The sequence below is a fragment of the Myotis yumanensis genome, unplaced genomic scaffold, assembly GCF_028538775.1.
Source record: "Myotis yumanensis isolate MYYU_CA2020_CCGP unplaced genomic scaffold, mMyoYum1.0.hap1 SCAF_5, whole genome shotgun sequence".
In the NCBI taxonomy this organism is placed as follows: Eukaryota; Metazoa; Chordata; class Mammalia; order Chiroptera; family Vespertilionidae; genus Myotis; species Myotis yumanensis.
In genome coordinates this window covers 59,344,211-59,405,158 of record NW_027223756.1, presented here as the reverse complement: position 1 = coordinate 59,405,158, position 60,948 = coordinate 59,344,211, and the positions used below count along the sequence as shown (strand labels likewise).

Below are 60,948 nucleotides of genomic sequence, written 5' to 3'. Positions count from 1 at the left end.
TTATCATAGGCTAATTGATATCCACCAGAATTAAATTTCTAAGGCATCTCATCAATATTATTTGAGGAACTGCTCGAGTCAAAAAGATTGCCCACCCCTGATCTAAAGTAAGTCCTCACTTAACATTGTTCATTGGTTTTGTAACTTGAAGTAAAATGCCGTATAAGTAAACCAATTTTATCATAGGCTAATTGATATCCACCAGAATTAAATTTCTAAGGCATCTCATCAATATTATTTGAGGAACTGCTGTACTTTATTGTCCAGTGGATCCGATAGAATATATAGTAAAACCATACAAATAGCACCCCATCATTCTCTAATTCACATCTGCAAGTGAAAGGCGATGGGAAGATGCCTTTTGAATACAAATAATTTCTTCATTTTCCCTATTAATAACTACATTCCTACCTGTAGAAGATATCTCTTGTTTCTGCCCATGCAGTATCTCTTCTCTCTTCTTTTGTGACAACAACTCTATTTTCTTTGGGGACTCACCATCTACCTTTACATCAAGTCTCAATGGGAACATCTTTCAACACTCTTCATCCTCCTCTGGCCTAGGGGTGGTCATGAAACTAAAGAGATCTGGGCAATTCAACTCTGCGAGCAGCAAAGCCAAAGGAGACCCTGGTTAAGGCAGATTCATTCCAGGGCAGAGCCTGACAGGACTTGAGCTGCCTTTGTTGGGTCCTTTCAGAGGCCTGGGTGTTCATCTGCCCTATTTTAGAGAAATGCCTTCCTTCCTTAAGTTAGCCAAAGTCGGTTTCACTGCTTGCAAACAATTAACCTCAACTAAAAAGCCTTTGCCTTTTTGAAGTCATTGAAGTGTCTGGGCCTATGCATGGGAGATCATTTTTAGCTTTTTACTGAATGGTAGAATTCATACCCACAAAATATCAAAGCAGGCAGCTTGCTCAGATTGAAAGTGATCTAGCTATGTAATTGTTGATGAAACAGATTTCTGGGATTGTACTCATTCTAAAGCTAAAAGCTACACAGATCCAAGAACCCTGGGGTAGCTTAGCATCAGCCAAGAAGCATTTACTGCATGCATTTTTCTAAGTCTCTCAATTTACTTAGATATTCATTTTGTTTCCATATATTGTCAGTTCATGCATCCCACCCTTAAAAATATACAAACAATCAAATTGTCTTTAAATATGAGTCTTAAATCTACTTCCAGGTAGAAAAGGAGGAATTTTCAGTCTTATTAGAAATTGTTCAGTCTTTATTTAGTCAAGATAATTTAACTATGGTTGCTATTTACCAAAGAACCTAAGCTCTCTTACGATGGACCTGGTGGACCTCATTCAGTGGTAAGATCACAGTAATGTTTCTATTAATCTATTAATCCAAATTAGTGCTTTAATGTAACTCTCAACCTTGTATTTTCCAAGGTCACTAATTTTATTTTGTGCCCATAGGGTAATTCAGTTAATTCTAAGCACAAATATCTTTCCCCTGAAAATATTGTAATATCCTTAAGAAAAGGTCTTTGGCAATTACGCTATCACTCCGTACACTGTAAAATAAGGCACTGGGGTGTTTTGTTTTGTTTTTTAGTAATCTGGTTTGGATCCGTCTAAGAAAGGAGACTCAACAATCCTTTCATTCCTACCAAGCCTGCCTAAATTCAAAACAGCCCATTGTTTTTCTCCAAGGTTTCCTGGCGATGACGGCCACAGGTCTGATTGTTGTAGCGGCTCAGAGTCGGTTTCACAGCCCTTCAGAGCCAAGACAAGGAACCCCCAAGGAGGGGAAATTCGCCACATGCGCCCCAGGGGGATGAGCCGAGCCCAGCGGCTGGGTGCCCAGGCGCGCAAGGAGCCAGGGCGGTCAGGCCAGGCGCGCGCAGGGGAAGCTCTCAGTTCTCGGAGCAGATGCGCCAGCACGTGGGCTGGGCACCCGCCTGGGACAGGCAGGCGCGCAGCCACCGCCCAGCAGTACACCCGGGCGAGGACCCTGGGAAATAAGCCGGCGTGTCGTGGACCCCATCCCGCCCTGGTGCCTCCTCTTACAACCCCGCGCACCCGACCGGCCCCGCGCAGGAAGCACCGCCTCATGCCGCTGCGGGTGAGGGTGGCTTCCCCGCGCAGTCTCCGCCCAGCGCATTCGGGACCAGCCGAATTCCCACTTTTGTGCGCTCACATTCTTCAGCCTGGCCCCCACCGCGATTTCTGGACCAAAGCCACAGCCAGCTTGACCTCTCCACCGGTTCCCAGGAACCTCATTCATCCGGTTGCATTTAGACATTAGTCTCAATGTCTCGTTTTCTAATTAATCATCAAAATTTCAAAATCATAGAGCTTTACATTGCAACCAAATAACAAATATTTTAAGGCTTATTTTACTTGAATGAAATGTCTTCTTTATTGGGGGAAATTGCCCAAAAATTGCTATAGGATTAACTCAAACTATTATAAATATCTTCGTTAAGCTATTTACAAGTTTTTGTCGTTTTTTTTAAAAAATATATTCTTACAGATTTCAGAGAGGAAGAGAGAGGCAGAAACATCAATGATGGGAGAATCATGGATCTGCTGCTTCCTGCAGGTCCCTACTGGGGATGGAGCCCGCACCAGGACTTGAACGTGACCTTCTGGTTCATAGATTCACCCTCAACCACTGAGCCATGGCGGCAGGGCCTATTTACATGTTTTAATGGCTTTCCATTCTCGCACTCATCAGTAATGTACATTTCACTAATGTCTAATTGGATTCGGGAATAATGGCAAGCAGTAGCTTTTCACCTCACAGTACATGCATTTTTCTTCACCCCTTGCAGAGAACTAGGGCCTTGCAATGACTTTTAGAAAATGGAAAAAGAGAAAAGTGTGTGTCTCTTCCTGGTGTTGGCCTTCAGTGCTCAGCGTGGCCCTTCAGTGCTCCCTCTTTCTCTAGCTGTGCTGACCCAGTGCTGTGACAACACATGACTGAGGGAGTTAGATCCCTGGGTGGGTAATGGAGCAGCGCCTGCTGGCCTACACTGCACTTTATAACAATAAGCACCTGAGATCACCACAGCATAGCAGGGCTACTCTGATCAGTGCAATGGTCCCTTATACCTCAATGAAAGCTCTGCTGAGCATCTTTTTTTTTTTTTTTTATTAATTAAGGTACTACATATGTGTCCTTATCCCCCCATTGTTCCCCGATCCCCCCCCCCCCCCACACTTATGCCCTCACCCCCCTGTTGTCTGTGACCATTGGTTAGGCTTATATGCATGCATACAAGTCCTTTGGTTGATCTCCCCGCTTACCCTTCCCTTCCCCTACCTTCCCTCTGATGTTTGATGGTCTGATCAATGCTTCTTTCTGCTAAGCATCTTTTCAAGTTATGGAGACAAATAGTCAGAGATATGCAAACTAAAACTTTATTTCCAAACATTATTAACAATACACATACAGGCATATAAACAGAAGTGTGTTCTAAAAGGTTGTAAATTTCACATAATGTAAAAAAATAAAATGAGTATGTTACCTTTGGAGGACATACTGAGATTGTCAAAGGTATGTTTACAGCCTTGGCCAGGTGGCTCAGTTTGTTGGAATGTGGTCTTCTCCACCAAAAAGCCTGCAGATTCCATTCCCACTCAGGGCAAATAAGTTTTAGGTTTAGCCCCCCTTCGGGGCACATAAAGGAAACAACTGATTGACGCTTCTCTCTCACATAGAGGTTTCTCTCTCTCTTCCTTTCTGTGTCTCTATATCCATAAACATATCAGTTGAGGATTTAATTTATTTTATAAATATTTTTAAATATAATTTTTATTGGTTTTAGAGAGGAAGGGAGAGTGAGATAGAGACATCAATAATGAAAATCATTGATCTGCTGCCTCCTACACATCCCCTACTGGGGATTGAGCCTGCAACTCCAGGCATGTACCCTTGACTGGAATTGAGCCCAGGACCTTTCAGTCTGCAGGCCAATGCTCTATCCACTGAACCAAACAGGCTAGGTCTCAAGTGAGGATTTTAAACAAAATGTGTTTACAGTTGATAATACACAGAAGTTTATTCTTGTATTATTTGTTATTTATTACAGTACATATTTGTATCACTCCTGTCAACCTGCTTTTGCTCAGCCCTGTACATGAACATTTTATAAAACATGAGACAACAGCAAGACAATTAGGATTCCAAAAAATTATATGAAATAACAAGCAAAATGAGTTTCTCTTTAAAAATATATATATTTTATTGACTTCAGAAAGGAAGAGGTAAAGAGATGAAAAGAGAAATGAGAGGCAATCATCCATTGCCTGCCTCCCACACATGGCCTTCTGGGAATAGAGCCAGCAACCAGGGCATGTGCTCTGATAGGGAATCTAACTGGGACTCCTGGTTTATACTGACCAGGCTAGAATGTGTTTCTTATGAAATTTCTGATTTAGGTAAGTCAAATCTATACAACACAGCCTCATCGAACTCAGAAAATGCAGCACAAACTGCAAGGACACCCTTGCCTAGGGAACCAGAGCTGTTACCACACAAAGCCAGAGGAGGAAGCCCTGGTGGTGGTGGTGGTGTGGGGAGGAACAAATCTGGAAAATCCTGCTCACAATGCCAACGGTGGTGACTAGCTTACATAGTCAGGGTGGAGCCATCCAAAATTGGTTTCAAATGTTCACACTGATGACTCACCACATACCTGAAGAGTATGAAAGTTTATTACTCACATGATAAGGTTTTGTGGGGAGAGTCAGTGGCTCTTAGAATAGGAACCAAAATGATTGAGAGCACAGGGAAAAGGGACTAGCTTGTGGTGTTCGTGTTGGTTACTGGGTGCTATCGGTGGGAGCCTGCTGACACTGATGGAAACTTGCTTGATTGGAACTTCCCCCCTGCACCCAAGGATGGAGCACCTGGACTTTCTCATTAGCTTTCCCAGGTGTAAGGTCAGGGAGGAGAGAAGGGTGAGTCCTTGAAGTTTTCAACATTCAAACATCAAAACCAGAATCAGGATCTTTATTATAAGTATTTTTTTTTTTCAATAACAAGGGAAGGAAAAAAGCACATACAAAAATCCATCCAAATTGTTATCACTTGCCACAGCCGATATTGATTATAAGGGATGCTGAAGAAGATGCAATGGAAAAATAAGGCATAAGTTTTTCTGTAAAAGTATCAGTGATTCCATGCAAGTATGACCTGTTATTCAAATGATAAAATGAAACCGCTCCCAACTCATAGTCCAGGAAAATGCCAATCTTCGGTTGTTCTATGGGGGAAGAGTCACTTGTAGGAATCCAGAACGAAAATTGCCAGCATCCATTTCTTGCTGATGGTGGTATGTCAGTATTTCTGGGGAAAGATTCCTTACATACACCTAAAAAACATTCACCTGTGCCTGTTATTTCTACCACCCAAAAATGCCTGCCAGCATCAAATCCCTCAGAACTCAGGACAGCTGGGTAAGAAGTAAGATCCTGGGGATTAGGAAAACCATTTGGTGTCCTGTATGTCACACTTCTTTTACTTCTTGACATAATGAAGTTTGGATGGGCAGTTTCAGGATCCAGTGTCAAATATGCCTGAAATATTCGGAACATTTTATGCACGCCCAAGTAATGTGGGGGGAGATTGTAAGTCTCCGTCTTTAAATCACATGAAAACACTACTAGGGTCTCTAGGTTTCCATACCCGTTGTGAATGCTTTCAATACCTGTGAGTAAACCCTCATCTGTCTGCAAACACTTCTCTTCTATTTTACTTAACAGACTGCTTAACCTGAACCTATGGTATGAAATTTGCCTTCCATTTTCAATTAGTTTTTCTTCAACATCCTTCTCTTCTATAAGTAGATTGTTATCGATTTCATTTTGCTGGATTGCTAAGAAACACTTAATTTCTTTACATTCATTGTCCAACTCCTCCCTCCATTTTTCTATCTTTCTCTTCACTTCCCAAGTATTTTCAACTTCGTTTTTATATAACATTTCTACATTTTCAAGATGACTAGCCTTGGCCTCAATGTGCCTTTTGAGCATCTCCCTGTGACTAGCTGCTGCTTCCTCAATGGGGATCAGGGGCTGATCCTGGTGGTCGGATGACATCCTGCACTGGGCACACAGCAGCTCCAGGTCCTTTTCACAAAACAGGGTCAGAACCTCACGGTGCTTTTTACACAGGGGTTCCTCTTGCCTTTTCTTCTTTCCCCTCATGCTGGGAATCTGCTTAACAGTCTCAGTCATGTGATATAGTTGGATGTTCTTCGTCAAGCCCCTGTCACGGCAGTGGTGGAGGCAGACAGGGCAGGGAAAGGTGTCCTGTAGACCTTCCCAGCGCTGGTGGATGCAGGAGGAACAGAAGTTGTGCCCACACTCAGTGGTCACTGGGTCTCTCAGGTAATCCAGGCAGATGGGACAGCTGGCCTCTGCTTGGAGCTTGGCCAGGGAAGCTGCAAAGGCCATGGTGCAGTGAAGGTGTCTATCAGAAGAGACTCCCTTCAGTCAGTGTGATCCTCCAGGAGGGAGGAGAAGTGAGAAGCTGAGGTTGGCTCAGGTCTACCTGTCTGTGGATGTCACTAAGAGCTTCCGAGCAGAGTTCCAGTGGGCAGCTGATGTCCGTCTGCTGTCACCTACTCCTTCTGTAATGTCGCATCGCCAAATGAAAATCAGCTGTGGATTCTGGTCAAAAACCCAGCACCATCCAAGTCATAAGTGATTTCTGTAGATTAAAAGATATCACCATTTAAAAGTTCAACCAGCATTAACCCTTCCCTCCCTGTATGAACAATATGTCAGGTAGTCCAAATCATTTATCATGACAATACTTAAGGAGGAGTTGGAAGTAAAGTCTATTTTGCAACTTAAAAGGAATTAATCAATTCAGGCAAATTGATCATAGGCCTCAATCTGAGAAGGCAGGAGAGGGGGGGAAAGAGATCAACCAGTGAACTCATATGTATATATACATAACCCATAGACACTGACAGTGAGTGTCAAAGGCTTGAAGGGGAGGAGGGTGGAAAGGGCAATGGGGAAAAAAGGTGACATATGTAATACTTCCAACAATAATGATTTATTTTTTAAAAAAGGAATCATGTGCTGTGGGGAAGACAGAAGGATTTGTAAATCCAGGAGCGAGGTTCTGCCTACCTACAGCTGCTTCTGTGTGGAGACCTCAGGTAAAGCACCATCACCATGTCTGACCAGGAGGCAAAACCAACACCTGAAGATTTGGGGAATAAGAAGGAAGGAGAATACAAAGTCATTGAACAGGGCAGCAGTGAGTTTCACTTCAAAGTGAAAATGATAACACATCTCAAGAAACTCAAAGAATCATGCTAAGATGGGGAGTTCCATGAACTGGCTCAGGTTTCTCTTGGAGGGTCAGAGAATTGCTGATAATCACACTCCAAGAGAACTGGAAATGGAGAAGGGAGATGTGAGTGAAGTTTATCAGGAACAACAGAGGGTCATTCAATGGTTTAGATATTCTTTTTCTTCTCTCCCCTCAATCCTTTCTTATTTTTTTAAAATATATTTTTATTGATTTTTTACAGAGAGGAAGGGAGAGAGAGATAGAGAGTTAGAAACATCGATGAGAGAGAAACATTGACCAGCTGCCTCCTGCACCTCTCCCACTGGGGACGTGCCCGCAACCCAGGTACATGCCCTTGACCGGAATCGAACCTGGGACCCTTCAGTCCGCAGGCTGACACTCTATCCACTGAGCCAAACCGGTTTCGGCCCTTTCTTATTTTTAAAAATAGTTCTTTTTTAATGTGGCCTTCACAATGGAATTGAAATGTAATCACACATCCCCCCATCTCTTTAAAACCTGTGGTAATTTGAATTCTAGTGCCCATTATTCATTATTGTTGGTTTTCACTATGCTGAGTTTTGGTGATCAAGCCTCAACCTCCTTCATATCGCCCTCTCCTTTTGAAATATTACATGTGTGCACAGGGAGGCCACCCCTTTCAGGACTGTGCATTTTGAGGCTTGTGATAAATGAGGTGGACCAATGCAAGTGTTCATAATACTTCTAATTGGCCCGGAAGTTCTAGCATGTGATTGCTTCACTGCTGGACTATGACTTTCAGTGGGAGGTGGGAGTTTTTCAGTGAACTGAACTGTGGAATTATGGCCTTTCATCAGCTTGAAGCTACTTTTAAAATCTGAAGGTCTGGACCAAAAGAAGAGGACTATCAGGTTGGAGTCAAGAAGACAGATAAGGTGAGAGTAAAGACTAACACCAAAGATGGCTTCACTGAAGAGAAAGTATTTTTTTTTTAAAGAACAGATTTTAAAAAATATTTTTATATTTTTATTGATTTCAGAGAGGAAGAAAGAGGGAGAGAGATAGAAAGATCCATGATGAGAGAGAATCATGGATTGGCTGCCTCCTGCAAGTTCCCCAATGGGGATCGAGCCCACAACCTGGGCATGTGTCCTTGACTGGAATTGAACTGGGACCTTTTGGTTCGCAGGCTGATGCTCTATGCACTGAGCCAAACTGGCCAGTGCAGAGAAAGCATTTTTTTAAAAAATATATCTTATTGATTTTTTACAGAGAGGAAGGGAGAGGAATAGAGAGTTTAAAACATTGGATAAGAGAGAAACATCAATCAGCTGCCTCCTGCACACCCCCTACCGGGGATGTGCCCACGACCAAGGTACATGCCCTTGACCGGAATCGAACCTGGGACCTTCCAGTCTACAGGCCGATACTCTATCCACTGAGCCAAACCAGTTAGGGAAGAGAAAGCATTTTAAGAATAAAGAAAAATCTTGTCAGAGATCCCAGAAGAGTTTTAATTTTCATTAGCATTTCATAAATTTACTCGTGCAAAAGTTTGTGCAACAGAACACTGCTCTTTTTTATTTTATTTGTATTTTGTGTCCTGGGATATGGGTTTTAAATGGATATTGATTGTACCAGCTTTATTAAAGTAAGCAAAATATTTTTGGGGAAAAACAGTGATCTTGGCCAGGTAGCTCAACTGGTTGGAGCGTGGTACAGATGTGTCAGGGTTTCAAGTTCAGCTCCTGGCCAGGGCCCATGTAATAATCAAACAATTAATGCAAAAAACAAGTGGCACAAATAGATCTCTCTCTCTCTCTCAATGCCCCCCCCATTCCTCTCAATCTAAAAACCCATTACTAAATGGAAAAAATATATATTTTTTATAAAAGAGTGGCCAGTTTTGCTCAGTTGGTTGCAGTGTTGTCCCACGTACCACAAGGTCACGGGTTCCATCTGCAGTTGGGTCATACAGAGAGGCTACTAATCAAGGTATCTCTCCCACATGGATGTTTCTCTTGCATTTTCTCTTTCCCCCTTTCTCTAAAAAAAAAATAATAACAAAAAGATATCACAGAACTGTTAGAGGGAGTATACCATTATTTGTGAAGAAGTTTTGCCAGATAAATGAACCTAAATCTCATCATCGTTCCAAACTATCTAGTTACAGGAAATATAAGTGATAGAGAAAGGTCTGAAGAATAATCTGGTCAATTTAACCTGTCACCTTGGTTGGACCACTGCATAGCTGGTAGCAGGTGAAACACTAGTTCTGGGTGTGACTATGAGGAGATTTGTATTTGAATTGGATGAGCAAAGCAGATGGTCCTCCCATTGTCAGTGGACATTATCCAATCCACTGAGGGCCCGAAGAGAACAAAAACTGGGGAAGGCTGACTTCACTCTCTGCTGGACTCAACAAGCTAGCACTTCCACCCCCTGTCCTGGATGCTCTGGGTTCTCAGTCCTTCAGACCCATCTATTCTCAGACTCTCAGGCCTTCAATGACACCACTGTCTCTCCTGGGTCTCCTGCTTGCAGACTGCAGACCATGGGACATCTCAGGCTCCATAACCTTGTGAGTCACCTCTTTTTAAAAAATGTCTTTCTAGCCGAAACCGGTTTGGCTCAGTGGATGGAGCGTTGGCCTGCGGACTGAAAGGTCCTGGGCTCGATTCCGGTCAAGGGCATGTACCTTGGTTGCGGACACATCCCCAGTGGGAAGTATGCAGGAGGCAGCTGATCGATGTTTCTCTCTCATCGATGTTTCTAACTCTCTATCCCTCTCCCTTTCCCTCTGCAAAAAAATCAATAAAATATATTTTTTTAAAAATGTCTTTCTAAATACATACTATTTGGTTCTGTTTCTCTGGTAAACCTTTAATAATACATGGAGTAAGTAATCAGTAAAATCCTGACTGTAACAAGCTCTACTGAAAATTCGATCTTGTTGCTTTAACACAAATATAAACAGGAAGTAAAAACACATGGAAGTAGGTTATAGGAGTTAAAATAGACTTACAAGATATACACATCAGTTATTACTAGCATGTATAAATCTAATTTCATTTCATTTTCAAAAATATTTGATCAAAATTTAGTTGGATATTTGAGGATTAAAAAACTGAGTGAGCCCTGGCCGGTGTGGCTCAGTGGATAGAGCGTCGGCCTGCAGACTGAAGGGTCCCGGGTTCGATTCCCGGTCAAGGGCATGTACCTGAGTTGCGGACACATCCCCAGTAGGGGGCGTGCAGGAGGCAGCTGATCGATGTTTCTCTCTCATCGATGTTTCTAACTCTCTATCTCTCTCCCTTCCTCTCTGTAAAAAATCAATAAAATATATTTAAAAAAACTGATTGATAATTATGTTACATTGATGTAATTAATGACATTAGAGGTATGTACATTGCCTTGGCCTGCTTTTTCAGTTAGTCCCAATATGCCGAGGTTTCAAGCTAAATCCAAGATCAGAGGACATAGAAGGAGCAACCAATGAATGCATGACTGAATGGAACCACAAATCAATGTCTCTCATTTCCAATCTCTCTCTCTCTCTCTCATCTTGCCCCATCCTTTCACTCTGTAAAACAAATAAATTAAAACAAGAACATGCCCTAACTGGTTTGGCTCAGTGGATAGAGCCTTGGCCTGCAGACTGAACGGTCGCAGGTTCGATTCCGGTCAAGGGCATGTACCTTGGCTGCGGGCACATCCCCAGTAGGGGGTGTGCAGGAGGCAGCTGATTGATGTTTCTCTCTCATCAATATTTCTAACTCTCTCTCCCTTGCCCTTCCTCTTTGTAAAAAATCAATAAAATATATTTTTAAAAAAACAAGAACACAAGTATGTAAATTAAGAGTTTCTTTTAGAAATGTACAATGAAAAGCTTAGAATTAAAATCTTAGAGATTTCCTACACAGAAATGGCAAAGTTTTGATACGAGTAAAAGTTGTAAAAAGGTTAGATATAGAATATGGGTTCTTTTTTAAAAAATATATATTTCATTGATTTTTTACAGAGAGGAAGGGAGAGGGATTGAGAGTTAGACACATTGATCAGCTGCCTCCTGCACGCTCCCTACTGGGGATGTGCCTGCAGCCAAGGTACATGCCCTTGACCAGAATCAAACCTGGGACCCTTCAGTCCGCAGGCTAATGCTCTATCCACTGAGCCAAACCAATTAGGGCTAGAGTATAGGTTCTTCATACATGAGTTCATAAAATTTTCCCTCCTATTCTGGATACCTAGAATATTCTATAATTTACTTTTTTTTTAAATATACCACTTTAATTCTATTTCAGTGTTACTCTGCTCTCTTTAGCAAAGAAGGTTTCTCCTACTCCTTTCCTTAAGCTTCATCCATTTTCCTTCATCTCAGATCCATTTCATCTCCTTTCTTTCTCACAGTTGTTTCAAACTGGTCCCCTTTCTCCACTCCAAATCCATCATCTTCTTCCCTGTTTCCATATCCCATCCCCCCATACAAATCTCAATATTGAGATAAATTGAGATTAGAGAAAGACCAAGGCTGGCATTAAAGTTCCACCTGCTTGTAGGTTATATGGGCTGGATTTCAGGTCTGATCTGAGTCTGCCTGTCATTGGGGATGGGTTTTTGATCATCTGTTCCTTCAGAGACAGATGCAACCAGGAAAATAGCAACAGCTTCCCTTTCAGTTTGGTGTCAGCATACACCTCAATTTAGGTAAACCTCTTGGAACCCGTTTTTTATTTTTCAGATATTTAAATATTTTTTTATTGATTTCAGCGAGGAAGAGAGAGGGAGAGAGAGATAGACACAGCGGTGAGAGAGAAAGAGAATCATTGATTGGTTGCCTCCTCCATGCCCCACACTGGGTATTGAGCCCACAACCCTAGCATATACCCTTGACCGGAATCCATCCTGGGACCCTTCAGTCCTCTGAGCCAAACCAGCTGGGCAAAGGCTCTGTTGTTGTTTTTTTAAATATATTTTATTGATTTTTTTTACAGAGAGGAAGGGAGAGGGATTGAGAGTTAGAAACATTAATGAGAGAGAAACATCGATCAGCTGCCTCCTGCACACCCCCTACTGGGGATATGCCCACAACCAAGGTACATGCTCTTGACTGGAATCCAACCCGGGACTCCTCAGTCCACAGACCGACGCTCTATCCACTGAGCCAAACCAGTTAGGGCAGAAGCTCTGGTTTTAAACAAAAAGAATTTGGCACCAGACACGGAGACATTCTAGAAGAGGATTCCCACAGGCAGCTTCAAACCAGCACTTTGAGGCACTTTGCATGAGCAGATATTTGTTACCCCATAGGTCAGATTGGGATTCTGATATCTGTATTTTTTGCAAGCATTTTGATGATGTAGGGCAAGGCTAACTGAGGGACGCCAGCAATAATGAAAGCATGTGTCATAAAATAATCTGAATCCAAGTGATGATTGGCTTGTGAGGTAAAGTCAAGGCCCTGCTAGAGTAGCCATCCAAAAAGCCAACTCCCCGCTTACCTGGGGCCTGCTCCTTGGAGTGAGTCCCTGAAGTGTGTCTCCAAGAAGAGTCTCCGAAGCCAGTCTCCTACCAGATAAATGCTTAGTAATGTGAGCCTGGCCTATATATACCACTAGGAGGGCGAATCTCTTTAAGACCTCTCCCACCAAAGCTCCTCCCTGGAGGTGGGACACGGGTGGGTAAGGTATGGATAGGAGGAAGTTCAAAAGTCTGGTTGGTGGGATCTCCTCTTATTCCTGCAGGCTAGGGAGGACTAACCTTGTTAATAAACGTAATCTAATTTGTTCCTTTGGAATCCTCCCTTGAACTTCTCAACACTCTTTAATCACATTTTGCAGAGGAAGAAACTGAAAAGTCAAATCTTATCCTAGCTGGTTTGGCTCAGTGGATAGAGCATTGGCCTTCGGACTGAAGTGTTCCCAGGTTCAATTCCAGTCAAGGGCACATATCTGGGTTGGGGGCTCTGGGTTGGGGGCTCAATCCCCCATAGGGGGCGTGCAGAAAGGAGCTGATCAATGATTCTCTCTCATTGATATTTCTATCTCCGTCTCTGAAATCAATAAAAATATACTTAAATAATAATACTAATAAAAGGAAAATCTTTGCTTCCTTTACAACTTGGGCCTAGCATAATGGCTCCCGTAAAGAAGGGTGGAGAGAAGAAGGGCCTTTCTGTCATCGAGGAAGTAGTGACTAGAGAACACACCATCAACATCACAAGCACATCTATGGAGTGGGTTTCAAGAAGCTTGCTGCTCTGGCACTCAAAGAGATCTAGAAACTTGCCCTGAAGGAGACTGGAATTCCAGTATGACTTGATGCCAGGGTCAAGCTGTCAAGATCAAAGGAATAAGGAATGTCCCATACCGTAGCTGGGTGCAGTGGTCCAGAAAATGTAATGAGGATGAAGATTCCTCAAACAAGCACTATGCGTCACCACTTTTAAATATCTACCAACTGTTAATGTGGGTGAGAACTAACTGCTGACTCTCAAATAAACTTATAAAACTGCAAATAAAAGTAAAATCTTTACAAAGAAAGGTAGGAGTACAGTACGTACTGTTTCTTGAAAGAAAACTGGCCCTAGCCGGTTTGGTTCAGTGGATAGAGCATTGGCCTGTGGACCGAAGGCTCCCAGGTTCAATTCCAGTCAAGGGCACATACCTTGGTTGCAGGCTCCTCCCCAGCCCAGGGTCTGGCAAGGGCAGGAGGGAACCAATCAAGGTGTTTCTCAATATTTCTTTGTCTCTCCCTCTCTTTTCCACTATATCTAAAAATCAAAGGAAAAATATCCTCGAGTGAGGATTAAAAAAAACAAAAAATTCTGACAGATATAATCTCATTTGGCTGTAAAGTGAAGCTGCAATGAATGCTTAAAGCAATCCATGAAATATATCTATGCATGTGGGTGCGGAAAACTACCCAAAACTTCTAGATATATTTTTTTGTAAAAAGCAAATTGTAGGGAGCATTTGAGATCTTGCTTCCCAGCAATGGTTATCAGTTTGGGGTCAAATAAACATAATTTTTTTTTTAAAAAAAAAGGAAAGTGTAGAACACAGCACATAGTAGTCTTATATTGTATTATTAATTAATTAATTAATTAATTAATATATAATGAGTGTTCATGCTTGTGTGTTGTGTATGATGAGGATGTTTTTGGATGGAAACAGAAGACACTAAAGGATGGTCAGGCAGGGAAAGAAGGCGCCGAGCTGGGAACGCGGCGGGAGAGGACGAGGGCGAGGGCACAGGGGCGCCGGGCCGGCCCCAAGAGGCCCGCGGAGCAGCCGCCGCCGCCCGACCGCAGGTTCTGCGCCCCGAGGCCGCCTCTCCCCGCCGCCGGCGCCGCCGCCGGCCAGGTGCGCCTCCCCGCGGGCCGCGCCCCCGCCGCCCCCTGCGGTCCCGGTGCGCCCCGCACCGCGCCCCCGCCGCCGGCCCGTCAGCCCTGCGGGTGCAGAACAGCCCGCGCGGCAGCCCCGCCGCCCCGCCCCCGCCTCGCGGGCCGGGAGGAGAGCGCCCGCCGGGGGCGCCGGGCAGCGGCTCGCGCGGCTCAGTGACAGGCGGGCCAGGCCGCCTCGGCGCCCGCGGGCTGCGCTCTGCCCTCCGCCCGCGTCCCGGTGACCGGCGGCCTCGGGGCTGTGGCCTCCCGCGCCCTTTCTCTCTGGTTCTCCGGGCTCCGCGCGCGGCGCTGATCACGGAGGGAGCCCGGCCCGTTTCCTCGGTCCCTCGTTGGCGCTCGCTCCGGGGGGAGCAGGTGCTGCCGGCCCCGGCGGAGACCCCGGCCGGAAGGTCGCCTCCAGGTGGGTCGGATCCGCGCCCTTTGAACTTGCAGGTTCTTTACGGTGAACCGGCCGGCGGCGGGGACACGGGGAGCGGGGCTGCGGGTCCGGCCCCGGGGACACTGCGTCTGGCCCCGCGAGGCCGCCCGCCCCCAGCCCCACGCCCGCCAGGTCGCGGAAGCACGTGAAGTTTGCAGAATCACCGCTATTCGGTTGTTTTCAGTTAAGATTTTTTTTTAAAGTCTGCGGATCATCGCTCCTTACTCATTAGAAAGTGGTTACCAGCAAAACCAATAGCATTTCGAGTCAGTTAAGTTCGGAGCTAAAGCATAAAATTCACAATCACGGGAGAAGTTCCCAGAGGCGTTTCGTTATAACTTACACCAAGTCCGAAACGCTCCTTGTTCGGTAAGTTATGTAAATACGCGCCCCATAATCGGGTTCTTTTTGCCGTGGAAGATTGAGAAATGTTCCACTGCCCAAAAAAGTCATTACTTTGCTTCTCCAAGGAGAAGTGTTTGACACTCATACTTTCCTTCTTGGCCGCAGCTGGGTTTTGAGGACTGACCCAAGCGGCTGCTCGTTTCGGGAATTGACCTGCAAGACCCTGGGTTGCCGCTGAGCAGCCATGTAACCTTCCAGTCACCGAAAGGCACTGCCGTTTCCTGATTTGTAGCATCACTAGATCCTCCCTGCGATCAGACAGCTTACGGGTTGATACAGACTAGCAGGGAGAGCCTGTTTCTTTTCCGTGTCACTACTTACTACATACACTTTGTTCTCACTGAGAAACAAAAGGAAATGGGTGTATTGAGGAAGGATAGATTTAGACTCATATACCCTTGGATCCCACTTCTTAAGCCATTTGTTACTTTATGTCCGTGTGTCTCAGATTCCTCGTCTGCAAAAAAGAGATTAATATTACCAGGGGCAGGATAGAAGAGGTGGGGGGGGGGGGGGGAGGGAGACATATGTAGTACTTTAAACAATAAAGATTTAAAAAGGAAATAAAAAGCTTCACATTACCAGGAATTACATGAGCGATATAGAGAATCTGCACAGACACTGTCAAAGGCAAGGACCCGCTTCACGGTCTCCTGTACCATGCCTGGCGCATTGTAAGTGCTCAATAAATGTTAAATCTTACCTCTTAAAAAAAAAAAAAAAAAAAAAAGATGGTCAGGCAGGAAGGGTAAAAGGAGGTTGGGTGACCTCTCTCCAGGGTGAGAGAGCACTTTGGTTTTCAGTGTGTCCTACTTAAGTGATTTTTTTTTCTTTATTGATTAAGGTATTACATGTGTGTCCTTATCCCCCCATTGGCCCCCACTCCCTCACTCATGCCCCCTCCCCCCTGTTGTCTGTGTCCATTGGTTAGGCTTATATGCATGCATACAAGTCTTTTGGTTGATCTCTCCCCCATACCCCCACTCTCTCCTACCTTCCCTCTGAGGTTTGAGGTGTGATCAATGCTTCTCTGTCTCTGAATCTGTTTTTGTTCATCAGTTTATGTTGTTCATTATATTCCATAAATGAGTGAGATCATGTGATATTTATCTTCCTCTGACTGGCTTATTTCGCTTAGCATAATGCTCTCCAGTTCCATCCATGCTGTTGCAAATGGTAAAAGTTCCTTCTTTTTTATAGCAGCGTAGTGCTCCATTGTGTAGATGTACCAGGGTTTTCTAATCTATTCTTCTGCTGATGGGCACTTAGGCTGTTTCCAAATCTTAGCTATGGTAAATCATGCTGCTATGAACATAGTGGTGCATATATCCTTTCTGATTGGTGTTTCTGGTTTCTTGGGATATATTCCTAGAAGTGGGATCACTGGGTCAAATGGGAGTTCCATTTTTAGTTTTTTGAGAAAACTCCATACTGTTCTCCACAGTGGCTGCACCAGTCTGCATTCCCACCAGCAGTGCAAGAGGGTTCCTTTTTCTCCACATCCTCGCCAGCACTTGTCGTTTGTTGATTTGTTGATGATAGCCATCCTGACAGGTGTGAGATGGTACCTCATTGTCATTTTGATTTGCATCTCTCAGATGTTAACAAGTGATTTTTACTAAATTTACCTATATTGTTCTAATTTTTAAAATGTTTCCCAACAAATAAACCTAAATGATGTTCATTGGAAAATGGCCACAATCCAGGTGTTAGTTTTGCCCACTAAGGAAAACATTTATCCTATTCCCTGTTTGGACAGCCATTCCTGTGGAGGAAGTCCTCAAGTCACATGATCTCTGTTGTCTGGAGGGTCAGTTCTCTCATAGTGGGGACTCTGGTGTGATCTATGCATCCAGGCTTCTGGCTCAGAGCCCCACATCTACTGAGAGCTCATAAAAACATTTTCTGGATGGCTCTAATTCAGTGGTTCTCAACCTTCCTAATGCTGCGACCCTTTAATACAGTTCCTCATGTTGTGGTGACCCCCAATTTCATTGTTACAAATTGAACATAATTAAAGCATAGTGATTAATCACAAAAACAATATGTAATTATATATGTGTTTTCCAATGGTCTTAGGCAACCCCTGTGAAAGGGTCGTTCGACCCCCAAAGGGGTCGCAACCCACAGGTTGAGAACCACTGCCTACCCGGTTTGACTCAGTGGATGGAGAGTTGGCCTCAAACTGAAGTGTCCGGGGTTAGATTCTGGTTAAAAGCACATACCTTGGTTGCAGGCTCTGCCCCAGGTTCTGGTCAGGGCTCCAGGAGGAGGCAACCAATAGATGTGTCCCACTCACATTGATGTTTATCTTTCTCTGTCTCTCCCCCTCCATTCCACTCTATAAATCAGTGGAAAAAGTTTGCTGGATGCATAATTCAATGATATCTCTAAGTGGGATTAATGAGATCAGACAGACCTGATTAGAAATGCAGATCTGACAGTTTCCAGCCTCCCCTGCAGATGATTTTGTCAGGAGCAATGGGCACAACATATAAGTGTCTCTATCCCAAACAACCCAAGGGTTTGCTATTACGCCCCTAGGGAAGCCTGGATGGCTGTTACCCCCAGGCTGCTTGGTAGAATATCAGTGCAGCGCAATGAAGGCATAACTGTCTGGCAGAACCTGTTCTTCTGGGGAGGCCTGGGCTGAAGAACCAAAGATGTGATCTGAGCATGGAGCCATGATAAGAAACCTGGGAATTCCACACTTTTAAATCCTTACCTGAGGGCATGCTTAGAGAGAGGGAGGGAGGGAGGGAGGGAGGGAGGGAGGCCAAGACTGTGGATGGAACCCACAACCTGTGTGTATGCCTGACCAGGAATTGAACCCATAATGGGATGATGCTTCAAGCAACTGACAAGGGCAATACATTTTCAAAACAGAACTGGTGTATTAACTCAGTAATGTTCATGGTATTAACATCATAGCCATCTCCCATCAAGCCCTGTGCTCAATTACATTTTAAATGGTAGATTCAAACCCAAATGATCTGGTTAAATAGCTCTGGTCTTGCCCTGACCAGTGTGGGTCAGTTGGTTAGAGAATCGTCCCAAACACCAAAAGCTTCTTGGTTTGTTCCCAGGTCAGGGTAAAGGCCTATATTTTCTATTCCAACCCCAGTGGTGGTGTGTATGGGAAGCAACCAATCAATGTTTCTCTCACATCAATGTTTTTCTCTCTTTGTCTTTCTAAAGTCAATAAGCATATCCTCAGATCAGTATTTAAAAATAAGAAAAATACGTCTTATTTTTTTAAAATATATTTTTATTGATTTCAGAGAGGAAGGGAGAGGGAGAGATAGAAACATAAAGGATAAGAGAATAATTAATCAGCTGCCTCCTGCCTGCCTCCTACTGAAGATTGAGCTCCCAACCTGGGCATGTGCCCTTGACCAGAAGCATGTGCCCTCGACTGGAATTGAACCCAGGACCTTTCAGTCTGCAGGCCAATGCTCTATCCAATTAGCAAAAGCGCCTAGAGCTCAGGTGAGGATTTAAAAAAAAAAAAAAAAAAGTATGTTTACAGTTAATACGCAAAAGTTTACTCTTGTATTATTTGTTATTTATTACTGTACATATTTGTATCACTACTGTCAATACCTGTGATACCTGCTTTGCTCAGCCCTATACATGAACATTTTATAAAACATGAGACAAAAGCAAGACAATTAGGATTCCAAAAAAATTATATGGAAAATAATAACAAGGAAATAAAATGAGTTTTTTAAAAAAATATATATATTTTATTGATTTCAGGAAGGAAGGAAGAGGTAAAGAGATGGAAACATCAATGATGAGAGACAATCATCCATTGGCTGCCTACCACACGTGCTCTACTGGGAATCTAACCTTGAATCCTGGTTCATAGGTCAATTCTCAATTAATAAGCTATACTGGCTGGTCTAAAATGTATTATTATTATTATTTTTTTACATAGGGAGGGGAGAGAACGAGACATGGATTTGTTGTTCCACTCATCTGTGCCCTGGCTGGGGATCAAATCCCTAACCTTGATGTAGCAAGACTATGCTCTAACTAACTCAGCTACCCTGCCAGGACCAGATGACGTGAATTTGAAAGCAGGAAGAATTTTCACAGAGGCAATAGGGAACAACAAGAGCATCCAAAAGCAGACCAAGTTTGTGAAGCAGAAATTTATTTCTATTTAAAAATGCTCTAGACTTTAAAAAGGCCCCAAAGCCTAAAGGTGTCCAGGTTTAATTTAAGATCATCCTGACTTGGTGTCCTTCTGGTTCTCCTTTTGTGAGGCATTAATTTGATCCTTGTTAATGAGACGCCTTAGTAATTCTAGTTGGATTGTGGCGACATCTGGTGACTTCCAGTAACTGTCATAAATGGCCACCAGGTTATGAACGATGAGAAACGTAATACCAGAAATAATCACAAGACGTCTGCAGATTTTACTTGAATATCCTTTCTGAATTATTATTCCCAACCAGGCGCAGTGATCATCAATTTGAGTAGGGGAGATCATGATGCCACCTGCAAAGACTGGTATTAAATGCAGTTCTTTCAGAAAGAAACCAGCAAATACCCTTCAAGATGAAACAACAACTGTATTTTTTAAAATATTTTTTTATTGATTTCAGAGAGGAAGGAAGAGGGAGAGATAGAAACATCAATAATGAGAGGGAATGATTGATCAGATGCCTCCTGCACGCCCCCTACTGGGGATCGAGCCCGAAACCAAGGTACATGCCCTTGACCGGAATCGAACCCGGGACCCTTCAGTAAGAAGGCCAATGCTCTATCCACTGAGCCAAACCAGTCAGGGCTAAAATGTATTTCTTACAAAACTGACTTAGGTCAGTCAAATCTGTAAAACAGACTCCATAGAACTCAGCAAATGCAGCACAAACTGCAAGGACATCCATACAGGAAACCGGAGTGCGTTACCACACAAAGCCAGAGGAGGAAGCCCGGGAGCAGGGTCGGGGGGCGAGGGGGGGCGGGGGGGGCGCTCCATATCTGGAAAATCCTGCTCACAATGCTGATTGTGGTGATCAGCTTGCATAGTCAGGGTGGAGCCATCCAAAATTGGTTTTAAATGTCCACACTGATGATGACTCACCACATACCAGAAGAGTATGAAAAGGTTTATTACCCACATGATGAGGTTTTGGAGCAAGAGTCAGGTGGATTTTAGAATAGGTCCCGGAATGACTGAGAGCACAGGGAAAAGGGACTAGCTTGTAGTGTTCGTGTTGGTTACGGGGTGCTATTGGTGGGAGCCTGCTGACACTGATGGAAACTTGCCTGATTGAAACTCCCCCCCTGCACCCATGGATGGGGCACCTGGACTTTCTCATCACTTTCCCAGGTGTAAGGTCAGGGAGGAGAAGAAGGGTGCATCCTAAAAGCTTTCAACATTCAAACATCAAAACTGGAATCAGGATCTTTTAATAACACGGGAGGAAATAAGCACATACAAAATTTCGTCCAAATTGTCATCACTAGACTCTGATGATACTGATTGTAAGAGATTCTGAAGAAGATGCAATGCAGAAATAAGGAATAAGTTTTTCTGTAAATTTATCAGCGAGTCCATACATATATGACCAGTTATTCAAATTATAAAATGAAATCTCTCCCAACTCATAGTCCAGAAAAACGCCAATCTTCCGTTGTCCTGTAGGGAGAACGCCACATGTCCGAGTCAAGAGCTGATATTGCCAGTATCCATTGTTTGCCGATGGTAATATGGGAGTATTTATGACGAAGGATTCTTTACACACACCTAAGAAATATTCACCTGCACCTATTACTTTTACTGCCCAAAAATGCCTGCCAGCATCAATTTCCTCAGAACTCAGGACAGCTGGGGAAGAAGTAAGGGCCTGGGAATTAGGAAGACCATCTGGTCTGCTATAGGACACACTTTTTCTATCACTTGACATAATGAGGTCTGGATGGGCAGTTTCAGGATCCAGTGTCAACTCTACCTGAAAGGTGCCCATCATTTTATGCAGGCCCAAGTAATGTGGGGGGAGAGTGAAAATCTCCTTCTGTAATTCACATGAAAACACTGCTGGCGTCTCTCGGCGTCCATAGCTGTTGTGGATCCTTTCAATATCTGTGAGTAAATCCTCATCTGTCTGCAAACACTTGTCTTTTGTTTTACTTAACAGACTGCTTAGCCTGAATCTATGGTATGAAATTTGCCTTCCATTTTCAATTAGTTTTTCTTCAACATCATTCTCTTCCATAAGTAGATCTTTATCAATTTCATTGCGCTCTACTTCTAAGAAACTCTTCATTTCTTTACATTCATAGTCCAATTCCTCCCTCCGTTTTTCCATCTTTCTCTTTACTTCCCAAGTGTTTTCATCTTGTTTTTTAGATACAGTTTCAGCATTTTCAAGGTTATTAGTGAGGGTCCCAATGTACCTTTTGAGCATCCGTCTCTGACTAGCTGCAGCTTCCTCAATGGGGATCAAGGGCTGATCCGGGGGGTCTGACAAGACCCTGCACTGGGGACACAACAGCTCCAGGCTTTTCTCACAGAACAGGGTCAGAACCTCATTGTGCTTCTCACACAGGGGTATTTCTTCCTGCATTTTCCTCTGGCTCCCTGAGGTGGGAATCTGCTGAACAATCTCAGTCATGTGGCATAATTGGGTGTTCCTCTCCAAGCTGCTGTCAGGGCAGTGGTGGAGGCAGACAGGACAGGGAAAGGTGCCCCGTAGACCTTCCCAGCGCTGGTGGATGCAGGAGGAACAGAAGTTGTCCCCACAGGCAATGGTCACTGGGTCTCTCAGGTAATCCAGGCAGATGGGACAGCTGGCCTCTGCTTGGAGCTTGGCCAGGGAAGCTGCAAAGGCCATGGTGCAGTGAAGGTGTCTATCAGAAGAGACTCCCTTCAGTCAGTGTGATCCTCCAGGAGGGAGGAGAAGTGAGAAGCTGAGGTCTGCTCAGGCCTCCCTCTCTGTGCAAGTCAGTAGGAGCTTCTAAGAAGAGTTCCAGTGGGCAGCTGACGTCCAGTCTTCTGTCACCTACTCCTGTATCTAATGTCAGGTTCCCCAAGTGAAGATCAGCTGTGACTCTGGTCAAAAACAAAGCAACACACAAGTCATAAGTGGTTTCTGTGGACAAAAACATGTAAAAGTTCAATCAGCATTCATCCTTCTCTCTCTATATGAACAGTATGTCAGGTAGACCAATTCATTTATCATGACAATATTTAAGGAGGAGTTAGAAGTATAGTCTATCTATTTTGCAACTTAAAAGGAATTAGTCAATCTAGGCCAAAGCTCTATCCACTGAGCCAAACCAACTAGGGCAGAACCTCTGGTTTTAAACAAAAAGAATTTGACAACAGACACTGAGACATTCTGGAAGAGGATTCCCACAGGCAGCTTCAGACCAGCACTTTGGGGCACTTTGCATGAGCAGATATTCGTAACCCCATAGGTCAGATTGGGATCCTAGTATCCGTATATTTAGCAAGCATTTAGATGACCTAGGGCAAGGCTAACTGAGGGACACCAGCAATAATGAAAGCACGTGTCTTAAAATAATCTGAATTCAAGAGATGATTGGCTTATGATGTAAAGTCAAGGCCCTGCTAGAGTAGCCACCCAGAAAGCCAAGGGTGGGGAGCAATACCTCAGTGGCTCTCAGTTTGGTCCCACCTCCTGACTCCCAGCTTACCTGGGGCCTGCTCCTTTGAGTCAGTCCCTGAAGTGTGTCTCCAAGAAGAGTCTCCGAAGATAGTCTCCTACCAGCTAAATGCTTAGCAATGTGAGCCTGGCCTATATATACCACTAGGATGGTTAATCTTTTTAAGACCTCACCCACCAAAGGCTCCTCCCTGGAGGTGGGACACGTGGGCCAGGGTGGGAGTAGGAGGATGTTCAGAAGTCTGTTTGATGTGATCTCCTCTTATTCCTTCAGGGGAATAAGAAGGTTACAGGGGATTAACCTTGTTAATATGCATAATCTAATTTGTACCTTTGTAATCATCCCTTGAGCTTCCCTATACCCTTTAACCCCATTCTGCTGAGGAGGAAACTGAAAAAATTTTTTAAAAAATATATTTTATTGATTTTTTACAGAGAAGAAGGGAGAGGGATAAAGAGTTAGAAACATTGATGAGAGAGAGACATTGATCAGCTGCTTCCTGCACACCTCCTACTGGGGATGTGCCTGCAACCAAGGTACATGCCCTTGACTGGAATCGAACCTGGGACCTTTCAGTCCACAGGCCGACGCTCTATCCACTGAGCCAACCCGGTCAGGGCATGGAAACTGAAATTAAAGGTAAAATTTTTTCCTGGCTTGTTTGGATCAGAGGATAGAGCATTGGCCTGCAAGTGAGGGGTTCCAGGTTTGATTCCAGACAAGGGCACATACCAGGGTTATGGGCTCAGTCCCCAGAGGGGGGCGTGCAGGAGCTGATCAATGATTCTCTCTCATCATTGATGTTTCTATCTTTCTCTCCTTCTCCCTTCCTCTCTGAAGTCAATAAAATAAATTTTAAAAGTTAAAACAACGGCCCCTGTGAGGCTAAGATGGTCCCAGTGAGGCTGAAACGGCCCCAGTGAGGCTGAAACGGTCCCAGTGAAGCCGAGACGGTCCCTGTGAGGCTGATAAGGCCCTTGTGAGGCTGAGACAGTCCCTATGAGGCTGAAATGGCCCCTGTGAGGCTGCAACGGTCCCTGCTAGGCTTCGTCGAAGGCCCGAGAACCAGTCTGCAGCCCCACCCACAACTATCACACGAAGGGCGAGAGGGGCGAGAGCAGCTGTAGTGTTGCTTTCTCCTTACTTTTGGTAATGAAATCCTCATTTTAAACATAAGAGGACACATTATTTTAAAAAACCATTATGTATCTCCGTACCCTTTCTGAGTAGAGCGTGAACAAGTCCTGAGAGACCTTTCCGAACACAGGGACATGTTGAGGATGGAAATAGCTACATTTTCCATGTGTATGACCTTTGACCCGGTAACAAAAAGGGTACACCTATGGATGACATTGGGGGGGTAAGGGCATAGGGTGGGGTGGGAACTGGGTGGAGGGGAGCTATGGGGGGATAAAAGGAGAACAAACTGTAATAATCTGAACAATAAAGATTTATTTAAAAAATAGTTAAAACATTATATGCTACCAATCTATAAAAGAGTGATTCCTACAAAGCTAAACATTAGCACAGAATCACAGCCGATTCCAGTCAATCTCATTGCCAAGAACAGAGTCATTAAGCAAAGTGACCTGAAGACTAAATAGTATTCAAGGGACTTTGCTGCGAGATGACTAATGAAATCACTAAAAACTATTTCAATCAAGTTGTAAGCTTACGTATAAGACTGCTTTTGGTTACAGTGTGAAGAGGAGACCAGGATATAAATATGTGAAATTTCCTATTCTAAAAGATATCATCCATGTAGAACAATTGTCTCCTTAAGTCAATTCCATCAGGCAAAGTATTTCTGTATCCTAACCCTTCCTACACACAAAAATGGGATTTACCAGTCCAACAGCAATGCCCTTACAGATAGTCCTGGAGAAGATATATTTTTCTGGAAAATGAATGTGAAAGGTCCTTTTGTGACAACTCAGAGGAAAATGAGGAAAGTGTCATATGCTACTGAAGAAAAGGTGATTATTGTTATATAGTGACAGAAAATAGCTTAGTTGTGTAGTACTGTTGTGTGGAAGGCAGACTTTGTAAGTGATGAACTGCTGAGGAGAGTAATTTTCTAGGGGTAGAGATTCCATCCTCTGGGTCCATATTATTCCTACTTTAAGAATTACAGTTAATGTACCATGTTTCACGGAAATTTAAACCAGTGATGTACTTGGGTAATTTAAGTAACCATAGCAAATAAATTGTGTGCCTGTTGAAACATTGTTACATGTGAATTGAACGTGTGTCTACTGCAAATATACCCTATTGCCATCACTGGATGTCACAATGTCACACCGTCATTTGAGTAACTCCTAGGGCCCTGGCCAGTGTGGCTCAGGGGGCTGAGCACTATCCCATGGCCCAAAAGGTAGCCAGTTTGATTCCCAGTCAGGGTACATGCCCAGGTTGCAGTTTCAATCCCAGGTTGGGCCTTGTATGGGAGGTAACCAATTGATGTTTCTCTCTCCCTCTGTCCGTCTCCGTTCCTCTCACTCTAAAATCAGTAAAAGCATATTTTTTTAAACAAACAAGTCCTAAGAACTATTTATTTAGGATTATTTTTTTATATATATTTTATTGATTTTTTACAGAGAGGAAGGGAGAGAGATAGAGAGTTAGAAACATCGATGAGAGAGAAACATTAATCAGCTGCCTCCTGCACATCTCCCACCGGGGATATGCCCGCAACCAAGGTACATGCCCTTGGCCGGAATCGAACCCGGGACCTTTCAGTCCACAGGCCGATGCTCTATCCACTGAGCCAAACCGGTTTCAGCTAGGATTATTTATTTTATTTTTTAAATTTATTTTTTAATATATTTTATTGATTTTTTTACAGAGAGGAAGGGAGAGGGATAGAGAGTTGGAAACATCGATGAGAGAGAAACATCGATCAGCTGCCTCCTGCACACCCCTTACTGGGAATGTGCCCGCAACCAAGGTACATGCCCTTGACCGGAATCGAACCTGGGACCCTTGAATCCACAGGCTGGTGCTCTATCCACTGAGCCAAACCGGCCAGGGCTAGGATTATTTTTTTTAATAAAGAAGTGTTTTTTGACAAATAGAGAGAGAACCAAGATGGCGACATAAAGGTATAAACTTGTACATGCTGCACCCCACAACAACTTTAAAACTACAACTATAAGACAAAGCAGCTATCATCCAGAACCACAGGAAAGCTGGCTGAGTGGAAGTTCTATAACTAGAAGGAAAGAAAGAAGCGCATTGAGACTCTGTAGGAGGTGCAGAGGCGCCAAGAACAGAGGTACAAAGGTGCGCGCGAGGCAGCTGCACCTGGGTGTGCGGTTTTTTTTCAATCGGAAGGGGATACAAGCTTTCTAATGCACTGAACCCATTTACGGCGAGACTCTGGGGTCCCAGACTCCTACGGGGAGAAACTGGACTGTCTTGCAGCGGGTGGGAAAGCAAGGGTGGCTTTCTCGCAGAGCTGCTCGCAGGGATCATTGTTGCTGTGGGGGCGCGGGACTTGGGGACGCAGAGACACGGAGTCATGGAGAGGCGCGGAATCATGGAGAGGCTGACGACAGCCATTGCTGTTTGCTCCACCCTGGTGATTCTCTGAGACCCCGCCCCACTCAATTTACATCCCCAACCAAGCTGTGGGCAGCGGCGCAAAGGAATCACCTGCACTTTTGCAGCCTAACCTAACAAACTGCAGCTGGGTTAGAGAGCTCCAAAACTTCCAAACCCCAAACAAAGAGGAGAAATCTGCTGATATCACTGTAGCTCCTGCTGGGTGGACTCACACAGTGGTTGACTTGGAGATCCAGGAGCCAGGGTACCCCTGGTAAGATACCAGATTTCAACTCCTCACATCCATAAGGGACACACTCAAGAAGCAGACTCAGTGAGCATCAAAGCCCCACTGAAGCAAGTTCCACCCGATAAATGTGTCTCCAGTACAGCAGTTCTTCCACTGTAGACACAGCGGGCCCTCACAGTCAGACAAAAATGCAGAGACAAAGAAACATGTCACAAATGAAAGAAATGGAGGAAAGCAAACTAATGGAGGACATAGAGTTCAAAACCACAGTTATGCCAAAACCAGTTTGGCTCGGTGGATAGAGCGTCGGCCTGCGGACTGAGGGGTCCCAGGTTCGATTCCGGTCAAGGGCATGTACCTGGGTTGTGGGCACATCCCCAGTGGGAGATGTGCAGGAGGCAGCTGATCGATGTTTCTCTCCCGTCGATGTTTCTAACTATCTATCTCTCTCCCTTCCTCTCTGTAAAAAATCAACAAAATATATTTAAAAAAGAAAAAAAAAGAAAAAAAGAAAAAAAACCCACAGTTATAAGGCTACTCAAGAATCTTCTACGAACCTCTGAGGAACTTAGTGAGACCTTCAAGGATCTTAATGAGAATGCCAAAAAAATTGAAAAGGACCAGTCAGAAATTAAACATACACTGACTGAAATTAAAAATAATATATAGAGATCCAACAGCAGACTAGAGGATTCCAAGAATCAAGTCAAAGATTTGAAATACGAAGAAGCAAAAAACACCCATCCGGAAAAGCAAGACGAAAAAAGAATCCAAAAATATGAAGATAGTGTAAGGAGCCTCTGGGACAACTTCAGATGTACCAACATCTGAATTATTGGGGTGCCAGAAGAAGAGAGAGAGCAAGATACTGAAAGCCTATTAGAAGAAATCATGACAGAAAACTTCCCCTACCTGATGAAAGAAATAGACTTACAAGTCCAGGAAGCTAAGAGAACCCCAAATAAGAGGAATCCAAAGAGGACCACACCAAGACACATCATAATTAAAATGCCAAAGGCTAAAGACAAAGAGAGAATCTTAAAAGCAGCAAGAGAAAAACAGTTAGTTACCTACAAGGGTGTACCCATACGACTGTCAGCTGATTTCTCAACAGAAACCATGCAGGCCAGAAGGGAGTGGCAAGAAATATTCAAAGTGATGAATACCAAGAACCTACAACCAAGATTACTCTACCCAGCAAAGCTATCATGTAGAATTGAAGGTCAGATAAAGAGCTACACAGACAAGAAAAAGCTTAAGGAGTTCATCACCACCAAACCAGGATTATATGAAATGCTGAAGGATATTCTTTAAGAAGAGGAAGAAGAAGAAAAAGGTAAAGATAAAAATTATGAACAACAAAGTGACAACAAATAAATATCTATCAACAAGTGAACCTAAAAATTAAGTCAGAATAAACAGGTGGATATAATGGAAGCAGGGGCATAGAAAGGGAGTGGACTGACAATTCTTGGGGGGAAGGAGATGTAGGGGGTGCAGGAAGAGACTGGACAAAAATCTTACACCTATGGATGAGGACAGTGGCAGGGGGTAAGGACATGGGGTGGGGTGGGAACCAGGTGGAGGGTAGCTATGGGGAAAAAAAAGAGGAACTTCTGTAATAATCTGAACAATAAAGATTAATTTAAGAAAAAAGAAGTGTTTTTTTTTTTAAGGTAACTTCTCGAGCTATCTGCTTTGGCTCAGTGGATAGAGCTTCAGCCTGCTCACTGAAGGGTCCCAGGTTCAATTCTGATCAAGAGCACATGCTCAGGTTGCGGGCTCCATCCCCAGTGGGGGTTGTACAGAGGCAGGGGATGAATGATTCTCTCTCAACATTGATGTTTCTATCTCTCTCCCTCTCCCTTCCTCTCTGAAATCAACAAAAAAATAATTTTATTGTCCAGAGAAGTCTCTCCCAATTATGTTTTTTATCCCATTGTGTATAGAATTAGTCTTCATGATTCATTTTCTAATGAATTACCAAAATGTCAAAATAATAGTGCTTTATATTTCTACCTAATAGTGTCTTAAGACTTTACTTAAAAGAAATATCTTCTTTATAGCTGACTTATTGAACAACTGCTATAGGATTAAGTCAAACTACTGTAAATGCCTATGGTAATATTTTTACGAGCTCTACTGAAAGACTTTTCATTCTAGCACTCAGCAGTAATGTACATTTCACTGATGTTTAATTGGATTCGGGAATCATGGCAAACAGTAGCTTTTCACCTCACAATACATGCATTCTTCTTCACCCCTTGCAGAGAAGTAGGGCCTTGCAATTACTTAGAGAAAATGGAAAAAGAGAAAAGTGTGTATCTCTTCCTGGTGTTGGCCTTCAATGCTCAGGGTGACCCTTCAAAGCTCCCTCTTTCTCTAGCTGTACTGACCCAGTGCTGTGACAACACATGACTGAGGGAGTTAGATCCCTGGGTGGGTAATGGAGCAGCACCTGCTGGCCTACATTGCACTTTACAACAATAAGCACCTGAGATCACCACAGCATAGCAGGGCCACTCTGATCAGTGCAGGGTTCCCTTGTACCTCAATGAAAACTCTGCTAAGCAGCTGAGCATCTTTTCAAGATATGGAGATAGACAAATAGAGACATGCAAACTACAACTTTATTTTCAAACATTGTTAACAATACCATACAGACATTCATACAGAAGCATGTTTCAAAGGTTGACAATTTCACATAATGTCAACAACGAGTATGTGACCTTTGGAGGTCATACAGTGGTTGTCAAAGGCAGGTTTACAGCCCTGGACAGGGGGCTCAGTTCATTGGAATGTCTTGTCATTCACCAAAAAGTTTGCAAGTTCGATTCCAGTCTCTCTCTCTCTCTCTCTCTCTCTCTCTCTCTCTCTCCCTTCCTTTCTCTCTATATCAATAAACTTCATCAGGTGAGAATTTAAAAAAGGAAGTATATTTATAGTTGTTAGTAGGCAAAAGTTTATCCTTGTATTACTTGTTACTAATTACTGTACATATCTGTAACACTACTGTCAACCAGCTTTAGCTCAGCCCTTACATGAAATTTTTGTAAAACATGAGACAAAATCAAGACAATTAGAATTCCCCAAAAATTACATGGGAGAGAATAAATAGTAAATAGAATGTTTTTCTTATGGAAACTTGACTTAGGAAAGTTAAATCTACAACACAGATACCATAGAACTCAGAAAATGCAGCACAAACTGCAAGGAGCCAGGGTGTGTTACCACACACACCCAGAGGAGGAAGCCTTGGTGGGTGTGTTTCATATCTGGAAAATTCTGCTCACAATGTCAATGGTGGTGACCAGCTTGCTGTCAGGGTGGAAGCCATCCAAATTGGTTTCAAATGTTCACACTGATGATGACTCACCACATACCAGAAGAGTATGAAAGGTTTATTACTCTCATAATGAGGTTTTGGAGGGAGAGTCAGATGGATATTAGAATAGGTCCCAGAATGACTGAGAGCACAGGGAAAAGGGACTAGCTTGTAGTGTTCGTGTTGGTTACTGGGTGTTATTGGGGGAAGCCAGCTGACACTGATGGAAACTTACTTGATTGGAACGTCCCCCCTGCACCCATGGATGGGGCACCTGGACTTTCTCATCAGTTTCCCAGGTGTAAGGTCAGGGAGGACAGAAGGAAGAGTCCTTAAAGCTTTCAACATTCAAATATCAAAACAGGAATCATGATCTTGATTATAAGTATTTGTTTCAGTAAAAATGGAGGAGAATAAGCAATACAAAATTTCCCCCAAATTGTTCATCACTTCACTCTGATGATACTGATTGTAAGAGATTCTGAAGAAGATGCAATGGAGAAATAAAGCATAAGTGTTTTTGTAAATATATTCATGAATCCATACAAGAATGACCTGTTATTCAAATTATAAAATGAAACCTCTCACAACTCATAGTCCAGAAAAATGCCTATCTTACATAGCCCTAAAGGGAAAAGGCCAAATGCACCAGTCCTTGCTGATATTGCCAGCATCCATTGCTTGGGGATGGTGATATGTGAGTATTTCTGAGGAAAGGTTCTTTAGAGACACCTAAGAAATATTCACCTGTGCCTCCTATTTCTACCTGCCAAAAATGCCTGCCAGCATCAAATCCCTCAGAACTCGGGACAGCTGGGAAAGAAGTGTGTGCCTGAAGATTATGAAGACCAAATGATGTCCTATAGGTCACACTTTTTCGATCTCTTGAGATAATGAGACATGGATGGGCTGTTTCAGGATCCAGTGTCAAATCTACCTGAAACATGCGGATCCTTTTATGGAGGCCCAAATAGTGTAGGGGGAGAGAGCAACTCTCCTTTAATTCACATGGAAACACTGCTGGGGGCTCTTGGTTTCCAAGGCTGTTGTGGATACTTCCAATACTTCTCTTGTATTTCAGTTAACAGATTGCTTAGCCTGAACATATGGTATAAAATTTGTCTTCCATTTTCAGGTAGTTTTTCTTCAATATCCTTCTCTTCTCTAAGTAGACTGACATTATCTTTATTGAGAACACAGGGAAAAGGGACTAGCTTGTAGTGTTCATGTTAGTTACTGGGTGCTGTTCATGTTTGTTACTGGGTGTTATTGCTGGAAGCCAGCTGACACTAATGGAAACTTACAAAGGAATACTTAAGTCTTTACATTCATAATATAATTCCTATTATATTATTTCAAAGGAATAATTAAGTTCTATTTCAAAGGAATACTTAAGTTCTTTACATTCATAATATAATTCCTCCCTGAACTTATCCATCTTTCTTTTCACTTCGAAAGTTTTGCACCTTGGTTTTCATGTTCCATTTTAGCATCTTCAAGGTGATTAGTCAGGAACTCAAAGTAATTTCTGAGCATCCCCCTGTGACTAGCTGCAGCTTCCTCAATGGAGATGAGGGGCTGATCCTGGTGATTGGATGACACCCTGCACTGGGCACACAGCACCTGCAGGTCCTTCTCACAGAACAGGGCCAGACCCTCACGGTGCTTCTTACACAGGGGTTCCTCTTGTCGCTTCCTCTTTCTCCTCATGCCTGGAATCTGCTGAACAATCTCAGTCATGTGACATAATTGGGTGTTCCTCTTCAAGCTCCTGCCAGGGCAGTAGTGGAGGCAGACAGGACAGGGAAAGGTGCCCTGTAGACCTTCCCAGCGCTGGTGGATGCAGGAGGGACAGAAGTTGTGCCCACACTCAGTGGTCACTGGGTCTCCCAGGTAATCCAGGCAGATGGGACAGCTGGTCTCTGCCTGGAGCTCAGCCAGGGTGGCTGCAAAGGCCATTGTGCAGAGAGGGTGTCTGTCCCAAGACAGTCTCTTCAGTCAGTGTGATCCTCCAGGAGGGAGGAAAAGTGAGAAGCTGAGGTCTGCTCAGGCCTCCCTCCCTGTGGAAGGTACTAGGAGTGTCCAAGAAGAGTTCCAGACACCAGCTGATGTCCAGTCTTCCTGCCACCCTCTCCTGTATTTAACACCACATTGGACAAGGATGTAGAGTGCTCCTGGTCAAAAACCAAGCACAATCCAAGTCATATGTGGTTTCTGTGGACAAATGATATTGCTACTTAAAGGACCGTTCAAGTCACATCAAGTAAACAAAATCATTATCATGACAATATCTAAGGAGGTGTTTGCAAGGAAAACTATCATCTATTTTGCAACTCTAAAGGAATTAATCGATTTAGAGAAAATTATCATTATCAACTATCACAGAAAGAGTGAGAAACAGATATCAGAGAAATGTTGAAGGAATGACATAACATTATTTGTGAAGAAGCTTTTCCAGACAAATGAACCTAAATCTCATCAAACATGTTCCAAACCACCTATTTACAGAAAATATGAGGGGTGGAAAAACATGTGAAGAATTTCCTTCTCATGTTTCAATTCTAACATGTCAACTTGATTGGTCCACTGGATAACCAGGTAGCAGATGAAACACTAGTTCTGGGTGTGACTGTGAGGAGATTTCTGGGAGAGGTTAGTATTTTAATGAGTGCATGAGCAGAGCAGATGGCCCAACCCAATGTCAGTGGGCATCATCCACTCCACTGAGGGCCTGAATAGAACAAAAGCTGGGGGAGGCTGAATTCACTCTCTGCTGGATGAATAAGCCAGCACACCCACCTCCTGGCCTTGGTGCTGCTGGTTCTCAGCCCCTCAGACCCGCACTGGAATCTCTACCATCTGCTCTCAGACTCTCAGGCCTTCCTACTGCACCACCGTCTTTCCTGGGTCTCCTGATGGCAGACTGCAGACCATGGGACAGCTCAGGCTCCATAGCCTTGTAAGCCAATGCTTTTTTTTTTTTTTTTTTTCAATTGAGCCACTGCTTTTTAATAAATGTCTTTTTAAATTTATATTATTGGTTCTGCTTCTCTGGTAAACCTTTAATAATACACTAAGTAATCAGTAAATTCCAGACTGTAATAAACTCTACTGAAAATTCTATCATATTGCTTCAACACAGATATTAAGAGAAAAGAAAAACATGGGAAGAGCCCGGCTGGTGTGGCTCAGTAGCTGAGCATACACCTATGAAACAGGAGGTTGTAAAAAGAGAAAAAACAAAACAAACAAACAAAAAATAGGTGGTTGCAGTTCAATTCCCAGTCAGGGCACATACCATGGTTTCCGGCTCCATTCCCAGTGTGGGGTGTGCAGAAGGCAGACAATTTATGATTTCCTCTCATCATTGATATTTCTATCACTCTCTCTCTCTCTCTCCCCTTCCTCTCTGAAATCAGTAAAAATATATTTTTTAAAAACACAGGGATGGAGGTTGTAGAAATTAAAATAGACTTCAAATCCACACTACTCAATTATGTATAAATCTAAACCCATTTCATTTTGAAATATTTGATCATAATTCAATTGGAAGTTGGGTATTTGAGAATTAAAAAAAAAAAACCTGACTGATAATTATGTGCCATTGAGATATTGAATGGCATTAGAAGTATGTAAATTGTCCTGGCCCGGTAGCTCCATTCCCAATATGACAAGGTTAGGTCCCCGGTCAGGGCGCCTAGAAGGAGCAAACAATGAAAGCATGACTGAATGGGACAACTCAATGTAAATTCCTCTTACGCAATCATTCTCTCTCTCTCTCTCATCTTTCCGCCTTCCTATCCTTATCAAAAGAAATTTTTTTAAGCAAAGTAATTTTAAAAAATATTTTAAGGTGCAGCCTGAAAAACCCAACCCTAGCAGGCGAGTATCAGCCGCAGCGGATCCTCTGTCCCTGGGGGGGGAGGGGGGAGAGGATTTAATATGGAGCTATGTAAATTAAGAGTCACTTTTAGAAATATGTAATAAAAAATTAGAAAGTAAAACCATAGCTATGACCTGCACAGAAATGGGGAAAGGTTGGTACAACTATAGGCAGAAGTGCAAAAAGATTAGTTATACCATAGTTTCTTTTTCTCTCCAATTCTGGATACCTAGAATATTCTATAACTTAATTTTTTAAATTGATCTTTTGAATTATATTTCAGTGTTTCTCTGCTCTCTTCTAGCCAGAAATTTTTCTCCTACTTCCTTCCTTAAGCTTCATCCATGTCCCTTCATCTCAGAGCTCTCAGATCCATCCATCTCCTTCCTTCCTCACAGTTGTTTCAAAATGGTACCTTTTTCCTCCACTTCAAATCCATCATCTTCTTCCCTTTTCTCACTTCCCATTCCCACTAAACAAATCTCTTCTGTGGAGATAAACTGAGATTAAGGAAATACCAAGGTTGGCATTAGAGTTCCATCTGCGTGTAGGTTATGTGGGCTGGATTTCAGGTCTGAACTGACTGCCTGTGTCCTGGGGATGGGTTTTTGGTCCCCTATTCTTTCAGAGACACATGGAACAAGGAAAATAACCCTCAGCTTCCCTGTCAGGTTGGAGTCAGCATACACTTCAATTTAGGTAAACCTCTTGGAACCTCTCATTTAAAAAATAAGAATTTATCACTAGACACACCTGACATTCTGGAAACCAACTCCACACAAGGTTTCAGACCATCACCTCTGGGCACTTTATCACACATCCATATTAGTTACCTCTTAGGTCAGATGGAGGTCACAGTAACTGTATTTTTACCAAGTACTTAGATGATTTAGGTTCAGCTCATATAAAAACTCCCCCAATAATAAAGACATATGCCGTATATGTACCTGAATCCAAGTTAGGATTGGCCTGCCAGTTGAGGTCCACGTCCTGCTGGAGCAACAACATAGGAATCCAAGGCTCTCACAGAGCTCACACTTCCTGTGCGCACATACCCAGGATTCCCAGCTCACCTGGTGCCAGCTTTCCTAGGGCCAGTCTGTGGACTGAGTCTCCAGGAAGGGTCTGGGATGCGTTTTGTACCAGTTGTGAAGTTAGAGCTGGGACCCTGGCATCTATATACACTGCTAGGAGGGTGGAACTATGAGGACTTCCCTCATCAGAATGGTGGCTCTGCCCTGGAGGAGGGGCATGTGGGGCTTAGCAGCTGTTCAGAGATGTGGGTGGTTGGGAGGGGGTGGATCTCCCTTGATGTAATCAGCTCAGCAGAGGCCTGCAGCTCTTCATTTGCATGATCTACTCTGGACTTTTGGGATTCCCAGACCACACTCTCAACACCCTTTAATCCCCTCTCTGCTGATGAAAAAATAGACAGCTGAAGGCCAAGGGAGGCCCATTTCTTTTCTCACCTTGGGATGTGAGAAGCCCACCAGTTTCACACACACACCCCCCCCCCCCTCCCCCGTCATCTCCAGCACTCTGCAGCCCTGCCCTCTCTCTCCACACTCAGGGCCTGGTACCCTTCAGCCACAGCACTTTTGTGCAGGCAGGTTGGTCCGTGGCAGCCCTGTGCCCCTTATGTATTGTTTACTCCCTTGTACTGGCATTCTCTCTTCAAATCCCAGCCTAATTTTTACTTTCATTGAGAGGCATTCTTTGAGCTCTAAAATTCTTTATCAATTAAATTGTGTTATATTGCTTATTAGGGAATTTGGTTTTTATATTGACTGCCAAAAATTTACCGAGTTTCTTTTTAAAAACTTATTTTCAATTACGGTGGACACCATCCTCATTCCTTAAAAATTAAACATTTGCTGAGTTGGTGTGCCTCAGTGGCTGAGCATGGACTTATGAACCTGGAGGTCAAAGTACATTTCCGGGTGATGGCACATGACTGGGTTTCCAATTTGATCTCAAGGGGGGCATGCAGGAGGCAGCCTTTCCATGATTCTCTCTCATCCTTGATGTTTCTATCTCTTTCTCCCTTTCCCTTCCTCTCTGAAATCAATAAAATATATTTTAACAAAAATTCAAATATTTATTATATGCTACCAATCTATAAAAGAGTGATTCCTATGAAGCAAAAAAATAGTGCAGAAACAATTGATTCATTTCAATCTCATTGCCGAGAAGAAAGTCTTTAAGCAAAGAGACGACCTATCTAATAAAAGACACAAAAGAGTAATTGACCATACCTTCGCTACGCTTCCCATTGGCTAATCAGGGTGATATGCAAATTAACCGCCAACCAAGATGGCGACCGGCAGCCACGCAGCTGAAGTGAGCAGGAGACTTGCTTGCTCCAGTGATGGAGGAAGCCAAGGTTCCCTGCCTGCTGCGGCCTGGCTCTGAGCTCCGAAAGCAACAAAGTTTCAATTTTAGAAGCTAAACAAACCCCAGATACCTGCTTTCAGCAGGCCATGGCCTCAGAGCTGGAGCCGGCTCTCAGCTCCAGTGACAGCAACGAAGTTTCAATTATAGAAGGTAAATAAATCCCAGAATTAAAAAAAAAAAGAAAAAAAGGAGAGGCTGGGAGCTTCAGTTGCCAGCCAGCCTGAAAACGGCCCTCAGCCCCTCACCCAGGCTGGCCAGGCACCCCAATGGGGACCCCCACCCTAAAGGGGGTGTGACTAGCTACAAATAGCCATCAGCCCCTCACTCAGGCGGGACCCCCACCCTGATCCAGGACACCCTTCAGGGCAAACCAGCCGGCCACCAGGCCTCTATCCTATATAGTAAAAGGGTAATATGAAAACTGACCCTAACAGCAATAGGACTGGGAATGACTGGTCACTATGACACACACTGACCACCAGGGGGCAGATGCTCAATGCAGGAGCTATCCCCTGGTGGTCAGAGCGCTCCCACATGGAGGAGCTCTGCTCAGCCACAAGCCAGGCTGATGGCTGCCAGTACAGCTGTGGTGGTAGGAGCCTCTCCTGCCTCCTCAGCAGCGCTAAGGATGTCTGACTGCAGCTTAGGTCTGCTCCCTGCTGGCAAGTAGACATCCTCTGAGGACTGCCAGAGGGATGTCTGATTGCCATCTTAAGCCCAATCCCTCGGGGAGCAGGCCTAAGCCAGCAGGTGGTCATCCCCCGAGGGCTCCCAGACTGCAAGAGGGCACAGGCCGGGCTGAGGGACCCCCACCCCCAAGTGCACAAATTTTTGTGCACCGGGCCTCTAGTAAATAATAATGAAATAGTATTCAAGGGACTTTGCTGTAAGATGACTAATAAAATCACTAAAACTGTTTCAATCAAGTTGTAAGCTCAGGTACAAGACTGCTTTTTGTTAAGTATTAAGAGAAGACCAGGATATAAATTCTTGAAATTTCCTATCCTAAAGGAACAATTCCATTGGGATTCTGTCGGCCCCTCCCCCCCAAAGTATTTCTGTCTTCACAGAAATAGGATTTACTAGACCAACAGCGAAGGCTTTTACAAATAAGATAAATTAGCCCTGGAGAAGACATATATTTTCCAGAAAATGTTGGTAGAAACTGAATGTGACACGTCCTTTGGTGACAACTCAGAGGAAAATTAGGAACGTGTTATATGACACTGAAAAGGTCATTATTGTTGTACAGGGCCAGAAAATACAGCTTAGCTGTGTGGTATCTTTGTGTGGGAGGCAGACTTTGTACCTCATGAAAGCTTTGCTGAACATCTTTTCAAGTTATGGAGAGACAACTACTACAGAGATATGCATAGTAAAACTTTATTTTCAAACATTGTAAACAATACACATACAGGCATCCAAACAGAAACATGTTCTAAAAGGTTTGCAATTTCACATAAGGTCAAAAATGAGTATGTGACATTTGCAGGTGATAGGGGGAACCTATAACCTGATAGATGAAGCACCTGAATCAACCTCAAAAAAATTCATTTTAAAACTTAGAACACATATACTTATGTGAATAGGGGGTTAAGTTTCTTACATATGAATAGGGGGTTAAGTTTTTCTTAAAGTTTCCTCTTCAAGGCCTGTGTGAAGGGATTGGAGAGGTGACTCAGCTGTGAACCGAGCAAGCAGAACCCACAAGCATTGTCAGGCTGACCCACAAGGAGTCAAAACATCTCATCAATAGCATCTAATCACCTGATGACTAATTACAAGAGCTGCGTCTGCGGAACCCCCGGCCTGCATGTAGCTACATTCCTCACCCCAGCCCCTTCCCCTTTATAATCCTGTCCCCTGAATCTTGCTAGAAGGCAGGATTTGATGCTTGTAAGCACCCGGTCTTCTTGGTTGCCTAGCCTTCTCAATAAACACCTAATATGATGATTCAACCCTGCCTTCGTTATTGGACACAACAACAGGCAGCTGGAGCCCAACAAGGGGTTTCCATGTAACACAGGTCATATAGCAGTGGTAAACGGTAGGTTTATAGCCCTGGCCAGGTGAATCAGTTTATTGAAAGTTGTCTCATATACCAAAGTGGTGCAGGTTCAATTCCCAGTCATGGCACATAGGTTTCATGTTCAATACCTGGTCGTGGCACCTATGGGAAGCAACTGATGGATGTTTCTCTCTCACATCAATGTTTCTCTCGCTGTCTCCCTCCCTCTCTGCGTGTCTCTCCATTCCTCTGTATATTTATCAATAAATATATCATCAGGTGAGGATATTTAAACAAAAGTATATTTACAGTTAGTACACAAAAGTTTATTCTAATATTATTTTTTATTAATTACTGTATTATTTGTAACACTACTGTCAACCTGCTTTTGCTCAGTCCTGTACATAAAAAGTTTATAAAACAGGAGACAAAAGACAAGAATTCCCAAAAAATTATATGGAAAATAATAAAAAGTAGACTATGTTTCTTATAGAAACTTCTGACTTAGGTCAGTTAAATCTATAACACAGACTCCATAGAACTCAGCAAATGCAGAACAAAGCTGAAAGGACACCCTTGCCTAGGGAATCAGAGTGTTACAACACAAAGCCAGAGGAAACCCTGGTGGGGGTGTTTCATATCTGAAAAATCCTGTTCACAATGCCAATGGTGATGACCAGATTGCATGGTCAGGGTGGAGCCATCAAAAATTGGTTTCAAATATTCAGAATGATGATGACTCACCACATACCAGAAGAGTATGAAAAGTTTATTACTCACAAGATGAGGTTTTTGGCGATAAGTAAAGTGGGTCTCAGAGGAGGTCCCAAAATGACTGAGAGCCCGGGAAAAGGATACTAGTTTATTGTTTATGGTGGTTACTGGGTGCTGTTGGTGAGAGCATACTGGCACTACAGGGGCTTGCTTCATTGCAACTTCCCACCTGCACCAAAGGCTTTCTCATTAGTTTTCCCAGGCATGAGGTAAAGGGAGAAGAGAAGGGTAAATACTGAATGCTTTCAAGAAACATCAAAACTGGAATCAGAATCTTTATACAAGCATTCCTTTCAATAACAAGGGAAGAAAATAACCACATACAAAATTTCCAAGTTGTTCATCATTCATCTCTGATAATGAATGTAAGAGATTTTGACGAAGGTGCACTAGAGAAATAAGGCATAAGTTTTTCTTTAAACTTACCACTGAATCCATACAAGTATGAACCGTTATTCAAATTATAAAATGAAACATCTCCCAACTCATAGTCCAGAAAAATACCAACCCGCATAATATGTCCTCTAGGGCATGTTCCACATATACTAGCACAAAGATCAATGTGCCTGCAGCTATTGCTTGGGGATGGTGATATCAGACTATTTATGAGGCAAGATTCTTTACACACACCTAAGGACCATTCACCTGTGCCTCTTACTTCTACCTGCCAAAAGTGCCTGCCAGCATCAAATCCCTCAGAACTCAGGACAGCTGGGTAAGAAGTAAGTGCCTGGGGATTAGGAAGACCATCTGGTGTCCTATATGTCACACTTTTTCTATCTCTTGAGATAATGAGACTTGGATGGGCAGTTTCAGGATCCAGTGTCAAATCTACCTGAAATGTGCTGATCATTTTATACAGGCCCAAATAATGTGGGGGGAGATTGCAACTCTCCTTCTTTAATTTATATGAAAAGACTGCTGGGGTCTCTAGCTTTTCATACCTATTGTGGATATCTTCAATACCTGTGAGTAAATCCACATCTGCCTGTAAATACTTCTCTGCTATTTCACTTAAAAGATTATTTAGCATGAACATATAGTTTGAAATTTGCCTTCCATTTTCAGTTAGTTTTTCTTCAACATCCTTCTCTTCTATAAGTAGACCAGCATTAAATACATCATGCTCTATTTGTAAGGAACACTTCAGTTCTTTACATTCATACTGCAATTCTTTCCTCCATTTTTCCACCTTTTTCTGCACTTCAAATTCTTTTGCAATTTGGTTTTCATATTCCGTTTCAGCATCTTCAACCTCCACCAACAGCGCCCCAATGTATCTTTTGAGCTTCTTCCTGCAAATAGCAGCAGCTTCCTCAATGGGTATCAGGGACTGATCCTGGTGGTCTAAGGGGACCTTGCAATGAGGACATAACAATTCCTGGGTGCTGTCACAAAAAAGTGTTAAAACTTCATTGTGCTTCCCACACAGGGGTTTTTCTTCCTGCAATTTCCTCTCGTTCCCTGTGGTGGGAATCTGCTTAACAACTTCAATCATGTGACATAATTGGGTGTTCCTCTTTAAGTTCCTCTCAGGGCAGTGATAGAGGCAGACAGGACAGGGAAAGGTGCCCGGTAGATCTTCCCAACGCTGGTGGATGCAGGAGTGACAGAAGGTGTGCCCACATTCAATGGTCACTGGGTCTCTCAGGTAATCCAGGCAGACGGGGCAGCTGGCCTCTGCCTGGAGCTCGGCCAGTGAGGCTGCAGACTCCATTGTGCAGTGAAGGTATCTGATCCAAGACACTCTCTTCAGTCAGTGTGATCCTCCAGGTGTGAGGAAAAGTGAGAAGCTGAGGTCTGCTCTCTGTGCAATGGAGAAGAGTCCAAAAAGAGTCCCAGTTTTTAGCAGATGCCTAGACTTCCTGTCACTCTTGCCTGTATTTAATGCCTTTTTCCCCAATTGAACATGGGCTGTGGAGTCCTTATGGTCAAAAACTCAGCACAATCTAAGTGATATGTGGTTTCTGTGGACAGAACAATATTGCCATTTAAAGAACAGTTCAATCAGCAATTACTCCTTACATTCCTATATAAAAAACTATCTCTGGTAAACCAAATTATTTACCTGGACAATATTTAAGGAGGAGTCAGCAGTGAAGACTATCATCTATTTTGCAACTCTAAATGAATGAACTATCCTAGGGAAATTTATCATTGGCCTCAACTATCAGAAAAAGATGTCCTTGCTGGTTTGGCTCAGTGCATAACATGTTGGCCTGTGGACTGAAGGGTCCCAGGTTTGATTCCAGTCAAGGGCACATGCCCAGGTTGTGGGTTCGATCCCCAGTGTAGGGCGTGCAGGAGGCAGCCGATCAATGATTTTCTCTCATCATTGATGTTTCTATTTCTCTCTCTCCCTCTCCCTTCCTCTCTGACATCAATAAAAATATATATATATATATTTTTAAAAAGAGTGACAAAAACACATATCATAGAATTGTTGAGGGGACTACATAATACTACTTGTGAAGAAGTTTTGACAGAAAAACGAACCTAAATCTCTACAGAGTTCCAAACCACCTATTTATAGGAAATATAAAGGATGGAGAAACCTGTGAAGGATAATTGTGTTAAACTTGATTGGGCCACAGGAGATGCAGAGAGCAGGTGAAACACTTGTTCTGGGTGTGACTGTGAGGAGATTTCTGGGAGAGATTAGTATTTGAATCCATGGATGAGCTAAGCAGATAGCCCAACCCAATGTCAGTGGGCATCTTCCAATCCACTGAGGGCCTACAGAGACCAAAAACTGAGGAAAGGCTGAATTCACTCTCTGCTGGACTTAATAAGCTAGCACATCTACCATTCTGAGTGCACTTAGTTTTCAGTCCTTCAGACCCACACTGGAATCGGTACAATCTGTTCTCAGACACTCAGGCTTTCCAACTACACCACCGTCTTTCCTGGGTCTCCTGTTTGTAGACTACAGATCATGGGACATCTTAGGCTCCACAACCTTTTGAACCAATACTTTTTAAAAAAATATATTTTATTGAATTTTTTACAAAGAGGAAGGGAAAGGGACAGAGAGCTAGAAACATCGATGAGAGAGAAACATCTATCAGCTGCCTCCTGCACACCCCCCCACTGGGGATGTACGCGCAACCAAGGTACATGCCCTTGACCGGAATCGAACCTGGGACCCTTCAGTCCGCAGGCTGACGCTCTATCCACTGAGCCAAACCGGTTAGGGCTGAGGCAATACCTTTTTTTTTTTGAGGCAATACTTTTTAATAAATGTCTTTTTAGATCCATACTATTGGCTCTGTCTCTCTGGTAAACCTTTATTAATATACTGAGTAAGTAATTAGTAAAATCCAGACTGATAAACTACTGAAAAGTCAACCATGTTTTTCGACACAAATGTAAAAAGAAAATAAAAAAGCCTGTGAAGGAAAAAATACAGAAATTAAAGTACATGTAAAGCTCATAATAACCAAGTACAATGTATAAACTTAATTTCCTTTCACCTTAAAATACTTAGACAAAATTTAATTTGGAGGTTGGATATCTGTAGGTAAAAAAAAAATTTTTAGCCGAACCGGTTTGGCTCAATGGATAGAGCGTCAGTCTGCGGACTCAAGGGTCCCAGGTTCGATTCCGGTCAAGGGCATGTACCTTGGTTGCGGGCACGTCCCCAGTGGGGGGCGTGTAGGAAGCAGCTGATCAATCTCTCTCATTGATGTTTCTAACTCTATCCGTCTCCCTTCTTCTCTGTAAAAAATCAATAAAATATATTTAAAAAAAAAAATTTTTAATGATGATTATATTAGGTTGAAATAATGAATGGCATTAGAAGTTTATAAGTAAAGTCTCTTTTAGAAATATATAATGAAAAACTTATAAGTTAAATCCTGTGATGTCTTTGGATTTGTTTCATAAAAATGGCAAGAATTTAGTAGGACTAGAGGTAAGGAGTGGCAAAAAGTTCATAATTAGCCCTAACCGGTTTGGCTCAGTGGAAAGAGCGTCGGCCTGCGGACTGAAAGGTCCCAGGCTCGATTCCGGTCAAGGGCATGTACCTTGGTTGCGGGCACATCCCCAGTGGGAGGTGTGCAGGGGGCAGCTGATTAATGTTTCTCTCCCATCGATGTTTCTAACTCTCTATCCCTCTCCCTTCCTCTCTGTAAAATCAATAAAATATATTTTTTAAAAAAGCTCATAATTATAGTACCTAGGTTCTTCATATTTGGGTTCACAATATTCTCTATCCTTCTTTTTAAAAATATTTTATTAATTTCTTTAAAAAAATTTTTAGCCGAAACCGGTTTGGCTCAGTGGATAGAGCGTCGGCCTGCGGACTGAAAGGTTCCAGGTTCGATTCCGGTCAAGGGCATGTACCTGGGTTGCGGGCACATCCCCAGTAGGAGATGTGTAGGAGGCAGCTCATCGATGTTTCTCTGTCATCGATGTTTCTAACTATCTCTCTCACTTCCTCTCTGTAAAAAATCAATAAAATATATTAAAAAAAAAAAATTTAAAAATTTTTTTTACAGAGAGGGAGGGAGAGGAATAGAAAGCTAGAAACATCGATCAGCTGCCTCCTTCACACCCCCCACTGGGGATATGCCCGCAACCAAGGTATATGTCCTTGACCAGAATCAAACCTGGGACCCTTCAGTCCTCAGGCCGACGCTCTATCCACTGAGCCAAAACAGTTAGGGCCTCTCTCCTTTTATGTGTACCTAAAATATTCCTTGATTAAAAAAAATTTTTTTTAATTCTATTCTGTGATTCTCTGTTCTATTCTAGGTAGTTTCTTCTACTCCTTTCTTTAAACGTCACCTCTTCCCATTCATCTCAAAGCTCTCAGATCCATTCCATCTCTTTTCCTCCTCACAGTTGTTTCAAACTGGTCCCCTTTCTCCTCCACTCCAAATCTATCACGTTCTGTGTTCCCACTTCCCATCCACACCCAAATCTCCCAAAATAATATAAATTGAGACTGAGAAAAGACAAGGAAGGCATTAAAATTCCATCTGCTTCTATGTTATGTGGGTCGGATTCTAAATCTGATCTCAGACTACCTGTGTCATTGGGATGGGTTCTTTGAACCCCTTTTCTTTCAAGAACACATAGAACAAGGAAAATAACACTCAGCTTCCCTTTCAATTTTGTGTCAGCATAAACATAAACCTCTTGAAACCTGTGGTTTTAAACAATAAGAGTGAGACACATAACTGAAGAATTTCTGCGTAGTATTTTTATTTCTATCATATGAAATATACTTATTTGTCCTTCATTTCTGGCACAGAGCTCCTAAAACCCTTGAAATTTCCTGAGTGATTGGTAGGAGTATATTTTAATAGTTATTAGGAGCCCCCTTTGAGCACATCTGAATTTATATCAATAATGTGACAGCAAGGGGCAAGCGGGACACCCAGTACATTGGTCACCAAAAAGACCAACTGATGAGATTAGAACTTTGGGCCCCACCCACCGAATTCTGGGAGGTCAGGGGGGGGGGGGGGGCTAGAGATGAACTTCTGTGAAAAGAGTACAAACTGTTGGAGATTTGAAGAGTGTCTGCCAATGCCAGAAGGGTGGCACACTCCAGTTCCACAGGGATGGAAGCTCCTGCCCTCGATATATTTCCAGATCTCTCCCTTTGTACCTCTTCATCTGGCTTGCCATCTGTATCCTTTATAATAAAGGTGGCAAACCTAAGTAAATGCTTGAATTCTGTGAGCCCCACTAGCAAATTAATGGACCTCAAAGAGGGGCTGTGGGGACCTCTGATTTAAGCTGTTGGATCAGAAGTACAGGGAACAACCTGGACTTTGGACCGGCTCCTGCATGGGGATCTGATGCTCTGGGGTCTAGTTTCACATTCACCCGTCAGGGCCTGCTGCTTCTCGGAGAATCGCGTGGTGGTGCAGCATCCTTATGTGGATATTTAATTGTAGGTCTGCTGATTTTTCTCAACACTGACCAAATGCATTTAATGTACAAATTCACTTTGAAGTCCTTGGAAGACCGAATACCTCACGATTTCACCAAAACAAATTCCACAGTTTGTTGCAGAGTAAAAAGGGACCATATGAAGCTATTAAAATATCAATAAATATTCCATCTTCAAATAAGTAATTACACACACGTGTGTAAAACCTTAACTAGAGCCCAGCCAGTGTGGCTCAGGCCTGAGCTTCGGCCGAGGGACCAGGAGGTCGGGCACGAGCCGGGGCTGCGGCTCAATCCCCAGTGGGGGGCCTGCGGGAGGCAGCCGACCCATGATTCTCTCTCTCCCCTTCCTCTCCGAAATGAATAAAATATATTCTCAAGAACAGCACCTTACACGGGGAGTCCACGGAGAAGGAAAACGGCACGGCCGTGAGCCAAGGGCCTGGCACCAGCAGGTCCTCACCAGGAGCCCCGGGCCTTGGCCGCAGCTGCCTGGGCTGAGGCCCACGGGCCGGCAGAAGCCGAGTCCTGTCCGCCGCCACAGCTGGGGCTGCCCCTGCCCCCCGGCCACCCCCTCCGAACCCCCCGAGGTGTCCACGCAGCGGCCAGAGAACCTGTTCCAAATACCCGGTGAGAACCTGCGGCCGCCGGTGGCCCCCACCGCGCTCTGACGGCCATTTTCGCCATGGCCGCCGGCACCCACCTGGGGGGGGGGGGGGCGGGGCGCCAGCGCGGGTCGCCGGGCCGCGCCCCCACCTCGGCCTCCCGCGGCGCCCGCATCTGGTCCTTCCTTGTGTCCCACCCACCCGCGGCCTGGGACCCGCTCACCTACCCTCTCCGCTCGGTCTCTGCTCGATCTCTGCTCAGCGCTGAGCCGTGTCCGGGAGGCCTAGTGCGCGCCCAGCGCTCCTCCCTGCCCCGCACAGCCAGGGCCTTCCACATCCGGGTCAAAGGGCACGAAACGGCCCCAGTTTCCGTTCACTCTTGTGAACAGAATTTGAACGGGTCAGAGGTCATGGGAGGAAAAATGGGACATATGTAATACTTTTCACAAAAAAGATTTTTAAAAAGGGAAGAAAAGAGAAAGAAAGAAAGAAAGAAAGAAAGAAAGAAAGAAAGAAAGAAAGAAAGAAAGAAAGAAAGAAAGAAAGAAAGAAAGAAAGAAAGAAAGAAAGAAAGAAAGGAAGGAAGAAAGAAAGAAAGAAAGAAAGAAAGAAAGAAAGAAAGAAAGAAAGAAAGAAAGAAAGAAAGAAAGAAAGAGAGAAAGAAAGAAAAAGAGAAAGAAAGAAAAGAAAGGAATTGCCTAAAAGTCAGCATCGTTTCTCCTTTCCCTGGGGCGATGGCGGCCTGTGGGTGCGGACGGTGAGGGCGGGGGGGAGGGGCTGTGACAGGCCCGAGGCTCCCTGCCCGGTGCTTGGAAAGAAGGGCCGGTGCTCGCTTGGGCAAACATGGATGTGATTTCATTTATGTGTTTGTCTAGAGAACATTCTCCTTGTATATCTTCAGATGACAGCAATCTGCATATCCTACAGCTGCCTGTGTTTCACACATTTTCATCCTGCATCAGCACATTGTTATTTATTTTTATATTTTTCAATATTTTTATTTTATTTTAGTGAGAATGGAAGGGAGAGGCAGAGTAAAACTTTGATGTGAGAGAGAAACATTAGTCTGCTGCCTCCTGCACACACACACACACACACACACACACCCACTGGGGATGGAGCCCCAAATCCAGGTATGTGACCTCCTGGTTCATAAGTTGACCCTCAACCACGAAGCCAAACTGGTGGGGCTGATTGTAACCAAATATGTCACTTTGGTTGTCACCATACAGTGCACTGTACGTCCCTCTGTTCAAAAGTTTTCCAGCAGATGGTGCTAGAAGACACTATTCAGTGCACAGGTCTGGACAACAGGAATCTGTGTCCTGAAGCAAAGCCTCCTCCTCTCTCCTGGACAAATGGTCATCCACACTAAGACAGGCAAAATCTGCATTGCTCTCTGTGTCTCCTCTCCCTGGATGGACGCTGACTATTGTCTCTGTGGCCAGGATTCTAATGATTAAGCTTTAAGTGAGCATGTAAAGTTTGTTGAATGGAGGGCTCAATGAATGAATTGATAAGGAGATGATTGGATCTATAAGAAGATGCAGCCCTAGCTGGTATGGCTCATTGGATAGAGTGTCAGCCTGCGGACTGAAGGGTTCCGGGTTCAATCCCAGTCAAGGGCACATACCTCAGTTGCAGGCTCCTCCCCGGGGCCCGCATAGGAGGCAACCAATCGATATGTTTCTCACACATTGATGTTTCTCTCTGTCTTTCTGTCTCTCTTCCACTCTCCCTTAAAAAAAATCAATGGAAAAATATCCTCTGGTGAGGATTAAAAAATATATATAAGAAGATATATAAGGCAAAACACAGGAATGAAGTTCAAGTTTAGCAGCTTTTCTACTTAGGTGTTAGCTGAAAAGTGTACAGTACTTTGTGTTTCAAATTATCCAGGATCCTTCAATACATCAGAATGTTCTGAAAATCACACACCTTGCTTCCATAAATCCAATTTTTAAATTAACTCTAAACAATTCAGCTTTTACACACTTCCCTCCTGTGCCCTGCCATGGCGTCCCCTTTCCCCTGACCGCTATAAAGTCACCAGGAAAAGACTCCCTACTGGAATTTAAGGGGAACCAGGCCAGGTTCTGACCTTCCAGATGAACCACCAGTGTGTTCCACAGGGAAGAAAGGTGCTGTCGGTGGTCCTGGCAGCAACACCCAGGCCAGGCATGAGTTCCTCACAGCCTTGGTGAACAGGACTCTGGAAAGAGCCAGAACCTTAGAACCTTGTGCATGTTGACCACAGCCAGTGCTAGGGCTGGGAGGGGGCGTGACCTGGATGCAATGTGTGTGTGTGTTGGTTTGCAGGGGGGGGGGGGGGGGGGGGCGGGGGGGGGGGGAGTGGAGAGAGGGAAAGGGGTATCAGAGTTACCCAGAAACAGGAAAGGCAATTACCTGGGTCCCCAGCCTCCTGACAGGCACTTCCAGAGTGCGTGACATGGGGGAGCTCCCCAACCCCCTGATCGACCCTGCTCTGTGCGTGACAGGGTACGGAGCCCCAACCCCCCTGATGGGCCCTGCTCTGTGAGTGACAGGGGGTGGCGCTGCAACCTCCCCATCGACCCTGCCTTGAGTGTGACAGGGGGTGGTGCCCCAACCCCCCAATCAGCCCTACCCTGAGTGTGACTGAGGGTGGCATCGCAACCTCCCAATCCACCCTGCTCTGTGCATGACAGGGGGCGGCGCCCCAACTCCCCAATCGGCCCTGCTTTGAGCCTGACCAGGGGCTGCACCTAGGGGTTGGGTGTGCCTTCTGCCACCCGGGAGCAGGCCTAAGCCAGCAGGTCGTTATCTCCCGAGGGGTCCCAGACTGCAAGAGGGCACAGGCCAGGCTGAGGGACCCCCCCCCTCCCCCCCAAGTGCACAAATTTTTGTGCACCAGGCCTCTAGTAGATAGATAAGACAAAAGCAAGACAATTAAAATGCCCCCAAATTATATGGAAAATAAAAAATAAATATGTGCTTCTTTTAATGATATATTTTATTGATTTCAGAAAGGAAGCAGGGAAGAGAAACATCTATGTTGAGAGAGAATCATCCATTGGCTGCCTCCTGCACACGCCCTACTGGGAATTAAGCCAGCAACCAGGGCATGTGCTCTGACGACTTGAACCATGACTGCTGGTTTATATGTTGATGCTCAACCACTGAGCAAGGCAGGCTGGGCTAGAATGTGTTTACCTAATTCCTGACTTAGATCAGTGAAATCTACACAGCCTCCATAGAACTCAGCAAATGCAGCACAAACTGCAAGGACACCCTTGCCTAGGGAACCAGGGTGTGTTACCACACAAAGCTGGAGGAGGAAGTTGGGCAGGTGGTGGGGGAGGGCTTCCTATCTGGAAAATCCTGCTGACAATGTCAATGGTGGTGACCAGTTTCCATGATCAAGGTGGAAGGAACCCAAAATTGGTTTCAAATGTTCCCTGATGACTCACCACAGACCAGAAGAGTATGAAAAAGTTTATTACTCATATCATGAGGTTTTAGGGAGAGAGTAGGGTACATATTAGAGTAGGAAACAAAATGACAGCGAGCACAGAGAAAAGTGACTAGCTTGTGTTGATGGTAGTTACTGTGTGCCTTTGGTGGGAGACTGTTGACAGCAATGGAAACTTGCTTGATTGAAACTTCCCCTCTGCACCCAAGGATGGAGCACCTGGACTTTCTCATAGGAATTCCCAGATGTGTAAGGTCAGGAAGGAGAGAAGAATGCATCCTAAAAATGTTTAATATTCAAACATCAAAGCTGGAATCAGGATCTTTATTACGTTTTCCTTTAAATAACACGGGAGGAAATAAGCACATACAAAATTTCATACAAATTGTCATCGTAGACTCTGCTGATACTGATTGTAAGAGATTCTGAAGAAGATGCAATGGAGAAATAAGGATTAATTTTTTCTGTAAATGTATCAGCGATTCTAAACATGTATGTCCAGTTATTCAAATTATAAAATGAAACCTCTCCCAACTCATAGTCCAGAAAAACGCCAATTTTCCGTTGTCCAGTATGATTCCAGAGCTGATGTTGCCAGCATCCGTTGCTTGCTGATGGTGATATGAAAGTATTTCTGGGGAAAGATGCTTTACACACACCTAAGTAATATAAACCTGTGCCTCCTATGTTTACCACCCAAAAATGCCTGCCACCATCAAATCCCTCAGAACTCAGGACAGCTGCGTAAGAAGTAAGTGCCTGGGGATTAGGAAGACCATCTGCTGTACAATATGTCACATTTTTTCTATCTCTCGAGATAATGAGACTTACATGGGCAGTTTCAGGATCCAGTGTCAAATCTACCTGAAATATACGGATCATTTTATGCAGGCCCAAGTAGTGTGGGGGGAGAGTGAAAATCTCCTTCGGTAATTCACATGAAAACACTGCTGGGGTCTCTAGGTTTCCATAGCTGTTGTGGATCCTTTCAATACCTGTGAGTAAACCCAGGTCTGTCTGCAAACACTTCTCTTCTATTTCACTTAACAGAATGTTTAGCCTGAACATATGGTATGAAATTTGCTTTCCATTTTCAATTAGTTTTTCTGCAACATCATTCTCTTCTCTAAGCATATGGTTATCAATTTCATCGAACTCTATTTCCAAGAAAGAGTTAAGTTCTTTACATTCATAGTCAAATTCCTCCCTCCATTTTCCCATCTTTTCGTTCACTTTACAAGTATTTGCAACTTGGCTGTTATATGCCTTTTCAACATTTTCGAAGTGACTAGTAAGGGCTGCCATATACCTTTTGAGCATCCCTCTCTGACTAGCTGCAGCTTCCTCAATGGGGATCAGGGGCTGATCCTGGGGGTCTAAGGAGCCCTTGCACTGGGCACACAACAGCTCCAGGTCCTTCTCACAGAACAGGATCAGAACCTCATGGTGCTTCCCACACAGGGGTATGTCTTCTTGCAATTTCCTCTGGCTCCCTGAGGTGGGAATCTGCTGAACAATCTCAGTCATGTAACATAATTGGGTGTTCCTCTCCAAGCTCCTGTCAGGGCAGTGGTGGAGGCAGACAGGACAGGGAAAGGTGCCCCGTAGACCTTCCCAGCACTGGTGGATGCAGGAGGGACAGAAGTTGTGCCCACAGGCAATGGTCACTGGGTCTCTCAGGTAATCCAGGCAGATGGGACAGCTGGCCTCTGATTGGAGCTTGGCCAGGGAAGCTGCAAAGGCCATGGTGCAGTGAAGGTGTCTATCAGAAGAGACTCCCTTCAGTCAGTGTGATCCTCCAGGAGGGAGGAGAAGTGAGAAGCTGAGGTCTGCTCAGGCCTCCCTCTCTGTGCAAGTCAGTAGGAGCTTCCAAGAAGAGTTCCAGTGGCCAGCTGATGTCTAGTCTTTCTGTCACCTTCTCCTGTAGTTAATGCCAGGTTCCCCAAGTGAAGATCAGCTGTGGACTCTGGTCAAAAACCAAGCAACACACAAGTCATGAGTGGTTTCTGTGGACAAAAATATATCACCATTTAAAATTCAATCAGCATTAACCCTTCCCTCCCTGTATAAATAGTATGTCAGGTAGACCAAATCATTTATCATCATAATATTTCAGGAGGAGTTAGAAGTAAAGTCTGTTTTGAAACTTAAAACGAATTAGAAAATCTAGGCAAATTTATTATTGTTCTCACACATCACAAAAATGTGATCTTGAGCTGTGGGGAAGAGAAGGATTTGTAAGCCCAGGAGTGAGGTCCTGCCTACCAGAGGCTGCTTCTGTGAGGAGACCAGAGGTGAAGCACCAAGCACATGTGTGACCAGGAAGCAAAACCCTCAACAGGGGACTTGGGGAATAAGAAGGAAGGAGGGTACATTCAACTCAGTCATTGGACAGGACAGCAGTGAGATTCACTTCAAAGTGGAAATGACAACACATCTCAGGAAACCCAAGGAATCATGCTAAGACGGGGAGTTCCAATGAACTGGCTCAGGTTTCTCGTGGAGGGTCAGAGAAATGCTGATAATCACACTCCAAGAGAACTGGGAATGGAGGAGGAAGATGTGAGTGAAGTTTGTCAGGAACAACAGCGCATCATTCAAAGGTTTAGATATCCCTTTTTTTTCTTTCTCTTCAATCCTTTCTTATTGTTAAAAATAATTCTTTTGTAATGTGGTGTTCAAAATGGAATTGAAAAGTGACACCCCCATCTCTTTAAAACCTCTGGTAATTTGAATTCTAGTGCCCATTATTCATTATTGTTGGTTTTCATTGTGCTGAGTTTTGGTGATTAAGCCTCGGCCTCCTTCATATCACCCTCTCCTTTTGAAATATTATGTGTGTGCACAGGGAGGCCACCTTTTTTAGGACTGTGCATTTTGAGGCTTGTGATAAATGAGGTGGACCAATGCAAGTGTTCATAGTACTTCTAATTGGCCCGGAAGTTCTAGCATGTGATTGCTTCACTCCTGGACTATGACTTTCTTTCTTCTTTTAAAATATATTTTTATTAATTTCAGAGAGGAAGGGAAAGGGAGAGAGAGATGGAAACATCAATGATGAGAGATAATCATTTGTTAGTTGCCTCCTGCACGCCCTCTACTGGAGATTGAGCCCACAACCTGGACATGTACTCCTGGCCTGAATCAAACTTGGGACCCTTCTGTCCTCAGACAGACACTCTAACCACTGGACCAAACCAGCTAGGGCCGGGGGATGGGTTTTTTGATTCTTGTTTATTCAGAGACACATGGAAAAAGGAAAATAACACTCAGCTTCTTTTTCAGTTTGGTGTCAGCATACACAGCTATTTAGGTAAACCTCTTGGAACCTCTGGTTTTAACAATTGAATTTGACACCAGACACTGAGACATTCTGGAAGAGGATTTGCACAGGCAGCTTCAGACTAGTACTTCAGGGCACTTTGCATATGCAAATATTCGTAACCCCATAGGTCAGATTTGGATCCTAGTATCTGTATATTTAGCAAGCATTTAGATGACCTAGGGCAAGGCTAACTGAGGGACACCAGAAATAATAAAAGCACGTGTCTTAAAATAACCTGATCCAAGTGATGATTTGCTTGTGAGGTAAAGTCAAGGCCCTGCTAGAGTAGCCACCCAGAAAGCCAAGGGTGACTCAGTTTGGTCCCACCTCCTGCACCAGCATCATCCCCACTCCCAGCTTACCTGGGGCCTGCTCCTTTGAGTCAGTCCCTGAAGTGTGTCTCCAAGAAGAGTCTCTGAAGCCAGTCTCCTACCAGCAGTTAAATGCTTAGTAATGTGAGCCTGGCCTATATATACCACTAGGAGGGTGAATCTCTTTAAGACCTCTCCCACCAAAGCTCCTCCTTAAAGGTGGGACTTGTGGGCAAGGGTGGTAATAGGAGGATCTTTAGAAGTCTGATTGATGGGATCTCCTCTTATTCCTGAAAGCTAGGAGGGACTAACCTTGTTAACATGCATAATCTAATTTGTACCTTTATAATCCTCCCTTGAAAACTTCAACACCCTTTAATCCCATTTGGCTGAGGAGCAAACTAAAATGAAAAGTAAAATCTTGCCCTAACTTAGCGGATAGAGCATCAGCCTTCGGAATGAAGGGATCCAGGTTTCATTCAGGTCAAGGGCACATACCCTGGTTGCAGGCCGGATCACCAGTAGGGGTCGTGCAGGAGGCAGCTGATCAATGATTCTATCTCATGGATGTTTCTATCTCCCTCTTACTTCCTTTTTGAAATCAATACAAATATATTAAAATAATAATAAAGGTAAAATCTTTGCTTCTTTCCACTTGGGCCTGGCATAGTGGCTCCCGCAAAGAAGGTGGAGAGAAGAAGGACCTTTCTGCCATCAAGGAGGTAGTGACCAGAGAACACACCATCAACATCACAAGCGCATCTAAGGAGTGGGTTTCAAGCAATACATGAAATATACCTGCATGTGAATGTGAAACACAAAAACAAAACTGGTAGATATATTTTTTGTAAATAGCAAATTGTAGGGAGCATTTGATATCTTGCTTCCCAGCAATGGTCATCATTTCAGGCTCAAATAAGTGCTTATTAATTATTTAATTTTTTAATCCTTACCCAATAATTTTTTTCTATTAAATTTTAAGGAAAGTGTAAGAGAGAGTGAAAGACAGAGAGAAAGATTGATGTGAGAGAAACCATTGTTTCCTCCTCCATGAGCCCAGTCAAGGGCCCAGGTTGGGGAAGAGCCTGCAACCAAAGTATGTGGCCTTGATTGGATTTGAACTCGGACCCTTTGGTCTGCAGAACCACGGGCTATTGACTGAGCCAAACTGGCTAGAGCTCTTTACTTATTTTTTTAAAGAGGAAATTGTAGAACACACCACATAGTAGTCTCAATTTATATTATGACATAATTAAAACATAATGAGTGTCTATGCTTGCATATGCATATGATTAGGATTTTTTTTTGGTAGATATGATGACTGGATCGGTGATCCAAGGTGTTTCTCCCGGGGTTATGTCTTGTGACGCCAAAGAATGAGCTACACGGACCAGAAGATTTAAGGAAAATTTATTACAAGCAGATTCAGACTCCCCACGAGGGGAGGGGGACCCAATAGTGCGCTGCCCGGTAAAGCCTTGCAGTACAGGGGTATATACTGGTATTTGCAACAAGCCATCTGTATGTCCATCTGTGTCGTCACCTGATTGATTCTCTGAATTGTTTTTGCCCAGCAATGGCCCTGAACTTTCCCTGTTTCTATGTGTTCATTCTCTGTTCCTATGCTGAACTTTTTCTGTTTCTGTGTGTTCATACATCTTGGTTACTGCAGGCCCTCCCTTGGTTTCCCATGCCTCCTGCTTTGAGTCCACAAACATTTCATGGTTTCTGCTTGGTTGGTTCCTGTGGTTCTGCTGCTCAAACTGCCATGTCTGCCCCTGCCTATGTTTCACCTGCCTTTGTTTTCCACTGGACTCTGCCCTATCTGCCTGCATTTCAAGTTAACCCCCTCCCGTACAGAAGACAGGTAAGGATGGGCAGGCAGGAAAGGTATAAGGAGGTTGGGTGACCTCTCTCCACGGTGAGAGAGCAATTTGCTTTCCAGTGTTTTCTACTTAACAAGTGATTTCTATTAAATTTATCTATATTGTTCTAATTTTTAAAATGCTTCTGAACAAATAACCCTAAATGATGTTCATCAGAAAATTGCTACAATCCAGGTGTTAGTTTTGCTCACCCTGTTTGGACACAGCCACTCCCGTGGAGGAAGTCCTCAAGCCACATGACCTGTTGTCTGGAGAGTCAGGTCCCTCATAGTGGGGACTCTGGTGTGATCTGTGCACCCAGGCTTCTGTCTCAGGGCCACACATCTACTGAGAGCTCATAAAATGTTTGCTGGATGGCCCTACCCATTTTGCTCAGTGGATGGAGCATTGAAGATTCCAGGGTTCGATTCTGATCATGGGTAGATTCCTTGGTTGCAGGCTTTATCCCAGGCCCTTGTCTGGGATCCTGAAGAAGACAACCAATGGATGTGTCCCTCTCACATCGAGGTTTATCTTTCTGTGTCTCTCCCCCCACCCCCACCCCCACCACACTCTCTCTGAAAATGAATGAAAAAAATTTTTTTGCTGGATGCATCATTAAGTGAGACCTGAGTTAGAAATTCAGATCTGATGGTTTCCAGCTTCTTGTGAAGATGATTTTGTCAGGAGCAATAGGCAGATAATATGAGAATCTCTATCCCAACCAAACCAAGGGTTTGCATATTAAGCCCTAGGGAAGCCTGGATGGCTGCTACCCCCAGGCTGCTTGGTAGAATATCAGTGCAGCGCAATGAAGGTGTAACTGTCTGGCGGAACCTGTTCTTCCGGGGAGGCCTGGGCTGAAGAACCAAAGATGTGATCTGAGCATGGAGCCATGATAAGAAACCTGGGAATTTCACACTTTTTAAATCCTAACCTGAGGGCATGCTTAGAGAGAGGAAGAGAGAGAGAGAGAGAGAGAGAGACAGAGGGAATGGGGGAGAGGTGGAGGGAGGGACAGATGGAGAGGCAGAGGGATGGACACATGGAGAAGGAGGGAGAGAGAGAGAGAGAGAGAGAGTTGCCCTGACTAGGGATGGAAGGAACCCAAAACCTGCACGTATACCTGACCAGGAATTGAACCCATAATGGGATGATGCTTTAAGCAATTGAGCCACCTGGCAAGGGCAAAACATTTTCATAACAGAACTGGTGTATTAACTCAGTAATTTTCATGGCTTTAACCTCATAGCCATCTCCCATCGAGACCTGTGCCAAATTACATTTTAAGTGGTAGATTCAAACCCAAATGATCCGGTTGAAGAGGTTTGGTCTTGCCCTGAGCAGTGTGGGTCAATAGATTAGAACAATCGTCCTATACACAAAAAGGTTGTTGGTTTGATCCCATGTCAGGGTAAACGCCTATATTTCCAATTAGATTCCAGTCATGGTGTATATGAGAAGCAACCAATCAGTGTTTCTCTCACATGGATGTTTTTTTCTCTCTCTTTCTAAAATCAATAACAATGTCTTCTGGTGAGGTTTAAAAAATAAGAAAGGAAAATATCTGATTTATATTTATATATATTATTTGTTTATAATCCTTACCCTAAGATATTTTTCCATTGATTTTTAGGGAGAGAGGGAGAGACAGAGAGAAACATTGATGTGAGAGAAAAACACATCAATTGGTTGCCTCCTGCACATGCCCTGAACTGGGCCAACCTGGGAGACGCCTAAAATGAAGGTATGTGCCATTGAGTGAAATCAAACCCAGGACCCATTGATCCACAGGTGGACACTCTATCCACCTAGCCAAACAGGCTAGGGCTAATATATATATATATATATATATATATATATATATATATATATATATTTTATGCTTTTTAAAAAAAATTTAATTTTGTTTTATTTCTGAAAGTATTACAAAGTGTATTACACATCTATCCTTTTTTCCCTCCTTTGACATTCCCCCGGCCTCCCCCACCCTCCAGTGTCTTGTGTTCATTGGTTATTCTTATATGCATGCATACAAGTGCTTCGGTTGATCTACTATCCCCCACCGCAACCCTCCCCAGGCTTCCCACTGTAGTTTGACAGTCTTCTCAGTGCTGCTCTGCCTCTGTATTCATTAGTCTATAATGGTCCTTGTTATCCATAAATGAGTGAGATCATGTGGTATTTTTCTGGGCTTCCCAGGGGCCCTCTCAGTCTCACAGGGGCCGTCTCACCCTTACCAGGGCCGTCTCAACCTCACCAGGGCTGTCTTAGCCTCACCGTGGCCATCTCTGCCTCACCGGGGCCATTTCAGACTCACCGGGGCTGATTCAAACTCACTGGGGCTGTTGCAACCTCACAAGGTCTGTCTCATCCCCTCTGGGGCTGTCTCAACCCCACCGGGGACGTCTGAGCCTCACCTTGGCCATCTCAACCTCACCGGGGCTGTCTCAGCCTCACCGGGGCCATCTCTGCCTCACCGGGGCTGTTTCAGCCTCACCAGGGCCGTTTCAGCCTCACAGGGGCCCTCTCAGCCTCATGGGGGGCATCTCAGCAACACGAAGTTTGGGATTCTGTCTTTTGTTGGGCTACTACTTGCTGGACAAAATCTCCAGGTGTTTTTGGTGGCTGAATATCTGGTATGCTTGCTTGAATTTCATTTTCAACTAAGTGCACAGACTGCTTGTATGCCGTCTCTCAGCCAGGGTGGAAGCCATCCAAAATTGGTTTCAAATGTTCACACTGATGATGACTCACCACATATCAGAAAAGTATGAAAAAGTTTATTACATGATGAGGCTTTGGTCGGAGAGAAATCTGGATATTACAGTAGGTCCCCAAAAGACTGAGAGCACAGGGAAAGGGACTAGCTTGTGGTGTTCATGGCAGGTACTGGGTGCTGTTGGCAGCAGCTTGTTGGATTAACACTTTCCCCCTACCCCCAAGGGTAGAGCACCTGGACTTTCTCACCAGCTTTCCCAGGTGTAAGGTCAGGGAGGAGAAGGGTACATCCTAAAAACTTGCAACATTCAAACATCAAAACTGGAATCAGGCTCTTTATTATAAGTATTCCTTTCAACAGCAAGGGTAGAAACTAAGCATATACAAAATTTCTTTCAAATTTGTCATCACTAGACTCTGATTATACTGATTGTAAGAGATTCTGAAGATACAATGGAGAAATAAGGCATAAGCTTTCCTGTAAATGTAGCAGTGATTCTGTACAACAATGAGCCGGTCTTCAAATCATAAAATGAAACCTCTCCCAACTCATAGTCCAGAAAAACACCGATCTCTTTTAGAATAGAGAAAGAGCCAAATGTATGAGTCCAGCAGCCATTGCTTGGCGATGGTGATATGAGTGTATTTATGGGGAAGGATTCTTTACACACACCTAAGGAAAATTCACCTGTGACTCCTATGGTTACCGCCCAAAAATGCCTGCCAGCATCAAATCCCTCAGAACTCAGGACAGCTGGGTAAGAGGTAAGTGCCTGGGGATTAAGAATGCAATCTGGTTTCCAATATGACGCCTGTTTTCCACTTATTGAGATAAGGAGGTCTGGATGGGCAGTTTCCGGATCCAGTGTCAAATCTGCCTGAAACGTGCAGATCATTTTATGCAGGCCCAAATAATGTGGGGGGAGAGTGAAAATCTCTTTCTTTAATTTATATGAAAAGATGGCCGGGGATTCTATGTTTTCATAGCTGTTGTGGATACTTTCAATACCTGTGAGTAAATCCTCATCTGTCTGCAAACATTTCTCTTCTATTTCACTTAACCGATTGCTTAGCCTGAACATATGATATGAAATTTGCCTTCCATTTTCGATTAGTTTTTCTTCAACATTATTCTCTTCTACAAGTAGATCATTATCAAATTCATTGTACTCTATTTCCAAGGAATACTTAAGATCATTACATTCATAGTCCAGTTTATTCCTCCATTTACTCATCTTTCTCTTCACTGCCAAAATATTTGCACCTTGGCATCTATATACCTTTACAGCATTTTTAAGGTGTTTAGTGAGGACCCCAATGTACCTTTTGAGCATCCCTCTCTGACTGGCTGCAGCTTCCTCAATGGGGATCAGGGGCTGATCCTGGGGGTCTAAGGAGCCCATGCACTGGGGACACAGCAGCTCCAGGCTTTTCTCACAGAACAGGGTCAGAACCTCATGGTGCTTCCCACACAGGGGCATTTCTTCCTGCATTTCCCTCTGACTCTCTGAGGTGGGGATTTGCTTAATAATCTCAGTCATATAACGTAATTGGGTGTTCCTCTTCAAGCTCCTGTCAGGGCAGTGGTGGAGGCAGACAGGACAGGGAAAGGTGTCCTGTAGACCTTCCCAGCGCTGGTGGATGCAGAAGGGACAGAAGTTGTGCCCACAGGCAATGGTCACTGGGCCGCTCAGGAAATTCAGGCAGATGGGACAGCTGGCCTCTGCTTGGAGCTTGGCCAGGGAAGCAGCAAAGGCCATGGTGCAGTGAAGGTGTCTATCAGAAGAGACTCCCTTCAGTCAGTGTGATCCTCCAGGAGGGAGGAGAAGTGAGAAGCTGAGGTCTGCTCAGGCCCTTCTCTCTGTGCAAGTCAGTAGGAGCTTCCAAGAAGAGTTCCAGTGGCCAGCTGACATCCAGATTTCCAGTCACCTTCTCCTGTAGTTAATGCCAGGTTCCCCAAGTGAAGATCAGCTGTGGACTCTGGTCAAAAACCAAGCACCATGCAAGTCATAAGTGATTTCTGTGGAGGAAAAGATATCATCATTTAAAATTTCAAGCAGCATCAACCCTTCCCTTCTTGTGTGAACAATATGTCAGGTAATCCAAATCATTTCTCATGACAATATTTAAGGAGAAGTTAGAAGAAAAGTCTATTTTGGAACTTAAAACGAATTAATCAATCTAGGCAAATTCATCATTGCTCTCAACCATCACAAAAAGAAAAAATTGATCCTGTGCTGTGGGTAAGAGGGGATTTGTAAACCGGGAGCGAGGTACTGCCTACCAGAGGACACTTCTTTGTGGAGATCTCAGGTGAGTCACCATCACCATGTTGGACCAGGATGCAAAACCCTCAACAGGGGACTTGGCGAATAAGAAGGAAGGGGGGTTCATTCAACTCAAAGTCATTGGACAGGACAGCAGTGAGATTCACTTCAAAGTGAAAATGACAACAAACCACAAGAAACCCAAAGAATCATGCTAAGATGAGGAGTTCCAATGAACTCACTCAGGTTTCTCTTGGAGGTTCAGAGAATTGCTGATAATCACACTCCAAGAGAACTGGGAATGGAGGAAGAAGATGTGAGTGAAGTTTATCAGTAACAAATTGGGGTTCACTCAATGGCTCAGATATCCTTTTCATTTCTCCTCAATCTTGTATTGTTTAAAAAAGTGCCCCCCCATCTCTTTAAAACCTCTGGTAATTTCAGTATGGAGGTTCCTCAAAAAATTGGAAATGGAACTCCCATTTGACCCTGTGATCCCACTACTAGGAATATATCCCAAGAAACCAGAAACACCTATCAGAAAGGATATATGTAACCAGATGTTCATAGCAGCACAATTCACCATAGCTAAGATCTGGAAACAGCCTAAGTGCCCATCAGTAGATGAATGGATTAGAAAACTGTGGTACATCTACACGATGGAATACTATGCTGCTGTTAAAAAGAAGGAACTCCTACCATTTGCAACATCATGGATGGAACTGGAGAGCATTATGCTAAGTGAAACAAGCCAGTCAATGAAGGAAAAATACCACATGATCTCACTCATTCATGGATAATAAAGACCATTACAAACTTTTGAACAATAATAGATACAGAGGCAGAGCTGCCTCAAACTGATTGTCAAACTGCAGTGGGAAGGCCAGAGAGAGTTGGGGGGCAGGAGGGAGCGGAGTAAGAGATCAACCGAAGGACTTGTATGCATGCATATAAGCATAACTAATGGACATAAGACACTGGGGGGTAAGGGAGGGTAGGGGTTTGTCAAGGGCAGGGGGGAAAAAAGGACACTTATGTAATACCCTTTGTAATACTTTAAGCGAAAAAAAAAAAATAAAAAAATAAAAAAAATAAAAAAAAAAAAACCTCTGGTAATTTGAATTTTAGTGCCCATTATTCATTATTGTTGGCTTTCTTTGTGTGAGTTTTGGTGATCAAGCCTCCGCCTCCTTCATATC

General features: G+C 43.9%; 6 protein-coding genes and 2 pseudogenes across 6 annotated transcripts; 2 read left to right on the top strand and 6 right to left on the bottom strand.

Annotated features, from left to right (window-relative positions):
- Window positions 1–5,045: 5,045 nt before the first annotated feature.
- On the bottom strand, window positions 5,046–6,416 carry LOC139011378 (tripartite motif-containing protein 60-like). The gene has a single exon (XM_070416936.1). It carries the CDS (start codon window positions 6,414–6,416, stop codon window positions 5,046–5,048), a length of 1,371 nt encoding a protein of 456 aa, XP_070273037.1.
- A 14,540-nt stretch (window positions 6,417–20,956) lies between these two features.
- Window positions 20,957–22,327, bottom strand: LOC139011753 (tripartite motif-containing protein 60-like). The gene has a single exon (XM_070417241.1). It carries the CDS (start codon window positions 22,325–22,327, stop codon window positions 20,957–20,959), a length of 1,371 nt encoding a protein of 456 aa, XP_070273342.1.
- Window positions 22,328–30,687: 8,360 nt separating this feature from the next.
- On the bottom strand, window positions 30,688–32,200 carry LOC139011377 (tripartite motif-containing protein 60-like; annotated as a pseudogene).
- A 7,443-nt stretch (window positions 32,201–39,643) lies between these two features.
- On the bottom strand, window positions 39,644–41,017 carry LOC139011375 (tripartite motif-containing protein 60-like). The gene has a single exon (XM_070416935.1). The coding sequence runs from the start codon at window positions 41,015–41,017 to the stop codon at window positions 39,644–39,646; it is 1,374 nt and encodes a 457-aa protein (XP_070273036.1).
- Window positions 41,018–49,599: 8,582 nt separating this feature from the next.
- On the bottom strand, window positions 49,600–51,006 carry LOC139011374 (tripartite motif-containing protein 60-like). Its single transcript, XM_070416934.1, has one exon. The coding sequence runs from the start codon at window positions 51,004–51,006 to the stop codon at window positions 49,600–49,602; it is 1,407 nt and encodes a 468-aa protein (XP_070273035.1).
- A 564-nt stretch (window positions 51,007–51,570) lies between these two features.
- Window positions 51,571–53,687, top strand: LOC139011373 (small ubiquitin-related modifier 1-like; annotated as a pseudogene).
- A 4,205-nt stretch (window positions 53,688–57,892) lies between these two features.
- Window positions 57,893–59,242, bottom strand: LOC139011752 (tripartite motif-containing protein 60-like). Its single transcript, XM_070417240.1, has one exon. The coding sequence runs from the start codon at window positions 59,240–59,242 to the stop codon at window positions 57,893–57,895; it is 1,350 nt and encodes a 449-aa protein (XP_070273341.1).
- A 569-nt stretch (window positions 59,243–59,811) lies between these two features.
- On the top strand, window positions 59,812–60,086 carry LOC139011751 (small ubiquitin-related modifier 1-like). Its single transcript, XM_070417239.1, has 2 exons — window positions 59,812–59,962; window positions 60,031–60,086. The coding sequence occupies exons 1-2, from the start codon at window positions 59,812–59,814 to the stop codon at window positions 60,084–60,086; spliced, it is 207 nt and encodes a 68-aa protein (XP_070273340.1).
- Window positions 60,087–60,948: the final 862 nt, after the last annotated feature.

Bases quoted from the DNA above. Each gene is read 5' to 3' on its own strand.
- LOC139011378 (XM_070416936.1), bottom strand. From the start codon at position 6,416: ATGGCCTTTGCAGCTTCCCTGGCCAAGCTCCAAGCAGAGGCCAGCTGT.
- LOC139011753 (XM_070417241.1), bottom strand. From the start codon at position 22,327: ATGGCCTTTGCAGCTTCCCTGGCCAAGCTCCAAGCAGAGGCCAGCTGT.
- LOC139011375 (XM_070416935.1), bottom strand. From the start codon at position 41,017: ATGGAGTCTGCAGCCTCACTGGCCGAGCTCCAGGCAGAGGCCAGCTGC.
- LOC139011374 (XM_070416934.1), bottom strand. From the start codon at position 51,006: ATGGCCTTTGCAGCTTCCCTGGCCAAGCTCCAATCAGAGGCCAGCTGT.
- LOC139011752 (XM_070417240.1), bottom strand. From the start codon at position 59,242: ATGGCCTTTGCTGCTTCCCTGGCCAAGCTCCAAGCAGAGGCCAGCTGT.
- LOC139011751 (XM_070417239.1), top strand. From the start codon at position 59,812: ATGTTGGACCAGGATGCAAAACCCTCAACAGGGGACTTGGCGAATAAG. The intron at 59,963-60,030 runs GCTAAGATGAGG...TTGCTGATAATC, and splicing joins CAAGAAACCCAAAGAATCAT to ACACTCCAAGAGAACTGGGA.